Consider the following 69954-nt stretch of genomic DNA (forward strand, 5'->3'; position numbering starts at 1 on the left):
CAGCAAATTGTTAAAGTGATCCAGAAGTTGTTAGCTCCTTCTATAGAGTACCAACAGCCTATGTGCCTCAGGTCTGATGAATGTTTTTAAGCTGGACCAAGTATCAAATGCAGGAACTGATCGTTTTCTATTGATCTGTCTAGCGTGCAATGCACAGTATATGAAACCCGACTTGGTGAGCACCAAACAAATTGACGACATTTATCTGGGTAAGGATCAAACCGGCTCTTTTCCTTGCAGGGATATTTTCATCACAGGACTGCTTTTTCCAATCTCATTAATCCCCGATTATCTCAATTTAGTTACTATCAGCCCCTGCAGTCTCTTTTCCCTTCTGGATTGTGATTCCCAAGTTCTTCTAGCCACTGACATGACGGAAAATCTGACGAGTTTGTGCTGGGCAAAAAACTGCACTGGGAAAATATAATATAGTTGGATTAGACCTAACAACAAAAGTTTTGTTTCTGTATACTTGGACTTGAACAGAAACAGTGTTTCTTTCTCTCTCTAACAACTGGCATTAATTTACCTAGCAAATCCAAGACAAAATGAATTGTCACAGTAGGGCGTGCTGAATTTTTCAGCTTTCAAATTCAGAAAGCGAGGGGTGCTAAAACGTTGTAACATGACTTGGGAATTCAGATGTTGTTTGGGTGAAATGCATATGATTTGCTTTTGCTTGGTCAGTGAAATGAGTGTAAAATTGCATAGAAATCATTATAAACGATTGCTAGGAACGTAGTTATTTTTATTTCAGTATTAACGTAATTACCTTACATCTTCAGAAGTTAAAATTCTTTGGTTTTTCCGAAAGCTGTTTTTTCTGCTTCTTCATCAGACATAGACTTACCATGCTAAATGTTGTTCAGTCACAAAAATAATCGCAGATTTTAATTCCTCACACCCAAAAACATATTTTAAACATATTTCACCCCATAAAATGGCATGCGCTACCCAGGGAGCCCAGCTCACTTCCCCGGCTGCTTTTCTTTGCCATTGCAACCCCATTGCTTTGCCATTCTCTTGTCCTGTACATCAGCCCCCTCCATATGTTGTTGGGACTACAACTCCCATCAGCCAAAGCCAGCAGAGCCAATGGTAGGGGTGTGTGTGTCTGTGTGTGTCAATTCTCCTCATCTCCACATCAAAAAACGGCCAGTCCTGGAAACCTCTTCCACGTAAACAATACTGAGCTCAGCAACCTAATGGGCCTAACTCTGTTCCAGGCAGCTCCTTCTGTCCTTATCATGAGGGGCATTTGCTTCTGACAGACCTATCCCTGCCCCTCCTTTGAATTTATCTCTTTAAATATCTATATGTGATTCATAATTGTCTTCTTAGGGCAGCTTACAAGAGGAGGGAGCGATGGCCACCAACTTGGATGGCTTTGAGAGAGGATTGGAGGAGAGGCTGTCAATGGCTCCTAGCCACAATGGCTCTGCTCTGCCTCCACAGTTGGAGGCAGAAATGCTTCTGAGCACCAGTTGCGGGAAACCACAGGAGGGAACCGGGCTCTTGCCCTTGGGTCCCACTTATGGGTTTCCTGTGGGCGCATCTGGTTGTCCATTGTGAGAACAGGACGCAGGACATTGGCCTGATCCAGGAGGACTCTGCTGTGGTTCTCATGTTCCTTCTTCCATTGCAGCTCTCCTGGACCTTCAGAGTGACTTGGACGTGGCTGTCTCAAACGCTGCGGTGGCGGCCAGCGAGGAGCTATTTAGACGCTGCGGCGGTCGGATCAATCCAAAGATTGTACCCAGCCAACATCTCCTGTCCATGCTAAAAAACAACACGGCAAGGCAGTGAGACCGATCATTGGCCTGCCCAGAAGGAGGTCTTCAGAAAAGGCAGGCAAGCAGGAGCAGTGCTTCTTCCTTTCCTGGTGCCACAAAGAGCAGCTGCAGGGCAGCTGGGCTTCCATTTGAATTGAGAGCACTTGTAGAGAACTTAAAAAAGATTCTAGACATTGTGTGGTCTGCCTTTCTCTCTAGGAATCAACCTTTTCGCTTCAACATTTCCCTTTCCAAATGCCATTGTTTTTATATAATGATTTTCTCTCCCCTGTCCCCTCCATCCAATGGAGAGCTGATCACACTCAGAAGGGTAGCATCCCTTCCACATGCCTGCATACACAGAGTATACCTAAATTCCTCCAAGAAAAAAAAGGTAAGGGAAAACATTGGGGGCTGGGAAGGGGTCTGACACATTCCAGAAGTCTTGAGACAGCTACATGTTTCAATCATTTTCAGTAATATCTGTCAATTTGACTATGCATTGTCAGTCTGCTGCAAATTAAGGTTCAGAATATTCAGGACTCTAAGACCTCTTGATTGATTGATTGAAACAGTTCCTCTTTGAAACACCCTTGCGTTTTCCTGGCCAGTTTTAATCTTAACCCCATACCTGTCTGTGCCACTCAGGAAACAAGCTGGGATGCAATAGCTGCTTAGGAAATGAAGCAGCAGGAGATGATTTTACTTTTTAGAGGAGTCCCAGAGCAAGAGGAGGAGAATGTAAAAGAGTATTTAATTAACACATTGTCTGAATGGTTAGGAACATAGGAAGAGGAGCTGGTCGGAGATTTTGGACGCAATCACGTAATCAAGCAAAAGCAAGGAAATCACCAGGACGTGATAGCCTGACAGCAAAATATTACAAAAATACCCCCACAGAATTCTCTGGTGCAACCATAGCAAAATGAAATTCTAAACGTAGGTAAGGTACCAGAGACATTAAAAGAGGCTTTTATTACATTAATCCCGAAGCAAGAGGCAGATTTATTATTGATTAGGAACTACAGGCAGATCTTGTTATTAAACAACGATTACAAAATATTTGCAAAGAGAATGAATTTATTAGAAATAGTACATCATGATCAAGCAGGATTTCTCCCAGGACTTCAGATGAAGGACAACATAAGGAATATAATTGATGTTATAGAGTACCTGGAAGTGAGAAATGAAAAACAAGAGTCCTTGATGTTCATTGACACTGAAAGGCATTTGATAATATCTCTTAGGCATTTATGAATAAGATACTAGAAAGATGAAGTTTGGGGAGACATTTAGAAGAGGAATAGATGCTATCTATTCAGAACAACAAGCAAGATTAATTGTGGACTATGTTATTACTGAGAAATGTAAGATCTTGAAAAGAACAAGATAAGGTTGCCCCTTGTCACCATTATTGTTTATTTTAGTGCTAGAGGTCCCGATGAGGAATATAAGAGCAAAAGAAACCACAAGAGGAATAAAAGTAGGAAATAAAGCATATAAATTGAAAGCATTTGCGGACGACCTTGCAATAATGGTTGAAGATCGTAAAAAATCATTACCGAAAGTATTAGGGGAAAAACAGGAATTTGGACAGGTATCGGGTTTTAAACTGAATAAAAACAAGACCCAGCCGTTAGTGAAAACTGTTATGGAGCAGGATAAAAAGGAGTTAGAACAGATGAAACAGATAAATATACATAAAAAGGTTAAATATTTGGGAATAGGTTGACAACTAATAATGTTAATATATTTAAAGATAATTATGGGGAAACCTGGAAAGAGATAAAAAGGAATTTAGAAATTTGGGGTGCTGGGCAAGCAGTCTCTGCCTCTCAGCCTGGCCTACCTGGCTGTTGTGAGGGAGAAGCGCCATGCAATGAACAAGAAAGGGAAGGAGACTCTTTGCGGCTCCATCCCTCGGCCGTTTCCATGCCAACCAGGGATGCCACCTCCACCTTACCTAGGATGCGGGTCACCCCCAGGGTGAGCTTCTCCAGGTAGGGCTTGGTGCTGCTGGAGCTGCTCACGCTGCGCAGGGCCTTCTCCTCCATCCTCTTCCTCCTCCCTCTCGCATCAGCCCCTGACCACCTGCACACCTGTACGAGCAGCCAAACGGGGGTGGATAGCGCCTGGTGAGCGCGTTTTGCCACTTCTCGCGACCCGTAGCTCAGAAGCCCCGCCGCGGTGGCTTTCGGGAATCGCAGTCCTCCGTTTCATTCAGTTCCTTTCGATGGCCGTTCTGTAGGGGGAGGAATGGAGAGCAGGCACTACGAGTCCCAGAAGGCAACGGGAGAGCCGGCTCCACCGCCTCCTCCTCCCTTTCTCCCACCGCCCGTTCTGAGTCCTCCCCATTGGCCGGCTCCTCCGACTCTGTATCTGGGCGAACCCCAGTCCCCGTCAGCCAATGGGAGCCGAGAGTCGGCGCGGGGGGCATGGCTGGGCGGAGAGACGTTGGGGTTGGCGGTTGCTTCAAGGCGGTGGACGTGGCTGCTCGTTGGCGTAAGGACCGTCTCTTTACCTCAGGAGGGGCTCGGGGGGGCGGGAGGGGAAGGGAAAGCGTGGGGGGGCTAATTTGATGGCGGGCCGATAATAAACGGTGGCAAAGGCTGCCGTGGTTCCTGAGCATGTGCAGAGAGCCGCCTCCGTTGCCTCAGGAAACGAGCCCCGCCGAGTGTGGAGCCAGGCCCGGGGGTTACGGGGAAGCCCCCACTCCCAGGGCGGGGGGACCTTGGCCTGCCAGCCTCTCTCTCTCTCGCCCCTCGCCCTACTCTGCAGGGCTGTTGTGAGGGGCCGGGGAGCGTCGCTTGAGGGAGAGAGAGAGTGCTGAACATTGCTGCTTCGTGTTCCAGTACAAATGCTAGTATGTTAAATTCCCCCATAGCTCCCTCAAAGTCTCACAGCGTAGCAACCCAAATAGTCGCGCTGAGCGGAGACTTGAACTCGGGGCTTCCCGGCTTCCCCCGTCAATTCTGAGCTGCTGCAGCTGATTTCAGCTTTTCTTTGTGGTTCCCTTTGGTGGGAGTTTTGGTAACTTTGGTGGCTGCCGTCATAGGGAAGACGGGGCTGGTGGTGGGTGGGAGACATATATTGCATGGCCCTTGAGGTGTCCTGTTTATGCATGGGGAAGACAGGGCCCTTGAGGTTTCTGTATGTCTTGGGGGACATGTCCTGTTTATGATATCGTCTGCCTCCATAGCCTCTCCCCTTCACCAAGTGACCCCATGTCTCGTGACCCTGCAAAACAGACCCATAGCCTATATGCCACTCCCTCCTAGCGTCCTTTCCATCCTTGGCAGTGCTGGGAAACTGCCAGGGAGATATAGTCCATCATGGCCCTGAGCCGGCTGCCGGACGTCCATCGATCTCCCGTAGACAGGCAGATCCAGCAGTTAGCGACACAAAGCCGTTCTGGAAATAGATTGCCACATTCCAGAGCTTGTGCACACTGTTCTTTATCAGCAGAAAACACAGCCCAAAGTTGCACCGCAGAAGAGAATATTTTACAGAGTTTATTTAGCATTGAACAGAACAAAGAAAGACATGACCGTTCTGAGTCAGCGTCTCTGACCGACTGCGAAATCGAAAGGAACAGCAAACATAAAACATCCTGTGAACAGGACATGCGCAGACTCTGTGACTTACAAAGCCTGCTCCCTTTTAAGGTGGAACGGAAATATCCTAACATCCTCCCCCTTTCCGTGTAACCTGTAGTACCTGTGGTTCAACCCAATTGCAACCTCTGTGTGTAAACCTTAAGTTGTTCTCTGTTAACAACCTTAGACAACAGATCAGCAGGAATTTCATTTCCTGCCATGTAGGACACCCGAATCAGTCCTTTTTGAATACACTCCCTTGCACAATGTAGCTTAATCTGCAAGTACTTGGTTCTTTGCTTGCAACTCTCCGAGTTCAGCAAAGCCAAACACGATCTATTGTCTTGATACACTTGTACAGGACATTTCACAGACACTCTGATGTCCTTAAACAGTTGCATCAACCATTCACAATCCATGAGTGAAAATGACAAAGCATTGAGTTCTGCTTCACAGGAACTTAGGCTCACTGTTGTTTGCTTCCTGCACAACCAGTCAAACAGGCAGTGGTTGTACATGTAGCACACACCAGTAGTGCTTGTACCATCCGTGGTGTCACTTCCAAAACTTGCATCTGCAAAGATTTCAAGACCTCCAGTCTTCTGACTGGTGAACCTCAGCCTGTAGTGCATAGTCCCTTTCAAATAGCGGGCTATGCACTTCAGAGCTTTCCAATCCTGAACCGTAGGATTGTTGGCATGTCTGCTAAGCAGATTACAGTTTACAGCTATGTCAGGTCTTGAGCATCTAGCAATGAAATTCAGCTTGCCTAGAATGCATCTGTACAGCGTTGTGTCAGAAAACGCTTCAGCAGTACTGTCTACCTGGTAACCTGTCACCATCGGTGTGTCTGCTGGGTTTGCATCAACCAAATTCAACCTGGTTAACACATCAGCAATTTTCTGTGTTTGGTGTACCAGAAAATTACCTGCTTGGTCCCTCTCCACCTGCAGAGAAAGATAGTTGGATACCTAACCAAGATCCTTCATGTCAAAGTGCTCCTTCAGTTGAGCTAGGGTGCTTTGGTAAAAAGCCTGATTCTTCCAAAACATCAGAAGATCATCAACAAAACATAAACAATACAGTTTGTTTTGCCCCTCCTCCTTGACAAACACACATGGATCAGCTTTGCCCTGGTGAAAACCTAGAGAAAGCAATGTCTCAGTGAGTTTTGTGTTCCAACACCTGGCACTCTGCTTGAGACCATATAAGGATTTCCGCAGTTTACAGACCATTCCCTTCTGTATCTCCATCCCATCAGGTGGAAGCATGAACAGCTCTTCGTTCAAAATCCCATACAAAAAAGCTGTATTAATGTCATGGTGGGAAACATGCAGTTTCTCTTCCGCAGCGATCTTGAGCATCAGCCGAATGCTCTCATATTTGGTCTCGTGGTAATCCTGTCCTGGTACCTGTGAAAAACCTCTTGCAACCAATCTGGCTTTGTGTCCGACTACCTTGCCATTCTGGTCTGTCTTGGCCTTGAAGACCCATTTGCTGCCAACCAGTCTCATTCCTGGGACTACCGGTACCAGTTCCCAAGTTTGGTTCCTGTTCAAGGAATCAACTTTAGCCTTCATGGCATTAAGCCAAGGCTCAGCATCTTTAGAGGTTAACTCCTGAACCTCTTTGAAGCTTGAAGGTTCCCACACCTTCTCTGAGCTACTAAGAACAGCAGTTGCTGTCTTAGCAAACTCATCAGCATACCTCTTTGGAGGTCTGCCCTTGGTCGCCCTTTCAGACCTACATACTAGACGTAAGTCTTCTGGACTCATCTCCTCTTTCTTAGGAGAAAAATGACCAATGGTGAACAGTGGTTCTTCCAGTTCATTGTCAGACGCATCAGATGGTCTGACTGAGGCCTTTGCGCTCTTGTAGTCTGCTGTGTCATCACTGTCACTGACACCAGCAGCAGCGCCGCCCACTGAACTGGAATCCGAACTCTGATCATCATCATCATCATCATCATCTTCAGCAGCTTCCTCAGCTTTAGCTGCTTGCTTGACATCACCTTCACCCTCCTCTGTGTAACTGGAAAATTCCCACATTTTCCCCCCACTTAGGATTGTACTCAACACTCCTTGTGAACTTAATGGACTTAGAGTTAGTCATCCATACCCTGTATGCACCTTTTTCGTACCCCATGAACAAACCATGTGCCCCACGCTTCCCAAGCTTGTTGGTTTGTGGGGAGTGTACCCACATGTCAGAACCAAAGATTCTCATGTGCTTGATGTTGGGCTTCTTGCCAAACATCTTCTCATAGGGGGTACAGCCAATGGGTGATGACAACCTGCGATTAAAACTGTAAACAAAATTCCCCAGAGCTTCCCCCCAAAACTTATCAGGGAGATTGGCATCATGCAACAAGGTTTTCATTCCTTGCAGCAATGTCTGACTCGCTCGCTCCGCAAGCCCATTCATCCATGGTGATCTGGGCATTGACATGTCATGCTGGATTCCCTTCTCAGTCAGGAAAGCTTCAAACTGCTGAGAAGTGAACTCCCCGCCCCGATCGGTAAACAAACAGGCAATACGTTTACCGTGCACATTCTCCAACCAAGCACAGAATGCCTTAAACTTCGGAAACGCTTGCGATTTCTGTTCGAGCAAAAACACATGAATGTACCTGGAAAAAGAATCAATTAGAACCATGAAGTACCTTGCTCCTCCTAAAGAGGGCGCAAGTGGCCCAACCAAGTCCGCATGCACTAGCTGGTAGGGTTTGGAAGCCTGCCTGCTAGACTCCTTGCCTTTTGGAGCAACCTTCACCTTGTTCTCTGCACAAGATACACACTTCATGTGAAATTTACAGGGTTTGATGTTCAAACCCTCAACCACCTCTGGCATCTTGGCCAGTGCCTTCCAAGAGAGGTGACAAAATCTTCGATGAGCATCGTGAATGCAACCTGCATGAAGAACTTTGTTAGTTTGTGCAACACAACAAGAATCAGCATTAGATACAACAGCACTAGTGTCGTCATAAGTTACCGTATTTTTCGCTCTATAGGACGCACTTTTTCCCCTTCAAAAATGAAGGGGAAATGTGTGTGCGTCCTATGGAGCGAAGAAGCCATAGCTCCGTGACCATCTCCCGCCTGGAGAGGTGGCGCGCGGCTATGGCAGGAGCCTCTTTAGCCGCACACCACTTCTCCAGCTGGGAGAGGGTCGCGGGGGGCTTCTTTAGCTAAACAAGCCCCCCGAGACCCTCTCCCGGCTGGAGAGGTGACGCGCGACTATGGCAGGAGCCTCTTTAGCCGCGCACCACCTCTCCAGCCGGGAGAGAGCGCGCGCGGCTAAAGAGGCTCCTGCTGTAGTCGCGCATCACCTCTCCAGCTGGGAGAGGGCCGCGGGGGGCCTGCTTTAGCCGCGCGTGCGCTCTCCCGGCTGGAGACGTGGTGCGCGGCTAAAGAGGCTCCTGCCATAGTCGCGGGTCACCTCTCCAGCTGGGAGAGCACGCACGCCGCTAAAGCAGCCGCCCGCGACCCTCTCCCAGCTGGAGAGGTGACGCGCGACTACCGCAGGAGCCTCTTTAGCCGCGTGCGCGCTTTCCCGGCTGGAGAGGTGGTGCGCGGCTAAAGAGGCTCCTGCCATAGTCGCGCGTCACCTCTCCAGCTGGGAGAGCGCGCATGCGGCTAAAGCAGCCCCCCGCGACCTTCTCCCAGCTGGAGAGGTGACGCGCGACTACCGCAGGAGCCTCTTTAGCCGCGCGTGCGCGCTCTCCCGGCTGGAGAGGTGGTGCGCGGCTAAAGAGACTTCTGCCATAGTCGCGCGTCACCTCTCCAGCTGGGAGAGGGTCGCGGGGGGCTGCTTTAGCCGCGCGCGCGCTCTCCCAACTGGAGAGGTGACGCGTGACTATGGCAGAGGTCTCTTTAGCCGCGCACCACCTCTCCAGCCGGGAGAGCGCGCGCGCGGCTAAACAAGCCCCCCGGGACCCTCTCCCGGCTGGAGAGGTGACGCGCGACTATGGCAGGAGCCTCTATAGCTGCGTGTCACCTCTCCAGCCTGGAGAGCGAGCGTGGGGCTAAAGAGGCTCCTACCGTAGTCGTGCGTCACCTGTCCAGCTGGGAGAGGGTCGCGCGGGGCTGCTTTAGCCGCTCGCGCGCTCTCCCAGCTGGAGAGGTGACTCGCGACTATGGCAGAAGTCTCTTTAGCTGCGCACCACCTCTCCGGCAAGGAGAGCACGCGCGCGGCTAAAGCAGCCCCCCGCGACCCTCTCCCAGCTGGCGAGGTGACGCGCGACTACGGCAGGAGCCTCTATAGCTGCGTGTCACCTCTCCAGCCTGGGGAGCACGCAGGGGGCTATTGCAGGAGCCTCGCCGCTGCGCGCCTTTCCCCGCTCCCCGACTTGCTCTTTGGGGCTGGTGGTGGGCTTCCTCCTGCCAGCCCCAAAGAGCAGGTCGAAAGGAACCTGAAGCCTGGAGAGCGAGAGGGGTCGGTGGGCACCGACCCCTTTCGCTCTCCAGGCTTCCAAGGTAGCCGCCTGAAGGCGACTGAACGCACCTTAAACGGCACCTTGTTTTAGAGGGGGGAAACAAGAGGGGGGAAATTCTCCCCATCTCCGCGCAGCGCCTCCTGCCGCTTCGCTGAAGGGGTGCTGGGCAGAGAGGGGGAGAATTTTTTTTTCTTGTTTTGCCCCCTCTAAAACAAGGTGCGTCCTATTGTCCGGTGCGTCCTATAGAGCGAAAAATACGGTATATGGAACAAACCATCCATAAACTTTGCATGCAAATAGTCCTCTTTGCCTTTACTGATGACACAGACGCTCCTCTTAAAGGAAATCTGAAAACCACGCCCAGTAAGCTGTGGAACACTGAGCAAGTTGCTTGCAGCTCCTGGAACAAAAAGTACATTACTGATGGTAGTGTGCAGACTTGCAAGTTTCACAGTCCCTTCTCCTGCAATTTGCAACGTCCTTCCATCAGCCAGGTGGATCTCAGCTTCTTGAGGTGTGAAGGAGATAAACAGGTGGCGGTCCTTCGAGACGTGGCGGCTCGCACCTGAATCAACAACAAATCTGCCTTTGGCTGTTGGAGCAGTCTTTACAGCAATCAAACCCTTGTTTTCCACCGGTGTGGGCTTTTGCAGCTTGCCCCCCTGCTCCTGGCCAGCAGACTTGCCTTTAACCTTTGGTGAAGCTGTGCCAGCAAACATAGCCTTGTTTTTCCCTGGCGCGGGCTCTTCACCCCCCTTCTGCTTCTGGCCATCTGCAGATGTCTGCCTCTGTTTACCTTTGCCTTTCCGGCCTCTGCAAAGGCGATGACCTTGGTTCCCACGAGAAACAGAGCTCTCAGCCGCCGACTCCTTGGCTCCCCCTGGAGGCTGGAATGCTGCCTGGGATGACGTGACGGTCAGCTCCCCCTGCAGCTTGCAACCGGTGCCCTCAGCATCCCTGCATTCACTCGCATTCTGGGAAACAGCCAGGACCTCCGATGCAGTCCAACTCTGGGCTGGGATGACTGGCTGGTGAGCAGCTTTCAAAGCATTCCACATCCCATGTGCAGTGGTGTTGCCAGCAAGCGTCTTAATTTCCTCAAGAGATACGGATAAGACTATTACGTCTATCGCCTTCGAATCATCGGCTTTCCATCTCTCTGTCAGAGGAACTGGAGGGGGCACAGATACGGTATGCCACACCCCAAACTGACGCAGCAAACTTTCACACCATTTTGCCCAGGTTTTATAATTCTGCCCATGTAACTTAGGACATTCAGCATTTGCCTCAGAAGCTTGGAAAAACTCCATTTCAGCTTTTCCTTTGAGCCGTGAGTCTTTTTAACTTCAGAGACTCCTTATCTTGGCAGCTATTAATCACGAAGCCTCTCTGGCTCGGCTCCCAGGCCAATTAAGCCTTCCGGAGTTCAAAGACTCCTTCCGAGGTAAAACAGAAAAGCATCACTTTTTTTTTCTTTCGCTTTTCCCACGTACCTCTCAAACGCAGTCTGTTGCAGTTTTACTCTCCTGTAGGTGCTGTGAATCTGGGCCCGAAACCTTGTTGTTGGGAAACTGCCAGGGAGATATAGTCCATCATGGCCCTGAGCCGGCTGCCGGACGTCCATCGATCTCCCGTAGACAGGCAGATCCAGCAGTTAGCGACACAAAGCCTTAGAAATAGATTGCCACATTCCAGAGCTTGTGCACACTGTTCTTTATCAGCAGAAAACACAGCCAAAAGTTGCACCGCAGAAGAGCATATTTTACAGACTTTATTTAGCGTTGAACAGAACAAAGAAAGACATGACCGTTCTGAGTCAGCGTCTCTGACCGACTGCGAAATCGAAAGGAACAGCAAACATAAAACATCCTGTGAACAGGACATGCGCAGACTCTGTGACTTACAAAGCCTGCTCCCTTTTAAGGTGGAACGGAAATATCCTAACAGGCAGCAGCATTAGGCGTCCCACTTGCAGCAGAAACTACTGAGGGTCCCAGCCACCAAATGGTCATACATATAGAGCTAGAAATGGAGGCTGAGACTTCCAGGCTCCCAGAGGCAAAGTTAGTGGTTTTAGAGACTTTGCATCACAGTTCTGCCAAAGAAGGCTATCCCTCACTAGGTAGCTCGGTTGGTTAGAGCGTGGTGCTGATAATGCCAGGGTTGCAGGTTTGATCATAAGGGCCACCTTCATTTTCTTGCATTTCAGGGGGCTGGGCTAGATGACCCTTAGGATTCCTTCCAACTCTGCAGTTCTATGATTCTAACATCTTCAAGGCTTTAACGGTGTGTGGGGGGGCACACATTTTGCACCTCCAGCTTAAGAGTTAGATGAGCAGCTTACAATAACTCTATATGGTCACATTCTGGGTGCATGTAATTGTTGCTGAAAATAAGACCTCTAATCTGCCCTGGTGGATGAGAGTAAGTGGGCCCAAGAAGCTGAAATCTATTTCAAAAATATAATTTTAAACATATTGGCAGAAGATAAGTGAATGGATTTTAGTTCATGAACTATGTGAGCTTTAGGATATCAAAGAGAGACCAACAGCATATTGTAAGTAAGTGAATCATGAGGAAGGGAGCAGTGTACTTTATAAGGAACAGTATATGCAAGTAATTGCATAAACGTGCTATTTTGTTTTTCATGTAATCATTATTTTCATATATTGTTCCTTTCATTATTCGGATATACTGTCCTCTTCCCCAGAATTCATTTATATATAATCTGTTGTTGATTTCTGTTTGGTATTATTATGCTTACATCTTTTATGAACTAACTTGCATACATAGGTCTTCGGCTGATGTATTTACACTAAATCTTTCCAAATGGATTTTAGTCTCCATTTGGTTGCTCCCCTCTGGCCCACTGGGGCAGAGTAAGAACTTCCTTTCAGCATCTAGAAGAGTTGATGTGCAGAGAACAACTTATTGGATGTAACTTGCTGCCAGTAGTTGGCAATGGGCTGTTATTAGCTTAATTGAATCCACCATGAATTGATGGGTGACTGCTAAAGATGTGCAGTCTGATGGCAATCTGGATGATACAACAGGGAAGGGTCCCAGATTATGGTCTTGACTAGGATGCAGTTTACCCAGATTTCTCTCCTGATCCTCAAATACCAGTACCTGCTTCTAAGAGCCCCAGATAGCTTTTTAAAAAATGTGTGAGTGTAAAGCTTAGTCTCTCTGTGTCCATAATCAGAGTCTGAGGAGCATGCATTGAATGTATGGCCTCCAGGAGTTGCTTTTATAATCAAGGCTAATACAAATAAATGTGGCTCATTATCTCTGTGATTGAGCTAGTTACAGGGCCTTTAATAAAATACAACCTTTTAAATGAGGCCCGTTTAAGAGTAATAACAAAGTGGATTTACAGAAATGTTTGCTTTGGTAGTCTCCTGGTCAGTTGTCTGCTGCTTCTGAACTTTCTATTTTGATGCAGATTTTTCAGACTACAGTGGTACCTTGGTTTCCAAACAGTCTGGTTTGCGTACGTTTTGGAATAGAAACACGTCAAACCCAGAAGTGTGTGTCCCGGTTTGCGAACTTTTTTTGAATTACAACCTATTTTTTTTGGATTACACACACTTTTTTTTGGAGGCCCCATTGGTGAAAGCGCTTTGGGTTACAACTTGTTTTGGTTTACTAACGGACCTCCGGAATGGATTATGGTTGTAAACCAAGGTACCACTGTATAATATTTACAGAGTGTAAAATGTAGAATGGAACAAACCTTTTGCCCTTGCTTTCCTTGAATGAAATTGCATTCAGTTTCTGATGAAGAGCAGCCACCTGTCTATGTCCCAGGTATGATCTTTGAATGGTTGCCAAATTTAACTTGACTTGTTGGGTAGTGAATTGGGCCAGGACCTGATTCGGATTCACTCTGTGCATACGGCACATGCACTCTTATCTTGGTAACTTTGGAGCAACGGGTTATAAAATGAGATTTTGTAACTTTGGGGAGAGGGCTAGAAGTAAAAGAGTTCAAATGATAACTTAGGGATACAACCTTTTCAGGTCCTTTAGGGGGGCTGGAAAAATCATGGAATGCTTTTAGGCACCATCATCTCATTTTCACAGGTTGGCAGCCAGCCTTTAGGTGCTCCTCCTAGAGCTAGAGAAATGGTTTAAAGCTGTCATTTAGCAACATTTGATCTCTAGCTGCTCATATTTACATGTTTATTTACATACACTTAACCTTCTCTTCCATCATGGAGCCCAAGGTAGCGTGCATGCATCTGTGGTTCTCAGGCAGTCTCCCACCCAGCACTAACCAGACCTAGACCTGCTCAGCTTCCAATAGGTCATGGCATCATGTTCCTTCTGACCCTACCCTGGGAATATATAGATCAAACTGTGAATAATTTCATTGTATGCACTGACTTCCTGATGAATTAGAGCTGCCTAGCCAACTCCCAATTGGCCCTTCCTTACTTAGAGGTATCAGAGAAGGTGAGGCAGAGTTTAGTTGGCCTGCTTTGACCTGCTTCTATATTCTGACTGTTTTTACTGAGAAAAGAATGAAAGATTTTCATGGATAATTTCAAGAACTTAACCCAGCTGACAGCAAGTCCGATGTGCTGCTTTGATGATACATATTTTTGTCAGCCCCAGAGACAGTTCCTGTTTGTGTGAAAATGTGTTCTCTGTATTGCCCGTTAGAAGTTGAAGTTAGTGCCATGTCAAGAAACATATGTCTCTTGAAGGTAGATGAATTTTCTGTGCCTTAATTTTCTCCATGTTAACATATCCAAGAAGTTTTCTTCTGCAGGCAGATGATTCAGTAGATCAGCCCTGGTTGATCAGCTTGCAGTCTCTTTGTATCGTTCTGATTGCTGCCACCCACCCACTTCTTGGGTGCTGGCTGGGTCCTTCAAAGCCAGAGAGAAGCTTGGCTACGCCAAAGCAGCCACCCCACATTGATATGTAGTGAATTACATACTATAGGGGGACATGGGTGACGCTGTGGGTTAAACCGCAGAGCCTACCTAGGACTTGCCGATCAGAAGGTTGGCGGTTTGAATCCCCACGACGGGGTGAGCTCCCGTTACTTGGTCCCAGCTCCTGCCAACCTAGCAGTTAAAAAGCACGTCAAAGTGCAAGTAGATAAATAGGTACCACTCTGGCGGGAAGGTAAATGGCGTTTCTGTGCGCTGCTCTGGTTCACAAGAAGCGGCTTAGTCATGCTGGCCACATGACCCAGAAGCTGTACGCTGGCTCCCTCGGCCAATAAAGCAAGATGAGTGCCGCAACCCAAAGTCGGCCACGACTGGACCTAATGGTCAGGGGTCCCTTTACATACTGTTTACATAGTATGTTATAGTATGTTTACATACTATAGGATGTTCCAGCCCCAAATGACAGAAGTAAGGGAACTTTCTCTAATTGCCCTGTGAAGGGTATAGGAACAAGGCAGCAAAAATTAGTCTTGTCCTCCTCTCTACTCCTCTCCCTGGTCTTTGGTTCTGTGTTGTGATTGTCAACTTCATAATTGTAAAAGAAATGGTAGGGAGAAGGATAAGCTAGTTGCTCATGGAATTATAAAACTTTATTAAGTACCTTCAAAGCCATTAAAAATCTGTTTGGTATACAAAATAATTGAGCTTATTCTTATTAAAATGTTGAGAATAGTCAGGCAGCTGATGTGATAACTGGGGTCTATAAAAAGACTATTAATCTTTGGTCTATGGCAGGGGTCAGCAAACTTTTTTAGCTGTGGGCTGATCCACTGTCCCTCAGACCTTGTGGGGGGGGCGGGACTATATTTTGAAAAAAAATAATGAACAGATTCCTATGCCCCACAAATAACCCAGAGATGCATTTTAAATAAAAGGCCACATTCTACTCATGTAAAAACACCAGGCAGGTCCCACAAATAACCCAGAGATGCATTTTAAATAAAAGGACACATTCTACTCATGTAAAGACACGCTGATTCCCGGACTGTCCGCGGGCCGGATTGAGAAGGCAATTGGGCCGCAACCGGCCCACGGGCCTTAGGTTGCCTACCCCTGGTCTATGGTGTAACCATGCAGGACTCTTCAAACCAAGCATTCGGTCCCTGTCTCTTGACGGGAAGAGGAAGTCCAAGGTGCAGGGTTCTTGGTGTTGGGCAGGGTTATCCTTGGGCCTTCTCTAGTCTGGGTTGGTTTGTTTTTGTTCATCAAGAGTTTTTCCTGGGCTCCTTAAGCACCTTTTTTTCTTTTTTTGGTGCTGCTTTCATTTTCTCTTTTTTTGTGGGAAGCTTCAGTGTAGGAGGTGCTTTGTAAGAACAACTCAGAGTTTTCCTGATCTTGTCTGTTCAATCTCTAGGTATTTCCACAGAGAGGAATTTTAGAGCAAGACACCTGCTGAAAGGTCAGAAAGTGGAGGTGAAAGCAAAGGTGCCTGTAGCTGCTGCTCCTGCTCCAATGGATGCCTGGAAAAGTGCAGGCCAAGCGCCTGGGCAGCAGGTCAGTACGGAGAAGGGCAAATGAAACCAGAACTCTTGAGGCTGCAATCTGTGGCAGATTTAACCTGCAAGTCCATTCAACTCAGCAGGACTGTTAGTTCACCCCCTCATGTTAGCTCACCCTCTATATAATGCTAATGATAAACCAATTAGTCCTCTACTTCTTCTTTTCCCTGAAGCCGATTTGTCTTACAGGGCAAATTGGAAAGTGTGAAAGCCCTTGTTTCCAAAGAGGAACTGTTGCCCAATTGCTGCATCATAAATCAAGATGTGATTTGATTGGGTGGTGCAAATGAAAAGTACAGCATTATTTCAGAAAAGAACTGATATCTCAATTTGTTTTTATTGTTTTGTTTCCCACCCTATCCCACCCAAGGGTTGAGGGTGAGCAGCAGGTATTACAAATGAAACATGTCTCTCTAAAGGGCTCATGCTCGAAACGGAAGAGATAAAACAACCAAGAAGCAAGTCTAAGGCATCTAGGCATTTTTCTGTCTTTTTTTATTGTGTTTCCATGCTGACTTTGGATGAGGGGGCAAAACAAATATTGCAGGCTAGTAACTTTTTGACTTATTTGTAAGGCTAGCTGAAGAAGTTGAGGAGATTTCACCCCTCCCATACCCAAGAATCTCCTGACCATCTCCTGATGGTCTCTGCTGACTCTCCACAGAGAGAAGGAGGCGTGTCCTGCCTATCTACTTATTCTGCCCAGCAACATATCTGTGTGTGTGAGAGTCAGTCAGTCAGTGTATCGGAGAGAGTGAGAGTGTTAGAGATCCTAGAGATAAGATTGCTGCTAAGAGCAGCTGCAGACTCTCAGTGTAGCATTGATTTATGCTCAGAATACTCAGCTCTGTATATAGCTTTGTATCATAGTTGTAGTTATAGAATAAAAGGAAGATATTTTACAGAGCTGCTCTCCGAGTGGTTTATACTCTGCAAGACTCTGCAAAACTCTGCTGCGCAACGACTGTATTATTGAGACAGTGAATCCGGTGCTCTCAGCTCTAAGCTGTGAGTCCACAGCACTGTGACCTGTTCCTGTGGGAAAAGGAGGTCTCTGGCGGTGCTACCCAGCTCGCCTAGCCCAGTCGGGGTTGAGGTGCATGAGTCCAGTTGGCGCACTGGCTCTAGGGCGATGCTGACAGAAGTACCCTTCTTCCCTTTGCATACAAATTGGATGCAGCAGGATGAAGGAGAACTTCTGCTGCATCCTTGTTGAGCTCTTGTCCTGGCAAGAGTAGAGTTACGGGGCTGTAGGATCGTGCTATACTAGTTATTAGAGGGTTGAGTTGTCACGTCACCAGAGAAATGGATGGCTGTTTTTAACTCTTGCACAAAGCAGAGACACAAATGCCTAAACAAGGGCAGGGATCTAAGGAATGCCCATGCTTATACAGTGGTACCTCGGGTTACATACGCTTCAGGTTACATACGCTTCAGGTTACAGACTCTGCTAACCCAAAAAGGACAAGGAGAAGGGGACAACAGAGGACGAGATGTTTGGACAGTGTTCTCAAAGCTACAAACATGAGTCTGACCAAACTGCAGGAGGCAGTGGAAGACAGAAGTGCCTGGCGTGCTCTGGTCCAGGGGGTCACGAAGAGTCGGACACGACTAAACGACTAAACAACAACAAACCCAAAAATAGTGCTTCAGGTTAAGAACTTTGCTTCAGGATGAGAACAGAAATCGTGCTCCGGCGGCGCGGCGGCAACAGGGCGCGGCGGCAACCCATTTGCTTAAGTGGTGCTTCAGGTTAAGAACAGTTTCAGGTTAAGTACGGATCTCCGGAACGAATTAAGTACTTAACCCGAGGTACCATTGTATGCATGTCCATATTGTGTACCGTATGTATGTGTTTGTGTTGAAACAGTTTTTAAAATTTAAGCTCCAACAGGTTAGCAGTAGCGGCTTGTGCAAGGTGAGGCAGGTTGTACATTGGGACCTTCTCTGCAAAGATCCTTCCCGAACCTCTAAACCACTGTTTTGTTCAAGCATTAGTCATTAATTACTCGTGGATTTCATATCATAATCCATTAATTTATAGTTCATTCTCAGTATTTTTGTTCTGATGCTGCTGTTATTCACTGTGGAGAAAGGTGCTATTACACGACTGAAATTGAGAATATAATGGAAGAGTCCCAACTCAGCTCTCTGAAGGTGCACATTGTATTAGCTGTGAAAATTCAAGACTTAGCTGTTACATGCATGCAGAGAGCTGAAGGGAACTGTGCATGTAGCATGAAATGCCCTCTGGCGGACAAGGAGTGCAAAGTTAGCCAGTTCTTACAGTAAGGGAGGATGACCAAAGCACTGGCAGTGACATTTTCATTGCTGCAGTAACCTGAGGTTTTCAGTTTCCTTTGGTCCCTGCACAGTAGCAAAGTGGGGTTGATATGGCAGGCACATTAGTTCTATCGACTGTGAGGGTTTTGGAGCTCGCTTTAAGTCTTTGAGCAGCATCAGCTTTGACTGAGCCGTGGAATGCATGTTGAATTGTGAACTGCACCAGATTGATAGTGAACTAAATGCTGAATTCTGAAATAACCACAGAGGGGGGGAAATCAAGCATTTTAAACCTTGAATAGCATTTATTGAAATGATAAACTGTTTTTTATTGTAAGCATTTCCCCCATACTACTGCATTTAGCAAGGTAGCCTTTAACATTCACACATATTGTATTGATAGTTATATGATATATTCATGGGTTGACTTTTGTACACTTTTGTCAATAGCACCTTGGGCACAGCAGTCTTGCTCCTGGAAAAACTGCATTGTCAACCAATTAATAAATAACATCATTAATAAGGATTAAAAAGGGGGCAAATTGGTTGGTTTTTTATTGTTTAAAAACTTGTGTCCTCTTCAGTTCTTAATTCACCTGGGGCTGAATATACAGCCTGTGGCTTTATTGTAGATTCAGAAACACTTCTTCCATGTTAATGATTGCTTTTTAAAATGCTGGTTTTAATTTTCAGGTCCCTGACAAAGTAGGAATGAAGAGTGCTTCTCTAAAGGATTTATGTCCTGAAGACAAGAGGCACTTGGCAAACTTAATTAAGGAGCTTGCAAGGTGAGGATAAACTGTCTGATAATGCATCAGGTTTAGGATGAGACTCTTTCCTTCTTTATAAATATTTTATTAATTTCCAAATATAACAAAAATAAAACATCAATACAAATTCAGTATCAAACAAAAAGGTTGACTTCCCCCTAGTCCCTTCCTTGGTTCCAATGTTTATCAACATACCACATGTCCAGTGTAAAATAAAAACTATTAAAATTATTGTTCATTCATAATGTAATTACAAGTAGTCCTAGAACCCTGCCAATGTATTAACCTGTGTACATTTCTTCTGTATATATGTGTCAGGGGTTCAGGGACGGAGGCACAGCGGAGAGAGGAGATGGAGAGCGAATGGGAAGAATCTGGGGACAGCGGGGATTCCCAGAGCGGCAGCTGGAGATCAGGACCAGCTTCCCCACCAGAGCATAGCGGGGGGGGGGGGAAGGTCCCTGTGTGCCAGGGGCAGCGTCCCTTCCAGCAGGGAGAGGGGATGAGTCAGGGGTGACCGCACCCCCATCAGAGGAAGGGGGAATGGAGGGGAGGTCAGAACCAGCCATCCTCCCGGAAGGGAGGGAAAGCAGTGACGGGAGTAGTGTAACGGTCAGAAGAAAGGTTGGGGGCTGGGCGCACGCGCCAAGTTCAAATGTACAGGCGCGCGGGACAGCAGAGCCCCCGGATTGGGAGCCAGGTCCTAAAGCCCGCCGGAGGGAGGGGGAACAATCCGGGGAATCTTCAGCGTCAGAGGAGTCTAGGAAGGGCAAGACCCCAAGGGGCAGGAGGACCCAGCGGAAGAGGGAACGAAGGAGGAGGTGGAGCAAGGCAAGGATCTTAAACTGGTGTCGGGGCGGGACCGACTCAGAGGGAGCTTCAACGGTCTAGGCTTACAGACGTATGGCTGCGCGCCGCTACTGTCAAACCGCAAATGGATTTCAATAAAGACTTTTGTATATAAAGAGCAACTGGCGTTGGTCCTTTGTGAGCTGGGACCTGAGGCAGCTGTGACAGTAAGCTCCCTCTCCACAATTTTTTTTTTTTTTTGGCAAGCTCACGAAGAAAGGCAGGCATGACTACGGAGGAGCAGCTGGCTACACTGCAGGAGGCAGTCTCGAAGCTTTACGCAGAGGTAGCGGTCTCCAGAAAGAATGAAGAGGAAGCAGAAGCGCGCTGCAGGGATCTGCAAGCCAGGTGGGAACTTGTGTGCAAGGAAGGACTCCTGAGGTCCCGGGCGGAGGGGTTTGGCCTCGCAAAACGGGGGGGCAGCCTAGTAGCCCACTTCAATGGGGACCTGAAACACTATCCCAGCTTCAGAGCAGACGTTGTTTATGCGCTAAAGTTGCTTCGGAAAGACTTTAGAGATGAGGAGGAGAAAGTGGGTTTCATTATAACCCACCTGTATGGGGAAGCTAAAGCCTGGCTGCGCAATTTGTGGCGCGAAGATGGCCCCGCCCTTAGGAATTCAGATGCTTTTATAGCGGCCATGGACACTTGTTTTCAATCTACCGTGGACGTGGACGTCGCGAGGCGGGAGATGCATGGATTGCGGCAGGGCAAAGCTACAGTGAGACAATACCACTCTCGCTTCTTTGAGTTACTGAATGTGCTGCGCTGGGAGAAGGACTCCACGGCAGTGAGGGATCTCTTCTGGGAGGGGCTAAATGATTCCGTGAAGGATGAGCTGGCAAGAGGGGACAGACCTAGCACCACAGCAGAAGTGGTACAGAGAGCGCTCACGATAGGGGTACGCCAGGAAGAACGCCCTTGGCACAGGGATGAGGGTCGTCTGGCATGCGCACCCCCCAGGGCGCCTCCCTTTCTGCCCAGGGACCTAGGGAGCGCGCACTCCACGCCTCCGCTGGGGGAGGGAGAAGTACCGATGGAGATTGGTGGTGCCAAGGCTCAGGCAGCAGCCAGAGCCCTAGCGCCAGGAGCAGTCAAGACGACGACTCCTAGAGGAAGCAGGAAGTGCTACATCTGCAATAGTGCAGGACATTTGGCCAAAGAGTGTCCCCAGAGGATCCAGAAGCACACTGCAGCCTTGGCAACAGTACAAGGAGCAGTGCAACAGGGGGAGCAGCTTCAGGGAAACGACAATGCCTGGCTGGAAGCAGAAGCACTGGGGCCCAGCCAGGCAAGTCAGTGAAGCAGTCCCCAGAGATCTTACAAGCCACAGACCCCCTCCCACCCAAGCCAGTGGTGCAGCTCACCGCATCGCTCCAGTTGCCGAATGGATCCACCCTGGAAGTCCCTATTACCATCGATTCTGGTAGTAACGCAGACTTTGTGGGGGTGGAGTTCATCAAGCAGCATCGTATAGTGCTTCTGCCGGCCACGCTGTCACTACACGTCATCACAGTCGATGGCAGGAAGCTGCTGGGCGGGCAGGTGGTACAGCAAACACCTCCTATGGTGCTGCAAATTGGAAATCATTGAGAAGTCATCAGCTTTAACGTCACCCACCTGGCAGACACACCCATAGTGTTGGGCATGAGTTGGCTGGATAGGCACAGTCCGGCATTAGCGTGGTACCAGCGGCAGTTGACCTTCAGCTCCTCCTACTGCGCGGAACACTGCATCCAGACTGGCCAGGAAGAGGAGGGTCGCGAGGATGCACAGCAGCTACACCTCGGCATGGTGCAGGCGGTCCCCCACAAGTACAAGGCGTTTCTGGAGGTTTTTTGCGAGAAGGAAGCTGACCAGCTACCTCCCCACCGGCCCTACGACTGCGCAATTGACCTCTTACCAGGGGCGACGCTGCCGACAGCGAAGCTGTATTCCATGTCCGAGGACGAGATGCAGGAACTCAGGGAGTTCATAGAGCACAATTTGAAGCGGGGATTCATCCAACAATCCAAGGCAGTGGGGGGCAGTCCCGTGTTTTTCGTGAAGAAGAAGGACACGCCCCAAAAGAGATTGATCGTAGATTATAGGTTCATAAATTTGAAGACAAAGCCCAAAGCCTTTCCCATGCCCAGGATTGACGACTTGCTCGCGACGGTGAGGAAGGGGAGGATCTTCACCAAGTTGGATCTGCGCGGCGCATACAATCTCATACACATGCAGGAGGGTGATGAGTGGAAGACGGCCATGTTTACGCCGTTAGGCACCTATGAATACAAAGTTATGCCATTTGGTCTCCAAAATGGCTCCCACTGTTTCCAAGCATTCATGCACCATGTGTTAGCGGGACTCCTTTAAGAAGTGCGTATGCTTCCTCGACGACATCCTGATCTTCTCGGAATCGCAGGAGGCTCACAAGAGTGACGTAAAGGAGGTCCTGCAGAGACTACGGGAGCACAGACTTTACGCCAAGCTGGAGAAGTGCCAGTTCGACGTGACGGAGGTGGATTTTCTGGGCTACAGGCTGTCCGACAAGGGACTCGCCATGGACAGCGCCAAGGTCCGCGCGGTGTTGGACTGGAAGAGCCCGCGCAATCGGAAGGAGGTCCAGAGGTTCGTCGGCTTCGCCAACTTTTACCGCAAGTTCATCAGGGGTTTCGCGAAAGAGACGGCGGCTATCACAGACACCCTCAGTTCCAAGAAGAAAAAGTTCACCTGGACGGACCAGGTGGAACAGTCCTTTCGGAGACTCAAGAGCCTCTTCGCGTCCAAAGAACAGCTGCTACACATGAATCCCAACAAACCAATGCGGGTTGAGACTGACACCTCAGACAGAGCGGTGGGGGCGGTCCTGTTGCAGGAAGATCCGCAAGGGAACTGGAGGCCCTGCGCTTTCTACTCCAGGAAGCTCAGCAAGTCGGAACAGAACTACACCATCTGGGACAGGGAGTTGCTGGCCATTCATGCGGCCTTCAAGGCGTGGCGGCACTTCCTCATCGGAGCCAGACACACCGTGCAGGTGCGCACAGACCACAAGAACCTGGAGTATTGGCGCACGGCGAAGCTCCTGAGCCAGAGGCACATACGCTGGTCGGAGTTCTTTGCGGATTTCGACTTCAGGATAGAATACATCCCGGGAGACAACAACGTCATTGCAGATGCACTCTCCAGGAAACCGCAGTATCTCGAGGAAGCGGCACCGGTGGCGGCCAAACACATTTTCGCACCGCAGGCGTGGGCATGCGCTTCAGCTACCGTGGACCTGGACGCGGTGCGTCGCGCGCTGCAGACGGATCCCTTCGCACAATCCAAGATGGAGGATGTGCGAAGTGGCACAGCGAAGGACGACGAGATCCAGATACGCGACGGGCTGCTTACCCGCAAAGGTGCTCTCTATGTGCCGGGGACGACCTACGCGCGAAAGTCCTGCAGCAATTGCACGGCGCGCCCAGCGCGGGACACTTCGGCAAGGAGAAGATGGCGGACTTAGTAGCCAGAGACTTTTGGTGGCCCCAGATGCGAGGAGAAGTCGCGGATTACGTCGCCAGGTGTGACACTTGCCAAAGAGCCAAACCAGTGCACAGGAAGCCGGCGGGACTGTTGGAACCGCTGCAGACGCCGCTAGAGCCGTGGGAGAAGGTGGCCCTGGACTTTGTCACAGATCTGCCCAGTTCGCGAGGCAAGACGGCGGTACTAGTGGTTGTAGACCTGTTCACCAAGATGGCGCACTTCATTCCTTGCGCGAAGGTGGCCACAGTGGAACAGACCGCCAAGCTGTTCATAGACCACGTGTTCAGGGTTCACGGCTTGCCACGGTCCATCCTGTCCGACTGGGGTCGTCAATTCATCTCCAGCTTCTGGCAGAAGCTGCTGGGTATCCTGAACGTCAAGATCAACTTAGCGTCGGCGAGACATCCGCAGACCAACGGACAAGCGGAGAGGGTCAACACCATCATGCAGCAGTACTTGCGATGCTACGCGAATCAACAGCCCTCGACCTGGGTGGACTATCTACCGCTAGCCGAGTTTGCCTACAACAACACGAAGCACGGGTCCACGGGGGTGACACCGTTCTTCGCCAACAATGGGCGGCATCCCAGAACCTTCCCGGGCTTAGAGACGACGGCGGAGGGGGAGCCGCAGGGAGCGGAGCACTTAGCAGCAGAGTTACAGGAGGTCCACGAGCAACTCAGAAGGCACTTGGAACTAGCTAAACACGCCTACAAAGTGCAGGCAGACAGACACAGGAGAGCAGGGGAAGACATTCAGGTGGGGGATTGGGTATGGTTAGCGGCCCAGGCGGTGCCAGCCAAATCGTTATCTAAGAAGAAGCTAGGACACAAGCAGCTAGGGCCGTACCAGGTCGAGGCACAAATCAATCCAGTGGCTTTCCGGTTGACTCTACCGGAAGGTTCCAGAATGCACCCGGTCTTTCATAGGTCGGTGCTCACACCCTACAAGGCACCGCACAGGTTTCAGGCGCCAGGGACCGCACCAGACCCATGCAGAAAATCACCAGCAGGGGGGAAGTCGCCGAGGCCGACGCCACTCAACGAGGTCACGGAGATTTTGGACTCGAGATGGGGGGAGGAGGGAGTAGAATATCTCCTCGCCAGGGAAGGTACCCCGGCCAGTGCCAACAGTTGGGTACCGGACTACGCCCTGGATGAGCAGTGTCTCAAAGACGAGTTCCATGCACTCTACCCACACAGACCCATGCCAGCAGATTTTTTCCACGATTGGCTTTTCACACTCACACTTTCAGCCAGCACGTTCCAGGGGTTCTCGTCCGCTGAGGAAACTACCCCGGAATCAAGCCCCCCGAGGGGATCCTGCTCGGGGGTTGACACAGACCGCTCCTATTGGTGGGACGATCAGCCGGAGGTGGGGTGGCGCAGAGAGCTGTTAAGGGGGCCCTGGCACGCAGCAGCACCTGAGGTAACGGGGGGAGAAACGGACATGGACGTGTTGGGGGAGGATCCCGGGTTCGAGCACGACTACACAGAGATGGAAGCAGAGGAGATCGACGCAGACGAGCACACTACGGACTGGCCGGATCCCAATGACCAGCGGCACACGGGGGAGAACGAACAGTTTCCAGCATTAACCCCCACAGCAATGGAGCACCCAGAACCCGCACCCGAGGAGAGGGAGGGGGAAGGGGGGGCTTCGAGGGGGGGATGGATGTCAGGGGTTCAGGGACGGAGGCACAGCGGAGAGAGGAGATGGAGAGCGAATGGGAAGAATCTGGGGACAGCGGGGAGGAGAATGACAGTGATCAGAGGGATTCCATGAGTCTCTCCAGCGAATCAGAGGATTCCCAGAAGGGGGCGCCAGTGGTCAGGACAAGGGGGGTGCCGGGGGGACGCACCAGGAACAAGGGGCCAGCGGGGATTCCCAGAGCGGCAGCTGGAGATCAGGACCAGCTTCCCCACCAGAGCATAGCGGGGGGGGGGAAAGGTTCCTGTGTGCCAGGGGCAGCGTCCCTTCCAGCAGGGAGAGGGGATGAGTCAGGGGTGACCGCGCCTCCATCGGAGGAAGGGGGAATGGAGGGGAGGTCAGAACCAGCCATCCTCCCGGAAGGGAGGGAAAGCAGTGACGGGAGTAGTGTAACGGTCAGAAGAAAGGTTGGGGGCTGGGTGTGCGCGCCAAGTTCAAATGTACAGGCGCGCGGGACAGCAGAGCCCCCAGATTGGGAGCCAGGTCCTAAAGCCCGCCGGAGGGAGGGGGAACAATCCGGGGAATCTTCAGCGTCAGAGGAGTCTAGGAAGGGCGAGACCCCAAGGGGCAGGAGGACCCAGCGGAAGAGGGAACGAAGGAGGAGGTGGAGCAAGGCAAGGATCTTAAACTGGTGTCGGGGCGGGACCGACTCAGAGGGAGCTTCAACGGTCTAGGCTTACAGACGTATGGCTGCGCGCCGCTACTGTCAAACCGCAAATGGATTTCAATAAAGACTTTTGTATATAAAGAGCAACTGGCGTTGGTCCTTTGTGAGCTGGGACCTGAGGCAGCTGTGACAATATGCAATAAAGTCCTTCCATTCTTCCTTAAATTCGTTGCCATCTCTTTCTCTTAGTTTCATTGTCATTTTCGCCATTTCAGCATATTCCATTAATTTAATTTGCCAATCTACTTTGGTTGGGACACCTTCTTTCCAATGTTGTGCAAGCAATACTCGTGTGGCTGCAGTCTCATACATAAGTTCTTTTGTTATCTAGGTATATCTACTCCTGTAATTCCTAGTAGGAATGCTTCTGGTAATTTGACAAAACTTATTTTATACATTTTTTTCATTTCATTATAAATCATTTCCCAATAGCTTTTTTACTATTTTACATTCCCCCTACATATGAAAAAACATCCCTTCCGTTGTTTTACATTTCCAACACTTATTTTCTTTAGATTTGTACATTTTTGCTAATTTGACTACAGTTAGATACCATCTATACATCATTTTCATATAATTTTCTTTAATCGCTACACATGCTGTAGATTTAATCCCACTCTTCCATAGTTTTCCCCATTCCTCCATCTGAATATTGTGTCCCACATCTTGTGCCCATTTAATCATGACTAAGATGAGACTCTTTCCAATTACTGTTATGAAATGTAAGCATTCATGTTTATTAAAAGCATATGACCACTCCTTGCTGGCACAGGTATGATCAAGTAGGGCATGGAGCGGTTGTCTGCCTCTCTCTGTTTCAAGAGACTGCTGCTGTTTAAGGAAGGCCTTCAAAGGGTTTCCTACAAAATTTGTCCCCATTGTGTCATGGATGGCCTGAAAAGTTGTGCCCTATCTCACTTTGCTGCTTCCCCCCAAGCACCTACAAGTTCTTGCTTTGGACTGTGACATACTAACATGGGGCCTCTGTGAAACCAGCACCCATGTGGCCCTGAGAGCACACTCCCTCCCAAAGGATCTTTAGTGGGAGTCACACAGAGCGCTGTGCTTAATGTGTGTATCTGAACCCTCCCAAACGACAAAGGTGAGTCCACATGAAAATAATATAAAAAATAAGAAATTTATTATAAAGGTAGTTTTATCAAGGAGAAGGGGACGACAAAGGACGAGATGGTTGGACAGTGTTCTCGAAGCTACAAACATGAGTCTGACCAAATTGCGGAAGACAGAAGTGCCTGGCGTGCTCTGGTCCAGGGGGTCACGAAGAGTCGGACACGCCTAAACAACAAAGTTTTATCAACAAAGTGCAGCAGCATACACCCAATTCTAGGCACATATAAAAGCAATATTCTAACTTTCTAAAATAAGCATTCTAAATAAGGGTCCAAATTAAACAGGGGAGGTTAATTAGAAAGATAGTCACAAGTTAGTTCTCTTGGCACCTGCTGGAGTGCTCCTGAAACTGTGAGTGTGCACACCTGTGAGTGTGCAGGTGATCTGACCTGAGGTTGCCTGACTCATCCTGGAAGTGCCATTATTCTGTCTAGTTTGTATTTTCAGTTCTATGGCATTCCCAGTTGGTTGAAGGAACCTGGCACCAGAATCTTAAGGCGGAGGCGTCAGGACCTTTTGCTTACTAATTATCCCATAGCCATTGTTGCAACCTAGCTTACTGAGGAGGAGTGAATTGTTATGTATCTTCCTGACCTAGCTGGCAAGAAGGTCAGGGGTAGCCAGAGGAACGGTGTCTTTCCCCATTTAAACTGTCCCAGACTCTCCCTAAGGGAGAATTGCCCTTTGCTTGGATCCTGCTTGCGAGTTTCCCACAGGCATCAGGCCAGCCCCTGGGAGAGCAGGATACCGCACTAGATGGGCTGTTGGCTGGATCCGGCAGAACTCTTCTGGTTTTTTTTTTTAATTTTTTATTAAGTTTTAACAATACACAGTATAAAAGAAAAAATACAGAGACAAGAACAAAAGAGATATAAAAATACAAAATACATACTACAAAATACAACAATACAAACATTAAACACAAAAATACAAAAATGCATACATTAAAAAACTAATAGTAAAAAAGAAAAAACACATATAGGAAAAACACAAAAATTCCCTCTTCCTTAGTTTTATATCTTAAATTCACATATTTTCCTGACTTCCTCACATCCCCCGTTCTTGTATCCCTTTTAAAATTTGGTTCAGCAAATTCATAGCCCTTAATTTATCTGTTGTTGGTTTAATCTTAATTGTTATCTTGTTGCTAGAACCCCCACAGTTCATTTCAATGTCATCAACATTCAGAAATTTTACAATATTTCTGCAAATAGATTTTAAATTTCCCCCAATCTTCTTCCACTTGCTCTTCTCCCTGGTCTCGGATTCTGCCAGTCATCTCCGCCATCTCCATGTAGTCAATTAGTTGCATCTGCCAGTCTTCCATGGTGGGTAGATCTTCTGTCTTCCAATGTTTTGCTATAAGAACTCTTGCTGCTGCTGTAGCGTACATAAAAAAAGTTCTATCCTTCTTTAACACCGATTGGTCAACTATGCCCAGGAGGAAGGCCTCTGGTTTCTTCAGGAAGGTATATTTAAATACCCTTTTCAGTTCATTATATATCATTTCCTAGAAAGCCTTAATCCTTGGGCACGTCCACCAAAGGTGAAAGAAAGTACCTTCAATTTCTTTACACTTCCAACATTTATTATCGGGCAAATGATATATCTTTGCAAGCTTGACTGGGGTCATGTACCACCTATACATCATTTTCATAATATTCTCTCTTAAGGCATTACATGCCGTGAATTTAATCCCGGTGGTCCACAACTTGTCCCAGTCAGCGAACATAATGTTATGGCCTATGTCTTGTGCCCATTTTATCATTGCCGATTTTACTGTTTCTTCCTCAGTATTCCATTTCAACAGCAGATTATACATTCTCGAAAGTGTCTTTACATTGGGTTCTAACAATTCTGTTTCTAACTTTGATTTTTCCACCTGGAAACCAATTTTTTTGTCCAAGTTATAAACCTCTCTTATTTGAAAATAATGTAACCAGTCTCACACCTTCTCCTTAAGCTTGTCATAACTCTGCAATTTCAGTTTGTCACCTTCCTGTTCTAGAATTTCCCAGTATTTTGGCCATTTAGCCTCCATGTTCAGTTTTTTCAAAGCTTTCGCTTCCATAGGTGATAGCCACCTTGGTGTTTTACTCTCTAAAAAATCTTTATACCTTATCCAGACATTGAACAATGCTTTTCTGACAATATGGTTTCTAAATGCCTTATGTGCTTTAACCTTGCCATACCAAAGATATGCATGCCACCCAAATATATTGTCATACCCTTCAAGGTCCAACACATCCGTGTTCTCAAGAAGCAGCCATTCCTTCAGCCAGCAAAAAGCTGCTGACTCATAGTAAAGTTTTAAGTCTGGCAGGGCAAACCCCCCTCTGTCCCGGCAGAACTCTTCTGATGTCCTTATGTCCAGAGGGATTCCAAATGAGCAAACCAATCAGTGGGCCATTTCCTCTCTTGCACGGTGACCTCCTTCCTCAAGAAGTTCCAGAGCCTGAAGAAGGGCAGAGGCCAGGTGAGGGAGACCAGAAGCAGAGTCTGAAAGGGCCTCAGTGCGTCCTTGGAGCAATCTGTGGCGCTGCAGTCTCTGGCCAGCTGTTTCCTGGGGGCTCCTCCTCTGGAACAGGCCAGGACACCTGTCAAGGAGCTGTAGGGGGCGAGCACAGGCCATTCATGGGGCAGGAAAGAACAAGAGGCATAAAATGGAATTAGCTTTTATGCGCAGCAAGCAACAACACAGCCCAGTCTCCCACAGCAGACGGAGACTGAGGCGAGGGGGTGGGCTCGTCCTCTGAGCCTGCCTGGCCTGTCGCTCAGCAACTGCAGGTCTGTCCTCAAAAGGGATGTCAGAGCCAGCAGGACTGGGACTGCCCAGCCGCTGAGCAGCAGATGCAGTCTCCAGTACATAAAATTCCAATAGATAATAAATTTTCCTTTCTTTTTCCTACTTTCCACCCCATTTTCCATGGTGTTTCTTTATTCTATCATATTGCTGCACCCCAACTTCACTCTTTTGTATCATAGCAAAAATACAATCATCTCCAATTATTTCCATTGCTCATAGTTCAAATCCTGCTCGCGAATTTGTGATATTATAATATTTCTTCAAATAGTCCTAAAAAGACTTCCATTAAACATAAATCAGTCATGGTTAAGTTCTCTTATTTTAGCTGCCAGCTTTGTTGATCTATTCTTTGCTTATCCATTCTTTTCTGCTGGGAACTTCTTCATTGTTCCATTTCTGTGCATAGAGAATCCTAGCTGCTGTAGTTACATACACAAATAACCATCTTTTTTTGAACTTCTAGCCCTATAACCCCAAAAGCTTCAGTTTTGTTTTGTTTTTTTCATTTGAGGGGTATAATCACTCTGAACAGAAAAAAGTCATATATCGTTCCCCAAAATTCCTCGTTTTCATTCAGGTCCACCACACTTTCTCATCCTGGTCTTCTTTTATCTTCTTCCAGCTGCCCATGATTGTCAAGGAGATTTACAGACATCTCCACAGGATCACAGACAAAAAAAGACACTTATGGCAGTGGCCACCTCACATCAAGACTGCAGTGTGCAACCTCGTCTCAAAACGGAAGAACTCAGTGGTAGACATCCTTCTGGAATGCTCTCTGGAATGTGAAGAGTAAGAGATGAGTCATTAATCCCGCTAATATTATTTTTATTTTATTTTTAAAATTACTCTAATCCTAATGTACACCAAGCCCACCTGGTGACATGCCAACCAGGTGAGTTACTGATGGATATATCCATCTTGCTTGCAAATCTCAGGGCATCTCAGATGCCCTGCATAACCTGCGATCCACCAAGCCAGGCCACAGCCCATCAGCCACGGATGGAGATTTCCCAACTCTGGGGCATCTCCCAGGTTTTTCAAGTAGAGCTGCCAACTTTTTGTCTCCTGGAAACTGCTTGCTCTGCAGGAGTGAGGCTTTCTTCCACGCTGTGAAAAGCAGTACACAGTGTGGATCAAATTTCTGTTCAAGATTCAGGTGGAAGCCATGCCAGGTTTCCCACACACACACCTGGACAGTTGGCAGGGATGGGAAACAAATTCTGTTCCAAAACAAAAACAGCAGATGTAGACTGAGGCAATGGGTGGGCTCCTCTGAGCCTGCCTGGCCTGTCACTCAGCAACGTGCAGGTCTCTCCTCAAGAGGGATGTCAGCGGGGAGGAGAGCCAGCATGACTGGGACTGCCCAGCCACTGAGTAGCAGATGCAATCTCTGTCCATGTCTGCGCTCACACTGAGACTCTCAACCTCAGGCCTTGTCCTGGAAGAGCCTCCTTCTTCTGAACCCTCCTTGATGGCTCAAACCTCCTGCTTCAAGCGCCTCCCAGCTCCTCCCTTCCCCAGGCTGCTCCCCACCATGATCCAGGGTTTAGGGGTCGTCGTCTGAGGTCCTCCTGGCTAGGCGGTGCCCACCACTCTTACTCATCCAGCCAGTCCTTGACATTACCATACAAACCCCACTAGCCCTCTGTCCTGATTTCCCAATTGGTCTCTGCTCGTGACCTTCGTTCCTCCAACTACATCACCCTCCAAGGATTTCGTACCCACACAGTCACACCCTCAGTGCCCCTTGTAGTAGGAACCACTTTTCAGCATTCCCTGTATCTGGGGCAGATTTTCATAATTTTGGGTTAGATCAGAGCAGCCAACATGTGGCCCTCAATGCGTTTCTTGGCAGCCCTCAGCAACCTTTGAGGCGCCCATACACACCTGTAGCCCTTGCACTGCCTTCCCAAAGCTGGGTAAGCAAGGTGCTGGGCATGGGAAGGAGGCATGAGGGATCTGTCAGGGTTCTAGAGTCCTCCAGCTTCCTTCCCAAAGCTTAGTTAGCTCTTCCCAGCTTTGGGAAGAGGGTGGGAAGGCTCTAGGTCCTGCCAGGGCCTTGTGCCTCCTTCCCAAATCCCAGTGCCTCACTTGTCTACCTTTGGGAAGGCAGCATGAGGGCCGGGGTGTGTGTGTCAAATTTTGGCCTCGCTCCCCACTCCCACAGTGTGCAGCAGGTTCCGTGATGAACTACTCGTGTGGCCCACTTGATATGAAAAATTGGAGCACCCTGATTTAGATGTTGTATATTTCTGCTCTGGTGCCTCTGCGTGAGGGGTGGATTACAAATACTTCCAGTGAATAAATGATGCATGTTAATGTATTTTGGTGTTTAATGAAGCCAAGAACTGTATCACAAGATTCAAAGGAGTCAAAATGCAAGGCATCTTTGCATTGTGAGCTGCACATGAGTCTGGGAGGTGTGGTCTGGTCAGAATCCACAAATACTGATATTTAAACCACCCCTATTATTATCTGGGATGGAAGGATCTGTCCAAATTGGTTCTCTCAGTGTCTCATTTCTCCACTCTTCGATTCAGTTCCACACATTTTGCAGCAATCATCAAATCTTTTTTTTAAAAAAAAATGCTCATGAAAATTTATCATAATTTTAGTGCAAATTTCTCCTGATAAACATGTTTTTGCGAGCAAATCCCACTAATGTAGCACATTTATGCATTTTTAAAAATGCACACTTCCCCCAATATGTGCATTTATGCAAACACAGGTTGTATGAGTACATTGCAAAAATCATAGCTGTGCGAATTTTAAAAGACAGCAGTATTTTGTTTCAAATATTCTTTCTGAAAGTGTAGATTTGATAGGTTTGTCTTTCTTTCCTTTTTTAAAATGATTTTTATTAAGTTTCCATTTACCAAATTACACATATCATACCAATTAGTCCAAATTATATCAGTCCACATCATAAAGTCCAAATATTTTCCGGATTATAAATTTTTGTGGGGGATACCCATGCTTCTCGATTGGCCGGAGTCCATACATCTATATTTCTGCTGCTTTTCTGATGTTTTCCAGTCCCATCTTCTCAACTCTTTGTTGTTACTCATATTCCTTTTCTGTCACCTCCGAGTTCTCTCCACAAGTGGGTTGAAAGAAAGTTTATATCTCTGTGTGGGCTTTTGTAATGGTCTCTCGTAAATCTCTCGCAGAAATCCAATAATCAGGACATTCGTTCAAGCAGACACTCGATCTTGTCACTCCGATGAAATACAGTCTAAATGTCCGCTCATTAACTTTCCAGACCCGCTGCATCATAAATTAGTCCTCCAGGAGGGTAGCCTTTTAAGTTTTACGATCCCAAGCTGATAACCGGTCCACGGCTTTTCCTCCCTAGACCCTATATCCTGCAGCGAAGGTCTGCCTGTCCATATCGAGTCCAATTTCTTACTGCGTCACAGAGAGAGACTCTTTTCTTTTCCAAATCTTTCACAGAATAAAACCTTCAATTCATATTTTTTCCCTACACAGTTCATTTTTAAACCCTCTTGCAAATTAGTCGTTGAGACGGTTCTTTAAGGGGGAGGGTTGTTAAATTAATCACATGAAAAAGTAGAAAGTCTTCCCCCCCTTTCCGTTCCGTGTACCAAAATGTCTACCATTCTCTGATGTTATCTCTGTTCCTTCCGTCCCGTTCTCAGTGGTAAAATTATTAGCAGGTCAAAACAGACAGTTCTTTAAGGGGGAGGGTTGTTAAATTAATCACATAATAAAGTAAAAAGTCTCCCCCCCCCTTTCCATTCCTCCTACCAACATGTCTGCAATTCTCTGATGTTATCTCTATTCCTTCCGTCCCAATCTTCTTCATCTCAGTGGTAAAATAATTAGCAGATAAAAACACTCCTGACCTCTCTTGAAGCATGTGCATTTACTTTCTCCAATTGTTTCTTCTTTTTAAGCAACGCAACCAGATTCGCTCCTGAAAGTAGCTTCCAGGAGTTCCAAGCCTGTTTGAGGGCTTTCCATCCTGTGCCTCACCCCCTCCTTCAATCGAACTCGGGGGTGATTTATGGCATCCACGGGTGAGTACAGCGTCTTCCCCTTCCCAGGGAGACGAGGGAGACTGATTTTACTCCCCATAATCAGCCTCTAATTACCGTATTTTTCGCTCTATAAGACGCACCAGACCACAAGGCGCACCTAGTTTTTGGAGGAGGAAAACAAGAAAAAAAATATTCTGAATCTCAGAAGCCAGAGCAGCAAGAGGGATTGCTGCGCAGTGAAAGCAGCAAGCCCTCTTGCTGTTCTGGCTTCTGGGATAGTTGCGCAGCCTGCATTCGCTCCATAAGACGCACACACATTTCCCCTTACTTTTTAGGAGGGAAAAAGTGAGTCTTATAGAGCAAAAAATACGGTACCTCGTTCAAGCTGGATAGATGGTATTGTCGGCCATCTTCCAAGGCGCCCCTAGCGGGCCCCCTTGATAGGTTTGTCTTTCAGTGCTTACGCAGTCAGATTTATCGTCCGTCCCTCATGATCACTGATTGCAATAAAGAAAATGACATGATTGACACACATCATTTTCCTTAGGCTTCATATCGCCACATATCTCAAATATTGATGGCACTGAAGGAATTCGGCCACACAGTCATAGCTAGGAAGAATGAGATGCTTGAGGTAAGGGTGCCAAATGAAAAAGGAGCATTGCAAGAGTGTAGGTCAGCCATCCCCAACCTGGTGCCCCTTCCCCATCCATGTTTTGAACTGGAACTCCCATCAGCCCCAGACAGCATGGCCAATGGTTAGACACGATGGGAGCTGTAGCACAACAATATCTGAAGGGCACCAGGTTGAGACGATCCTCAATTGGGTCCTTAGCTGCTGTTTACATTCACACCAAAGCATATGAAACAGCCTCTGGGTTCCTATTATCTACAAAAACAGAGCTGAATTGGAAGAGAATGAATCCTGCCCCAGGGTTCTGTCTTGGGCCTGTTGTTGATCACCTATTTTTAAATAAATGCCTTGGACGAAGGAAATTGAGGGGATGCTCAACAAATTTGCAGATGACAATGCCGCAAAAGACAGAATCGGGATTCAAGATGACCTCAACAGATTGGAGAACAAGGCCCAAACTTACAAAACGAAATACAGTAGGGACAAATGCCAGGTTCTACATTTAGGCAGGAAGAACCAGATGCACAAATATAGGATGGGAGACACGTGACTTGCCAGTAGTATGAGTTTCCTGGAGGGAAAAAATGAATCTTGTAAGTCTGCACAACAACTCCATGACTTCATAGAATCATAGAATCATAGAATCATAGAGTTGGAAGAGACCACAAGGGCCATCGAGTCCAACCCCCTGCCAAGCAGGAAACACCATCAGAGCACTCCTGACATATGGTTGTCAAGCCTCTGCTTAAAGACCTCCAAAGTAGGAGACTCCACCACACTCCTTGGCAGCAAATTCCACTGTCGAACAGCTCTTACTGTCAGGAAGTTCTTCCTAATGTTTAGGTGGAATCTTCTTTCTTGTAGTTTGGATCCATTGCTCCGTGTCCGCTTCTCTGGAGCAACAGAAAACAACCTTTCTCCCTCCTCTATGTGACATCCTTTTATATATTTGAACATGGCTATCATATCACCCCTTAACCTCCTCTTCTCCAGGCTAAACATGCCCAGCTCCCTTAGCCGTTCCTCATAAGGCATCGTTTCCAGGCCTTTGACCATTTTGGTTGCCCTCCTCTGGACACGTTCCAGTTTGTCAGTGTCCTTCTTGAATTGTGGTGCCCAGAACTGGACACAGTACTCCAGGTGAGGTCTGACCAGAGCAGAATACAGTGGCACTATTACTTCCCTTGATCTAGATGCTATACTCCTATTGATGAGGCCCAGAATTGCATTGGCTTTTTTAGCTGCCGCGTCACACTGTTGGCTCATGTCAAGTTTGTGGTCAACCAAGACTCCTAGATCCTTTTCACATGTACTGCTCTCAATCCAGGTGTCACCCATCTTGTATTTGTGCCTCTCATTTTTTTTGCCCACTAATATTTTCCCAACTGCTAAAAGGTCCCAACTGAATGGTGACTTCTTCCTACTGCACTTAAGGTTTCCAAACACACTTTTCTCAATCTTTCTGTCCAGAATATGGTCGAGAGGAATGCCTGTATCATCCTTGCCTATGGGAAAATGGCATTTGGGGCGCAGCCAGAAGACCTGTGGTCATTGTGACAGAAGTCCTCTTCCAGTTCCGTAGCGTCAGGAAGGTATGGCTCTCATTTCCCCATGGACTCCTGTTGTTTGTTCTCTCGATTATACCATATTGGCCCAGATGTATGCCACATCCGCAGATAAGCCGCACCTTTAAAATTCATGGGGGGGGGAGAGACATATATAAGCCGCTCCCTTAAAATTGGAGAGAAAAAGAAAAAAGTCAATTAGATTCAGGGAATTAAATACCGGTAGTATTTTTCTTTTTTATCATATACCAAGCAACCGCTGGTACTGGACCCCCGAGCGCGCTTGGTGTGGTGGTGGCAGAGATGGTGTCTCCAGTTCTCTGACATGCTGTGTGCTTCCCCCACAACAGGAAGTTATAAAAGAGAAGCCACTGGGGTCTTTCTCTGTTTCCGTCCTCCGCCAAGCGATGGACACAATCACCCACAAGACGTAAGTACGGGGAGGTACTTATAGTCTCCCTACAGCTTGTCACTGCCCCACCTATTTCTGGCACCTCCCTTGCTGCTGGGTGCATGTTGTACCAGGACTTACCCATAATTATGCTCCACAGCTGCTGAATTAGCACTTTTCCTGTGAGTTTTGGATCATTTCCTCTCCCCTTCTTTCTCTTTCCTCTTCAATGCTTTGCGACCACCCATAGACTTACAGCTCAGGTCAGAGCTGGTGAGGAAAAGCATAAAGACGATCTTCTCACTGCCATCCCTGAAGCTGACGCTCAAAGCTGGGACCACCATGCGAGCACCAGAGAGCCAGGTGACTGGACCTGAATGGAGGAAAATGGGACTGCCAGATTAAAGGATTTGAGGGCAAAGAGTCTGAGCCATGAAATAATGCTTCCAGAGACACTTGACCAGGCTTCCTCAACCTCGGCCCTCCAGATGTTTTTGGCCTACAACTCCCATGATCCCTAGCTAGCAGGACCAGTGGTCAGGGATGAGGGGAATTGTAGTCTCAAAACATCTGGAGGGCCAAGTCTGAGGAATCCTGCAACTTGATCCATCACAACAGGAAGTTATGGAAGAGGAGCCACTGGGGTCTTTCTCCAGCGAAATCCTTTGCCAAGCCTTGGAGACCATCACATGCATGACCTAAGTACAGGGAGGTACATCTCAGTCCCCCTACAGCTTGTCACTGCCCCACCTATTCCTGGCAGGGTGCTGCTTCCCTTGCTCGTTCCTCAAACAGAAGCTGGCTGCTATTAATGCACAACCTCACTCTCTATCTCCACACACGGCAGTTGACTGCAAGGGATTCCTGCAAGGAAGCATAGATTGGATGCTGCTTGTGTGTGTGTGTATTTGTTTGTGGTTGTTGTTGTTTTTTATTTTTGTTACTTTTGTTGAAAATTTAATAAAAATTTAATACAAATATATTTAAATTTAGAACCTTTTTCAATGGAGCTTAAATTTTAGAACCTTTTTTTGACACAAACACATATATACACAATACAGACATGCATATAAACATGAGTATTCCTTAGATCCCAGCCCCTGTCTAGGTATTTGTGTCTCTGCTTTGTGCAAGAGTTGAAAACAACCATCCATTTTTCTGGTGACGTGACAACATCTCAACCCTCTAATAACTAGTATAGGGTGATCCTACAGCACAGGGCCCCAGCCCCATAGCTGTACTCTTGCCAGGACAAGAAGAGCTCAACAAGGATGCAGCAGCAGTTCTCCTTCATCCTGCTGCTTCCATTTTGTACACAAAGGGGAGAAGGGTACTTCTTCAGCTAGCCTTACAAATACTGTGGTACCTTGGGTTAAGAACTTAATTCAATTTGGAAGTCCATTCTTAATGTGAAACTGTTCTTAACCTGAGGTACCACTTTAGCGAATGGGGCCTCCCACTGCCGCCGCGCGATTTCTGTTCTCATCCTGAAGCCAAGTTCTTAACCCCAGGTACCATTTCTGGATTAGCAGAGTCTGTAACCTGAAGCATCTGTAACCCGGGGTACCACTGTAAGTCAAAAAGTTACTAGCCTGCAATATTTGTTTTGCCCCCTTCTCCAAAGTCAGCATGGAAACACAATAAAAAGTGCCTTCTTCCATGATGGATGGTGGAGGAGAGACACTCTGATAGTCCACTGTGTTTTTGTGCTGACTCTGGATGAGATAAGGTTACTCTTCCTTTATAGCTAGCCAAGAAATCAAGTGAGCTGGCTGCTCAGTCACCTGCATGAAAATCCTGGTTGCCTGTGGCTACTAGGCAAGTCATCAAATACAAGGCAGTCTTCAGTGATTTTAGAACCCATCCCTTTCATCTTTTGAGTCTTCAAACACATGGATGTCTTCATCCCCTTAGGTGCCACTTTCAATTGGCCAAAGGCTAACAACACAATGCTTTTTTCCCCTCTGAAGAGCTTGCCATTTCTTGCCAACAGAGGCCTGTGGCACAGATGACAAAGAATGAACAAAGGGTATGTATCTCTTCTATGTGATGCCTCTTCAAGAGCATGACTGGGAGTTGTGGCTAGACATTACCAAGAAACCACGCTCTTCTGGGTTCAGCTACTCCTTTCAAAGAAGTCTTCAAATCTAATAAAATTATTAGCTCTGCACTGTATGTTGTTGTGTAAATGATGTAAGTGTAAGTGATGCATTACTCCAATATAGGAGCAGCACACAGACCAGAAGGGTGGCTAAGCCAAGCCAGAAATGGCTGACAGATCTTTAAGCCATGGAGAGAACTTTGCTAAAGGACGTACAGAGCAGAATGAGAGGCATGGCATTGCCATGAGTGAGAGGAGGAGAGGAGGGCGGAAGGCTGAGGCTACCAACTGCTTGTTTATGCAATCTCAACCATGCCAGGAGGTCATTCTGCTTTGGCCAAAGCTAGGTTAGCACAGTCTTCTTCTCTACTTTCTGGTGTTTGCTGGTACTTTGTGCAGAGAACAGCACAGAAAACAGCATGGCTTCCTCTTCACCTTGACATTTGAGTTGGAATGCGCAAAACTTTGCTTGATGGTTGCCATTAATTTGATTTTAATTTGATTTAATTAATTTTATAATGAATGTTTTAGAATGTTGAACTATTCGATTGTTGTTAGCCGCCCTGAGCCCAGCTTCGGCTGGGGAGGGCGGGATATAAATAAAATTTATTATTATTATTATTATTATTATTATTATTATTATTATTATTATTATTGCTGTTACAGCCAATCTGCCCCCTCCCACTCCCTTCCAGCACCAAATAGGGGGAGCAGAAGGACATGCCTCTTTGTGACAAATCTCTCAAGAGTTCTGGTTTCATTTGCCCTTCTCCGTACTGAGCTGCTGCCCAGGTGCTTGGCCTGCACTTTTCCAGGCATCCATTGGAGCTGGAGCAGCAGCTGCAGACACCTTTGCCTTCACTTCCGCTTTCTGACCTTTCAGCAGGAGTCTTGCTCTAAAATTCCTCTCTGTGGAAATACCTAGAGATTGAACAGACAAGATCAGGAAAACTTTGAGTTGTTCTTACAAAGCATCTCCCACACTGAAGCTTCCCACAAAAAGAGGATATGAAAACAGCACCCCCCCAAAAAAAAAAAGCTTAGGCAGCTGCCCAGCCCAAGAAAAACTCTTCATGAACAAAAACAAACCAGCCCACACTTGAAAAGGCCCAATTATAACCCTGCCCAACACCAAGCACCTTGCACCTTGGACTTCTTTCTGGCTTTGAAGGGCCCATCCAGCACCCAAGAAGTGGGTGGGTAGCAGCAATTAGCACAATTAGTCTCTGGTGCCGACAAAAAATATTTATCATGGGAGCAGAGAACACATTGGACTTGCTGTCAGCTGTGTTATCTTGTTAAAATTCTCCATGAAAGTATTTCTTTATCAGCAAAAACAGTCAGAATACAAAAGCAAGTCAAAGCAGGCCAACAAAACTCTGTCTTATCTTCTCTGATACCTCTGAGTAAGGAAGGACCAACTGGGAGTTGGCTAGGCAGGCAAATGAAACTCAAAAGCCCGGATCTAATTTGTCAGGAAGTCAGGGCATACAATGAAATTATTCACTGTTTGATCTACTCCCAGGGTAGGGCCAGAAGGAACATGATGCCACGACCTATGGGAAGCTGAGCAGGTCTAGGTCTGGCTAGTGCTGGGTGGGAGACTGCCTGAGAACCACAGATGCATGCACGCTACTTTGGGCTCCATGATGGAAGAGAAGGCTAAATTTAAGCAAATAAACATGTAAATATGAGCAGCTAGAGATCAAATGTCGCTAAATGACAGCTTTAAACCATTTCTCTAGCTCTAGGAGGAGCACCTAAAGGCTGGCTGCGAACCTGTGAAAATGAGATGGTAGTGCCTAAAAGCATGCCATGATTTTTCCAGCCCCCCTAAAGGACCTGAAACAGTTGTATCCCTAAGTTATCATTTGAACTCTTTTACTTCTAGCCCTCTTCCCAAAGTTACAAACACACTCAATCTCATTTTAACCCGTTGCTCCAAAGTCGTTCCAAGAAGTTGTTCTCTGCACCCCATCTCTTCTAGATGCTGAAAGGAAGGCTCTTGCTCTGCTCCCATGGCCAGAGGGGGCCAACCAAACAGAGACTAAAATCTAGTTGGAAAGATTTAGTTTAAATACATCAGCCGAAGACCTATGTATGCAAATTAGTTCAAAAAAGATGTGAGCATATTAGTACCAAACAGAAATCAACAGCAGATTATATATACATGAATCTTGGGAAAGAAGAAAGTACATGAGGATGACAGTAAGGAACAGCATATGCAGATAATGATTACATGGAAAACAAAACAGCACATGTTTATGCAATTACTTTCATATACTGTTCCTTATACAGTACACTACTCCCTTCCTCGTGATTCATGTATACGTTTACGATCCATCGACCTCCGTCTGCTACCATATGTTTTCAAGCCTGTGAACTTCCGGGAAAATTCTTTCCCACAGCTACTCACATCATGTGATGTAAACAAACTACCAGTTTAAGTTTGCGTAACAGTATATACAATATGCTGTTGTTCTGCCTTTGATATCTTCACGCTCACATTGTTCATGAACTAAAATCCATTCACTCATCTCAAGCGACTTTCCCCGGCCCCTCACAACAGCCCTGCAGAGTAGGGCGAGGGGCGAGAGAGAGAGCGAGGCTGGCAGGCCAAGGTCCCCCCCCCCCCGGGAATGGGGGCTTCCCCCGTAACCCCCGGGCCTGGCTCTGCACTCGGCGGGGCATCTTTCCTGAGGCAATGGAGGCGGCTCTCTGCACATGCTCAGGAAACACGGCAGCCTTTGCCATCGTTTTATCACCGGCCCGCCGTCAAATTACGATACGATATGATACGATAATCTTTATTGTCATTGTCCCATACAGAACAACGAAATTGAAGAAATCTACACCAGACATTCAGAAACCAACAAGCCTGTTATCCCAGCTATCCCAGCCTGGTTAGCCCCCTAAAAACTCTGATACGCCATAATTAAATACAATATACTCCCACAGAAACTCCTTACACTGCATTTAAAACCAAAATCGCATTTGGCTAGAAACTGTTTCTCAGGCGGCTAGTCCTGGTCTTTATAACCCTGGACCTTCTTCCAGAAGGCAGAAGCTGAAAGAGATCCTTTCCGCCCCCTGCTATTCCTTCTCCTCTCGCCACCCCGCGACCTCGAGTCCCTCCTGAGGTAAAGACACAGCCCAATGAGCAGCCACAACCGCCATCTTGAAACAACCGCCACTCCCAGCATCCGACCTGCCACGCCCCGCACGCCTGACTCTGACCTCCGATTGGCTGATGGGGCCTGGGCTTTGCCCAGATACGGCGCAAGCAAAGTGTTGTCGGAGGAGCCGGCCAATGGGGAGGACTCGGAATGGGCGGGGGGAGAAAGCGAGGAGGAGGAGGTGGAGCCAGCTCTCCCATTGCCTTCTGGGAGCCGTAGTGCCTGCTCTCCATTCCTCCCCCTACAGAAGGGCCTAAATGGAGGCAGTGAGAGATATTATTTTCTTGGGCTCCATGATCATGGCAGATGCTGACAGCAGTCACAAAATTACAAGACGCGTGCTTCTTGGGAGAAAAGCAATGACAAACCTAGACAGCATCTGAAAAGCAGACACATCACCTTGCCGACAAAGGTCCATACAGTGGTACCTCGGGTTACAGACGCTTCAGGTTACAGACTCTGCCAACCCAGAAATAGTTCCTTGAGTTAGAAGAAGAAGAAGAGTTTGGATTTGATATCCCGCCTTTCACTTCCTTTAAGGAGTCTCAAAGCGGCTAACATTCTCCTTTCCCTTCCTCCCCCACAACAAACACTCTGTGAGGTGAGTGGGGCTGAGAGACGTCAGAGAAGTGTGACTGGCCCAAGGTCACCCAGCAGCTGCATGTGGAGGAGCGGAGACTCGAACCCGGTTCCCCAGATTACAAGACTACCACTCTTAACCACTACACCAAACTGGCTACACCAAACTGGCTCTTAATAACTTTGCTTCAGGATGAGAACCGAAATCGTGCTCCAGCAGCGCGGCGGCAGCAGGAGGCCCCATTAGCTAAAGTGGTGCTTCAGGTTAAGAACAGTTTCAGGTTAAGAACGGACCTCCAGAACGAATTAAGTACTTAACCCGAGGTACCACTGTATAGTTAAAGCTATGGTTTTTCCAGTAGTGATGTATGGAAGTGAGAGCTTGGACCATAAAGAAGGCTGATCGCCGAAGAATTGATGCTTTTGAATTCTGGTGTTGGAGGAGAGAGACTCTTGAGAGACCCATGGACTGCAAGAAGATCCAACCTCTCCATTCTGAAGGAAATCAGCCCTGAGTGCTCACTGGAAGGACAGATCCTGAAGCTGAGGCTCCAAGACTTTGGCCACCTCATGAGAAGAGAAGACTCCCTGGAAAAGACCCTGATGTTGGGAAAGATGGAGGGCACAAGGAGAAGAGGACGACAGAGAATGAGATGGTTGGACAGTGTTCTCGAAGCTACCAGCATGAGTTTGCCCAAACTGCGGGAGGCAGTGGAAGACAGGAGTGCCTGGCGTGCTCTGGTGCATAGGGGTCATGAAGAGTAAGACATGACTAAACGACTAAACAACAGCAACAACACACAGTTGTAATTCAACCAGTGTTTAATTGCTTTTTAATTGTTGATTTTCCCACCTGGCCCCAATATTTTTAGCTTGCCTTATCTTCATCCGTGAGCTGCCTTGAGTCCCCGTCAGGAAAATAAATATGTGATCATTCTAATAATAAATTCAAGCCAGGCATTTTTCATCCCTATATAGAATGCTGGCAAGAGAGGAAGGCCACCCATAACTTAGAGTGTGGAGGTGAAACAGGCATATGACCCTCGGATGAAGGGTGTCATAGAAATTTGATGAATTTATTTTACTTTAATAAATATAATAATGATATTGCCTTGACCTGCTTGGCCAAAAAATCTCACATGGCTTTTGGATTCAGCAAAACCCAGGGGGACCGCAGTGAAACTGCAAGGCCACACCTGCACACACCTGGCCCATTGTCCCAGGCCAGGTGAGCAAGAGGTCTCCTTTCCACTGACATCATTGCACGCCTGATGTTGCCATAAATAATGCTGTGACCTCATGTCTCCAGGGGCTTGGGGGCCCCTAGCAACGCTGGTGAGGAGGAGCCACATTATCAGAGAGTTTTTATTTCCTTTTGCCCCCTGAAGATTACAGATCACAAAGAGGCGAAGGAGAATATCAGGTAAAATAACTCCTGCGCATTCAAACTGGCTGCCTCTGGTTGCTCACCTTCATTCTGACGGATTGTTATTGAACTGCCCTGGATACTTTCCTTTTTTTGACGAAGGGTGGTGTGTATTTTATTCCCTAAAAGAATAAAATAAATTGTGGGGTTGGCCAAATAACAGCCCATCATGATAGTAAGATTCCATAAAGTTTGGATTCAATTTGCTCCAGGAGTTGCCGTCGCTTAGCCCCAGAACGTGTTTTCAGCCCTAAAGAATCTCAGTCTTAGGACAGGAGAACTAATGAAGGCAAGGAGGCCTCTGAACATATGCAAAGTGCCTTTCCTTTCACCACTTGAGTTGCAGCAAGCAATTCCTACCCCTTGTTGCACACCAACCCAAACACCTTCTTCTTGCTGCTCCAGCCTGACACTCTGCAACTACGGGAGACGCAAGACCCTCTTGGGGTGTCAATGGTGTGAACCCCTCCATCATAGGCTCAGGTTGCATAGATGTGTAAATAAACCATAGATCCTCAAGAGATCACCGTCTCCGCTGCCCCTCAATCCCAAAAGTAAACACAAACCCTGGGTGAATGCCTGGAACCCGTGGACTCTCGCACCACGGAGATTGGGTTGGCGTGCAGCAATAGGGAGGGATTGCTTGCTGCCTCTCAAGTGGTGAAAGGAAGGGGAGTCCAAAGGGGTTACCAATGAGCAAACCAACCAGGGGGCCATTTCCTCTCTAGCAGGATGACGACCTTCCTGAATAAGCTCCGGGGCCTGAAAAAGAAGGACCAGGAAAGTAATGAAAACATCCAGGAGAGCAACCAGGGGCAGCGGGACAAGGTGGAGGCCCCGTCATCTAGTCTGCAACAAAGTGCCACCCACGACCCGGCTAGCCAGAGAACCTCCCAGCTCTTGCCCATGCTGATGAAACCTTCCCAGTCACATGCGGAGGTCAGGAGGAAATCTCAGGCTCCTTCGGTAGTCTTCCCAGACCTGGTCAAGCGTCAGACCAGCACTGCTCAGCCAGTTAGCAGCAGACAGGACTCCAGGCAGCAGCGGCACTTGTCCCTGGGGAAAAAGAAGAGCCCTGAGGATTCTGGGCCAGTGTTCCCAGGTGAGTAGGCAGACCCAGATCCCCTTTGGGTTCCCCTTGGCAAGGCCTGCGTCATCCGAGGCCGGGGTCTCTCTTGGTTTCCTTGATCTCTGGGCGCAAGTCCCACCCACCCCACCCCTCCTTTTTAAGAGGCGTGTAACATGGAGCAGGGACTTCCAGGTGGCTGCCCCTGTTCTGTTCTGCATTGCTGGGGGTTGGACTAGGTGACCCCGCAGGTCCCTTCAAACGCTACAGTTCTATGATCCCTTCTCAGTTATGCCATGCATCTGCTATCTGCACTTTCCAGAAACCATTTTTCCCAGTTTGGTGAAAGGGGACAAATTCAACACAGCGCTAAGCAGATTGCCACATTTGCTCAGACATTTCTGCTTTCCTGGTGGGACAACCTACCCGCTCTTTCCCCCCTGCATGTTTTGTTCTGGGGGTTCGCCTGCCTACCCCTGAGCCAATTAGGGGGTGCTTGGGGGCATATGGGGAGAAGAGAGGGTGGGGGAAGCCCAATTGTGCTAGCAGAAGTCCAGGGTGCATGGAACGTACACACATGTGGGAAGTGTCTTGTAATTCTGGATATGCAGGAGTTTACAGTGAAGAGCAACGACAAAGTAGTACTAGGAGCCGTGGGGAGCTCTTTCATTAAGAGGTCCCTGATGAAGGCTGGAAATGACCCTCAGCCACCCCAGAAAGACCCCTCCCCTGAAAGTTTACCCCAGTATGATAGACACCAGGTGGTGCCATTTGTTTTGTTTTTTTTAAGTTTTTTAATTAAATTTTACAAAATATAGAAAAGATACAAAGACAAGGACAAGAAGAAACTAAAAACACAAAATACAACAATACACACATTAAGCATAAAAATACAAAATACAAAAATACGTACGTTAGAAACTGATAGTAAAAAGAAAAAGCACATATAAGAAAAACACAAAAATTCCTTCTTTCTTAATTTTAGATCTTAAATTCACATATTCTCCTGACTTCCTCGCGTCCCCCGTTCTTGTATCCCTTTTCAAAGTTGGTTCAGCAAATTCATAGCCCATTAATTTATCTGTTGTTGGTTTAATCTTAGATTTTATCTTGTTACTAGAACCCCCACAATTCATTTCAATGTCATCAACATTCAGAAATTTTACAATATTTCTGCAAATAGATATTAAATTTCCCCCAATCTTCTTCCACTGACTCTTCTCCCTGGTCTCGGATTCTGCCAGTCATCTCTGCCATCTCCATGTAGTCCAGGTGGTGCCATTTGAAGCGTGCAGAGATGACATGGTGCGGCCACCCTTTGGGGCTGCCATTGCCGGTCCAAGGAACTGAGTTCTGTGGCCCCTTTCCCACGACCTGCTTCCTGAACCTTCGTCCGGATCCGTTTGCCAAAGTTTGTGGGGATGTTGAATGAGGTCAGCGAGTGAGCGCTCATCCCAATTCATTCGCAGGGAGATGAGACAATGTCGCATCAAGAAAATGCAAGCTCCCGCTTTCCATTCTAGTTTCCCTGTCACTTTTCCCACCACGAAAAATGTCCAATTTGGAGCCTGTTGGGGAGCGGGAAGAAGAGTTTGGATTTGATATCCCGCCTTTCCCTCCCTTTAAGGAGTCTCAAAGCGGCTAACATTCTCCTTTCCCTTCCTCCCCCACAACAAACACTCTGTGAGGTGAGTGGGGCTGAGAGACTTCAGAGAAGTGTGACTAGCCCAAGGTCACCCAGCAGCTGCATGTGGAGGAGCGGAGACGCGAACCCGGTTCCCCAGATTACGTGACTACCGCTCTTAACCACTACACCACACTGGCTCCACACCACACTGGGAAGTAGGTTCATTGTGCAAATCGCTTCAGCCGAGCAACTTGACTCTGCCGATGTGCCATTGAATCCCATCTGGAAGGAGCAACTGGAAGCCCCCTGACCAAGAACTGACCTTTCCTCTCGTCTGCCTCACATACTCACCTCTCTCTTTCTCTTTCTCTTTCTCAAGAACTCTCAGATGAGAAATTTGGATACTTGTGGGCGAGTAAGAAGCTGCTGAGAGGAAGATCGCTTAGGGAAACTTTGGAGATGATGGATGAGCGGGAAATTTTGGACACCATCCTCAAACACCTCCAGCCAGCTCCCCAGGTGCGTGTGATGCAGGCTAAAGGTAAAGGTAGCCCTGCCCGTACGGGCCAGTCGTGTCCGACTCTAGGGTTGCGCGCCCATCTCACTCAAGAGGCCGGGGGCCAGCGCTGTCTGGAGACACTTCCGGGTCACGTGGCCAGCGTGACGAAGCTGCTCTGGCGAGCCAGCACCAGCGCAGCACACGGAAACACCGTTTACCTTCCCGCTAGAAAGCAGTCCCTATTTATCTACTTGCACTTAGGGGTGCTTTCAAACAGCTAGGTGGGCAGGAGCTGGGACCGAGCAACGGGAGCTCACCCCGCCACGGGGATTCGAACCACCGACCATGCAATCGGCAAGCCCTAGGCGCTGAGGTTTTACCCACAGCACCACCCACATCCTTTATGATGCAGGGGAGAGTTGATTTAAATCAAATCAATTTAAAATCATGACTCAAATCACTAGCCAGTAAGATTTTGGGAATAATAAATTTTCAGAGTTGTTTTTTGCAGTTATATCAAAAACTACTGATTTGGTTATACTGTGAGAAATGCATAGACAGATAATTATGATATTTCTAGTCTAGTCTATTTCTAGGCATGCATATTTTTTAAAGAGAAGACAAGTGGCAAATAAATGGCAACTGTTCTCTAGACAAAAAAAACACGACACTTTTCTTAATTTTATTCCCTTTTCTTTCCGACTTTAAAAGCAGACCTCTAGTGTCCACAGAAAATCGACTATCTTGTCCCTGAGAGCAGCAGTCCCTGGCCAGCAGAAGACCTCTAAGCCAGGACCTGAGAAGGTAAGTTCTGAGTATCGTAGATGACACCGGGTGGGGTGGGGTGGGCAGCATACAATCTGAGGAAAGAAGAACAGAGAAGTTTGACTTCCTTTCTTAGCACAGGCCTTGTACATAGCAGGGAGACACTGAACAAAACATTCAGAGGCAATGTCCCTCAGAACTACCAAGCCAATCAGAGTGCAGGCTTCCTCAGTAAGCGTCAGCAAGCAAAACCTCCACCTTTCCCTCTTTTGGTTATTTGGCTTGAACATGAACACAATTCACCTGGAATGACCTCCTGTGGGAAGGGTGAACTTCCAGCAAAACATTTTCTTCAAGGAGCGTGGGAGGTCGTCCCCCCTCTCCTGCTTAGCACACTCAGGCCCTGAGGGACAAGCTAGAGAGGGCCGTAAAAATCTGGTCTCCAGCTGTTTTTGAACTGCAATTCCCATCGTCCCTGACCACTGGTCCTGCTAGCTAGGAGTGATGGGCGTTGTAGTCCAAAAACAGCTGGAAACCCAAGTTTGGGAAACCCTGATCTAACACTAATATTTTAAGGAGCTTTGAACAAGGGTTCTGTGGGGGAAGCAAGATCATTCATGGGGCTTCTAATGTCTGGTGCAGACAGAACTCTGGTTTCTTCTGAGCCCGAGGGTCCACAGCAGTTGGCTCCCCCTTTCCCCCTTTGGGAAAAGAGAGGGGGCAGAGCGTTTGGCAGTCTCCCTCATTGAGCAAGTTGACCAACTCTGCCTCTTCTGGCTGTCCCCGCAGGGAATACAAGGAGATCGTCTGAACGCAACCTGCTGCTCAGGTTTTCTCTCTGTCTTGGCAACCAACAACAACAACAACAACACTAATAATAATAATAATAATAATAATAATAATAATAATAATTATTATTATTATTATTATTATTATTTATTATTTATACCCCACCCATCTGGCTGGGCTTCCCCAGCCACTCTGGGCGGCTTCCAAAAGAATATTAAAATACTATAATACATCAAACATTAAAAGCTTCCTGAAACAGGGCTGCCTTCTGATGTCTTCTAAAAGCCTGGTAGTTGTTGTTCTCTTTGACATCTGGTGGGAGGGCGTTCCACAGGGCGGGCGCCACTACCGAGAAGGCCCTCTGCCTGGTTCCCTGTAACTTGGCTTCTCACAGTGAGGGAACCGCCAGAAGGCCCTCGGCGCTGGACCTCAGTGTCCGGGTAGAACGATGGAGGTGGAGACGCTCCTTCAGGTATACTGGACCGAGGCCGTTTAGGGCTTTAAAGGTCAGCACCAACACTTTGAATTGTGCTCGGAAACGTACTGGGAGCCAATGTAGGTCTTTCAAGACCGGTGTTATGTGGTCTCTGCGGCCGCTCCCAGTCACCAGTCTAGCTGCCGCGTTCTGGATTAGTTGTAGTTTCCGGGTCACCTTCAAAGGTAGCCCCACTGTGGCGTAGGTGGGGTGCCAGAAAAGAGAACACCCTCTCCCAATTTCAGTCACGCAGGGTGGGTGGGGAGACCCATAAGAAGCTGCGGGTGCAGGTACTAGTTTTCTTAAAAAGCGGGAAGAACCTAGGGTCAGTTTATCTAGGACAAAAGTGTGTCGTAAGAACGAAAGAGGAGCCTGCTGGGTAAGACCAGCAGCCTGCACAGTCCAGGATCCTGATCTCACAGTGGCCAACCAGATAGAATCATAGAATCATAGAATCCTAGAGTTGGAAGAGACCACAAGGGCCATCGAGTCCAACCCTCTGCCAAGCAGGAAACACCATCAGAGCACTCCTGACATATGGTTGTCAAGCCTCTGCTTAAAGACCTCCAAAGAAGGAGACTCCACCACACTCCTTGGCAGCAAATTCCACTGGCAAACAGCTCTTACTGTCAGATGCCCGTGGGAAATTTGAAAGCAAAATTCGAACACAGAGGCCTTCCCCCTCCTGTGCTTTCCAGCAACTGGTATTCAGAAGCATTCCTGCCTCCAGCTGTGGAGGCAGAGCAATTAGGACATGCTGAACTCTTCAGCTTTCAAATTCCTCAAATGAGGGGTACTAAAGAGTTGTAGCATTTCAGAAGATACTGTGGTTAAATTAATATAATTTAGTTTTGTGTGGTAAGTAAACTGTGTGTCAAATTGCATACAAATCATTAAAACAATTGTCTAGTACTTGCAACCTATTATTATTATTATTATTATTATTATTATTATTATTATTATTATTTAGCATTACCTGACATTTTCAGAAGGTAAAATTGAAATTCTTTGGTTTTCGAAAAGCAGTTTATGTAACTGGTGGGGTCTCCTCACTGTGACTCACCCAAACCTTCCCCACCCCTTAGACTGTCCTCTATAGATACTACGGACTCAAACTACGGGATTCCAGGAACAAAGATACAGTCCACCAATACTTGCACTTACTTCTAAAGTTGCCTCTTGAAGAGGAAACAGTCAGAGAGGTGAGTGAATTCCTGTGTTCCCATAAAGTCCTAGGCAGTGCTACACGGTTTTGACAAATGTACAAGTTTTTGCCAGCGGATCCCACTAATACAGCACATTTATTCAAACATTGGTTGGATGACTGCATCACAAAATTACCTGTGCAAATTTTGAAAGATAGCAATGTTTTGTTTCAAACATTGTTTCTGAAAGTGCAGATTGACGTGTGTTATGAGAATTATAAGGTCTAAGATATAAAATAAGTGTACCAAGCAAACACACACACACACACACACACACACACACACACATATATATATATATATATATATATATATATATATATATATATGCTTTCGTAGATTTTCACGGGTACAGGAATGCAGGTTTTGGTGTCTTCGGGTGTCTTCCCGTGTAAGAGTTGGGGTGTCTAGGCGACGTTTCGACGAGGTCTCACTTGTCATCTTCAGGCTGGTGCTTTCGGCTTCTTGTTACTGGAACAGAGCAGGATCTCAGTGTTTGAGTTCCTATAAATACTGTTGAGGGGGTGTGGTGTATAGCCTCCAACGTTCTGGGCAGAGAGGAAGTTCCCAGGTTAGTGTGCCTTATCTTCTTTTGTTCATTAATTACTTGAGGGATATCTTGAGTGATTTCTTGAGTGATATTCTGAGTACCACTTAGGAGGGTCATTAGGTGTGGATTAGTTGCTAAAGCTTTCGTGTCTTGACCTCTTGAGCATGTGAATAGTTTTTCTGAGAAGATGGTTGTACTGCAAATAGTTGTGCTCTGGCTTGGCTTCGTGTATAGGGGCGAGCTGTGGTTTTGTGCCCTGTGCCAGCCAGATCTGTGTAGGGATTGCAGGGGGGTGCAGCATCCGGAGGTGCCACTATGGTTTGGTTACTGGATGGTGTCTGTAATTTATCTGTGGAGAGGGTCTGGGTTTGGGTCTGGTGTGGTTGATTGGAGATGGCGTTCTGTGTGCCTCTGGTTCTGGTGTCGGTTTTTGTGGGGAGGGCTAATTTCCAGATGTCTGGCAGGCGGGACGTGTCGTCACGCTTGTTCATGTTGTGAGGGTGTTTCTCTATCTCGATGGCTTCCATGATTATTCTCTTGTGGTGATGTTCCATGTTAAAGAGCAATTTGGAATCTGCAAAATTAATTTCGTGTCCTGTTTCTTTCATGTGTTGGTAAAGAGAGGAAGTTTTTTCTTCTTTTTTGACGGCATTCTTGTGTTCTGCGATACGTGCATTTATTCGTCTGTTTGTTTGTCCAATGTACGTGGCTGGGCAGACTTTGCAGGGTATTTCATAGACCCCTTGGTTTTCTAGCTGGATTTTATCTTTGGGGTTTCTGAGGATATTGGCTATTTTTTGGTTGGTGCAAAAGGCTGTTTTGATATTGTGTTTATGGAGGATTTTGCTAATTTTATCTGTAGTGCCCTTGATATAAGGAAGGAGGGCCATGCCATTGTTTTCTTCTGTGTCTTGGTTTTTGGGGGGTGTTTCTTTTTGGATTAGCTTCGTAACCCTGTTTTGCTGGTATCCGTTGGCGATTAACACATTTGAGAGATTCTGTAACTCAGTTGTCAAGTGGTCTTTGTCAGCCAGGCGTTTGGTTCTGGAGATGAGAGTCTTGGCTACGGAGTTTATTTGTGCAGGGTGGTGGTGTGATTGTGCATGTAAGTAGCGGTTGGTGTGTGTTTTTTTCCGGTAGATAGTGTGTCCTAGGGAGCCATCAGGTTTTTTGTAGATTAGGACATCAAGGAAGGGAAGTTGGTTGTTGGCTTCTATTTCCATAGTGAATTGTATTTTGGGGTGTAGGCTGTTGAGATGTGTGAGGAAGCTATCTAGTTTTTCCTTCCCGTGTGGCCAAATTACAAAGGTGTCGTCAACATATCTGAGCCAAAGTTTGGGTTTGTGTTCTGACTTGTCTAAAGCATTGGTTTCAAAGTGTTCCATGTACAGATTTGCGATGACCGGAGAGAGGGGTGATCCCATAGGTGCTCCTTCTATCTGTTTGTATCTTTGTCCATTGTGGATGAAGTACGTGTTGGTTAGGCAGTGGTTGGTCAGGTCCAGGATGTATTCGGGGGGATTGTATTTGTTTTGAATGGCTGTCAAGGCTTCATTAATGGGCACTTGTGTGAAGAGAGATACAACATCGAAGCTCACAAGTAGGTCATCGGGATGTAGGTTTTGCTTCTTTATTGTTTCTATGAACTGGAAGGAGTTTGTAACGTGTGAAGCGATAGATTCTGCATAGGGCTGAAGTTGCTTAGTGAGAAATTTAGCGAGATTTTGTAGAGGTGAGCCTATGGAGCTGACTATTGGTCTGAGTGGTGTTCCTTCTTTGTGTATCTTGGGGAGACCGTAGAGTTTGGGGCATCTGGATGATTTTTCTCTGGGGATGATTCTTAGCTGGATTTCTTCACTGATAGGAGAGGCTTTTATTTTGGATTTGGTGGTTTTTTCCAGATAGGTGGTGGTCTTGGAGTAGATTTGATAAGGTAATGCCACTGTTGTGATGAACACATCGGACTACCAAGCAAAACTATCAAATCTACTCCAAGACCCTACCTACCAACCTATAAAAACAGATCCCACCACCTATCTGGAAAAAACCACCAAATCCAAAATAAAAGCCTCTCCTATCAGTGAAGAAATCCAGCTAAGAATCATCCCCAGAGAAAAATCATCCAGATGCCCCAAACTCTACGGTCTCCCCAAGATACACAAAGAAGGAACACCACTCAGACCAATAGTCAGCTCCATAGGCTCACCTCTACAAAATCTCGCTAAATTTCTCGCTAAGCAACTTCAGCCCTATGCAGAATCTATCGCTTCACACGTTACAAACTCCTTCCAGTTCATAGAAACAATAAAGAAGCAAAACCTACATCCCGATGACCTACTTGTGAGCTTCGATGTTGTATCTCTCTTCACACAAGTGCCCATTAATGAAGCCTTGACAGCCATTCAAAACAAATACAATCCCCCCGAATACATCCTGGACCTGACCAACCACTGCCTAACCAACACGTACTTCATCCACAATGGACAAAGATACAAACAGATAGAAGGAGCACCTATGGGATCACCCCTCTCTCCGGTCATCGCAAATCTGTACATGGAACACTTTGAAACCAATGCTTTAGACAAGTCAGAACACAAACCCAAACTTTGGCTCAGATATGTTGACGACACCTTTGTAATTTGGCCACACGGGAAGGAAAAACTAGATAGCTTCCTCACACATCTCAACAGCCTACACCCCAAAATACAATTCACTATGGAAATAGAAGCCAACAACCAACTTCCCTTCCTTGACGTCCTAATCTACAAAAAACCTGATGGCTCCCTAGGACACACTATCTACCGGAAAAAAACACACACCAACCGCTACTTACATGCACAATCACACCACCACCCTGCACAAATAAACTCCGTAGCCAAGACTCTCATCTCCAGAACCAAACGCCTGGCTGACAAAGACCACTTGACAACTGAGTTACAGAATCTCTCAAATGTGTTAATCGCCAACGGATACCAGCAAAACAGGGTTACGAAGCTAATCCAAAAAGAAACACCCCCCAAAAACCAAGACACAGAAGAAAACAATGGCATGGCCCTCCTTCCTTATATCAAGGGCACTACAGATAAAATTAGCAAAATCCTCCATAAACACAATATCAAAACAGCCTTTTGCACCAACCAAAAAATAGCCAATATCCTCAGAAACCCCAAAGATAAAATCCAGCTAGAAAACCAAGGGGTCTATGAAATACCCTGCAAAGTCTGCCCAGCCACGTACATTGGACAAACAAACAGACGAATAAATGCACGTATCGCAGAACACAAGAATGCCGTCAAAAAAGAAGAAAAAACTTCCTCTCTTTACCAACACATGAAAGAAACAGGACACGAAATTAATTTTGCAGATTCCAAATTGCTCTTTAACATGGAACATCACCACAAGAGAATAATCATGGAAGCCATCGAGATAGAGAAACACCCTCACAACATGAACAAGCGTGACGACACGTCCCGCCTGCCAGACATCTGGAAATTAGCCCTCCCCACAAAAACCGACACCAGAACCAGAGGCACACAGAACGCCATCTCCAATCAACCACACCAGACCCAAACCCAGACCCTCTCCACAGATAAATTACAGACACCATCCAGTAACCAAACCATAGTGGCACCTCCGGATGCTGCACCCCCCTGCAATCCCTACACAGATCTGGCTGGCACAGGGCACAAAACCACAGCTCGCCCCTATACACGAAGCCAAGCCAGAGCACAACTATTTGCAGTACAACCATCTTCTCAGAAAAACTATTCACAAGCTCAAGAGGTCAAGACACGAAAGCTTTAGCAACTAATCCACACCTAATGACCCTCCTAAGTGGTACTCAGAATATCACTCAAGAAATCACTCAAGATATCCCTCAAGTAATTAATGAACAAAAGAAGATAAGGCACACTAACCTGGGAACTTCCTCTCTGCCCAGAACGTTGGAGGCTATACACCACACCCCCTCAACAGTATTTATAGGAACTCAAACACTGAGATCCTGCTCTGTTCCAGTAACAAGAAGCCGAAAGCACCAGCCTGAAGATGACGAGTGAGACCTCGTCGAAACGTCGCCTAGACACCCCAACTCTTACACGGGAAGACACCCGAAGACACCAAAACCTGCATATATATATATATATATATATAAACCACATGTCTGAAACAGTACAGGGAAAAGTCCTGAAACCATTTTGTCTCTCCCAAACTGACCTCAAATGTTTCTCTGCAAGGAGGGAGGAAATGAGAAAAACCTCCCCATTGTCTCTTTGCTCACAAATCCTGCCATAAGGGCACATTTAAGATATGAATAGGGCAAGCCTGTGACCTGGACTCAGGAATTAAGTAGTTAGAATAGCCAGGCTGTCCAGGTAAACCCATTAGCAGCCAGGTAACCCCACCAACATTTTTCTGTCAGACAGGATTCTGTTGTAGATCTCCCCTTCTCTGATGTATGTATGATGTATTGGGGGGGGCAGGTCTTGGGCTCCAGGGTGGGCAAATTCAAAATGTCTTGCGTGTCATTGTTTGGGGTCCCTCCTGCCTCCTGCGTGTGGTTGTGAGCACCCTGTTGCAACAGTTCATAAAAATCAGGCTTACTAGCTGCTTTGCTTCTCAAGATTCTCTGGTTGGCCTGTTATTTTCTCCTACCGATAGAGAACCTGCAAAAGGACTCTATGGGCTCTTGGGTACCCCATAAGGGAAAAGGAGCAGTTTTTTCCTTATAACACGTGCATCATTCTCCCTAGGGAATTTCTGAGGCTGTCGGTGTGGCTTCATACTGCCATTTATATCAGATGCTGATGGCGCTGCGTGATTTCGGCCATGCAGTCATTGCAAGGAAGATTGAGATGTCTGAGGTAAGGGTGTCAAATGAGGAAGGAGCATTGCAAGAGTGTAGCTCAGCCATCCCCAACCTGGTGCCCCTTCCCCATCTGTGTGTTTTGAACTGGAACTCCCATCAGCCCCAGACAGCATGGCCAATGGTTAGACACGATGGGAGTTGTAGCACAACAATATCTGAAGGGTACCAGGTTGAGAAGATCCTGGAAGATTGGGTCCTTACTGCTATTTTTTATATATATATTATATTTTTATTGGTTTTCAAATACAAAAAACAAATTCATACACTCCATACATCTTAATTAAATCTTACTTCTCTTTTTGACTTCCCTCAATTTGTCTGCAATTCCTTCCCTTTATTACTTTTAACACATTTCTGCCATTTTAACCATTTCCCCTCACAGAGCTTCCTTAAAACTTACAAACGTAATTTGATTATCACTCAGTTTTTGCATATACTGGATAAACTTTTCCCAATCTTCTTTAAATCTTTCGTCTCGTCGATTCCGGATCCTTCCAGTCATTCTATCCAGTTCTGCATAGTCCATCATTCTAGTTCTCCATTCTTCTATCGTAGATAGCTCCTCCTGTTTCCATTTCTGGGCCATCAGTATTCTTGCTGCTGTCACTGCATATAAAAATAACTTCTTTTCTTTCTTATTTATCTCCATTCTACTTCTCTGTTTATTGTCATTGCAAATTGTGCTTGTAACACTTTAATATTCATTTTAGTTTTTTTATCTTCAGGACTGGTAACCAATCTCTTCTCATTCTCCATTATTTGTTTTAAAATTTCTTTTTTCCCTTTTTCTCTCAATTTATTGGGTCCTTAGCTGCTATTTAGATCCACATCAAAGCATACGAAACAGCCTCTGGGTCCTATTATCTAGAACAGGCATCCCCAAACTCAGCCCTCCAGATGTTTTGGGACTACACTTCCCACCATCCCTGACCACTGGTCCTGTTAGCTAGGGATGGGAGTTGTAGTCCCAAAACATCTGGAGGGCCGAGTTTGGGAATGCCTGATCTAGAAAAACAGACCTGTGTTGGAAGAGAATGAATCCTCCTCCATTTCAAAATATGCTCTTTTTCAAGGGATGTGATCCTTACCACTCCAATAAAGGAATTAGATCTGCTAATGCTCTCAGTATGTAAGGCCAGAAACTTCCTCTGGGTGTATGTCTCAGCCATCCTTCTGACGTGGGCTCCAGCAGTCCTGTCTCTGTGGCTCCAGATCCTAGATCTAATCTGATCCTTTTGCTCAGTCAGTCAGCCAAACAGATTCGTTAGAAACCATTGGTCATCCCCAAAGTACAAGCAATACAAAAGTGCACTGACTCATGTTTTTAGCTTGGTTGTTGGATGCTTGGCTGGCATTTCTTCAATAGTGGAAGCTAATTTTGGTGGGTGGGGGGTTGTCTCCTGGTTACCATAGAAGATAGAATCACAGAGTTGTAGAGTTGGAAGGGACCCCAAGGGTCATCTAGTCCAACCCCCTGCAATGCAGGGATCTCAGCTCAAGCATCCCTGACAGATGGTCCTCCAACCTGCGACAAAGGAGAGTCTTGAATCTCCTGAGGGAGAGTGTTCCACTGTCAGAAAGTTTTGAATGAAGAACCTCTTAGTGTTTGGAAGAGGGGACACCTCTCCAACTGAGGGCAGGGAGCAAAACCCAAGAGAGAAGGCAGTCGGCAGGTTGGGAGAGGCAGAGAGAAAGAGGAGAGAGGTTTCATCTGCAACCAGCTTTTGAAAATGGGGTGCTCTCGGGCAAGCGTTCATCTGCCTTATGGGAGTGCCTGCTGGCCACATTCCACTATGTTTTAGAGTAGACCCACTGAATTTAATGAACATGACTAAGTTGGGCCCATTCATTTCAACCGGTCTACTTGAAGCAAAGCATAGTTGAGTATCACTCTCTGTGTTCACCTCCATATATTTGTAAATGAGGCAAATTGTTACAAAGGCATAGTAACTGCGTGCACATCTAACAGTTCCATAACCTGAGGGGGCCTTGGGGTCGTGTGCCCCTGACTCTCCTCTCCTCCTCCAACCCAGCTGGAAGGAGATCAGAACCTTTTCCTTCCATTTTCAGTTAACGTCCATCAAGTGTTACTTCAAACGCCCCAAAGGATGGATAATATTCACTGTGATTTGTTCAAAGGAGGCAAGAAAAATGAAACCCAGGAGTGTGTTGCCCCAAACTCACTTTCCCCACCCTTTCCCTCCAGAATACAGGGGAGAGGAATGCCAGTATCACCATCATACTTTGCTACGGGCAGATGGCTCTTGGGGCGCGGCCTGAAGACCTCCTGCGCTTCATCGAGCTCATCGTGGCAGAGCTCCTCTTCCAATTCCAGAACACCAGGAAGGTATGGCTCTCATTTTCCCACAGACTTCTGTTGCTTGTTCTCTCGGCACTGAGCAGACCAACTGAGCTCCGTCAAGGTCCTTGCACCACATGCCTTCAGACTGGGCCCTAGGGCAGGGTCTCTGGCTTCATCCACCGAAGGGTTGTAGACTGGGGTGTATACTGACTCCACACGTAGGACCAAATGGGGTATTACAGTGGTACCTTGGTTCTCAAACTTAATCCATTATGGAAGTCCGTTCTAAAACCAAAGCGTTCCAAAACCAAGAAGCACTTTCCCATAGAAAGTAATGCAAAATGGATTAATCACTTCCAGACTTTTAAAAACAACCCCTAAAACAGCAATTTAACATGAATTTTACTCTCTAACAAGACCATTTCTGGGTTAGGCTTAGGGTTAATTTTAGGATTGGGTTCGTGTTAGGGTAAGGATTAGAATTAGGGTTAGGGTCAGTGTGGCTTTATGTTGCCTTGTGATTTGGATTCAATCTCAATTTCATAAAATCCCTTCTCCTTTTAGGACGAGGCTCTGAAAAAGAGCCTTATGAAGGCAGCCATTCTCACAACCGAGGCGCTTGTTCAAACGAATGTGGGACATGTCATCTTCCCACACAAAGTGGAGCTCACCATCTGCATCATTGTGAGTAAAGAAAAAAGAAAAAGAAATCTCCTGGGGGGGGGGGTTTCCAGAGCGTTTTTTTTATATATAGCTGTGTAGGTCTAGCTCTGGTAAAATGTCGGTGTTGCAGGTTCTGAGCATCTGTCCCCAAACAATTTCTGGGTGGTCACATTCTGCTCCAGCTCAAGTTTCCAAACCCTCTTGCAAGGCAGCCCTCCATTGTGGCAACCTCAGCAGGATGTCACCAGCGCCTAAGGAAAAGAGGCTAGGTTGTCCCAGGAGGAGAGGGCTGTCCATGGCTCCGAGCCATGATTGCTATGTTCTACCTCCACAGAGGAAGGAAGCAATGTTTCTGAACATCAGTTGCTGGAAGCCACAGGCGGGGAGAGGGCTCTTGGGCTCATGGTCTGCTCCCTGGTTTCTCACCGCTGTGAGAACAGGATGCTGGACTAGATGGGCTATTGGCCTGGTCCAGAAGGCTGATCTTACCTTCTTCTGAGGTAGAGCTCTGTCCAGGTGAAAGATGGATCTGATTCCCAGATCCAGGAAGCCCACTCTTCTCCCCTGGGAGGACCCACTTGCCAACTGCAAAGGTGCTGTCCAGAGGGCTGGGCTGGAGAGAGAGCGCAGGTCAGGGCTTGGAGTGGTGGTGGCAGCGATGGTGCCTCCAGGTCTCTGACGTGCTGTGTGCTTCCCCACAACAGGAAATCATTGAAGAGGAGCCGTTGGGATCTTTCTCTATTTCTGTCCTGTACCACACCATCATCGCCGTCACCTGCATGGCGTAAGTACAGGGAGGAACTTCTCACTGCCCCACCTATTCCTGGTCCTTCCCTTGCCATACACTTGGCCAGACACACTGCATATTTCCTCACCAGGTTTATGGACTGCTGGGTGCTGAGCATTTCCTCTCCTTTCTCTTTCCTCTTCAGGGCCGTGAGACCACCGATGGACTCCATGCTTCGGTCTGAGCTAGTGAAAAAAAGCACCAAGAAGGTGTTTTCGTTGCCCTCCTTGAAACTTACAAAACTCAAAGCCGGGAGTCCCACGCAATCATCACAGAGCCAGGTGACTGGACCTTCTGCTTCTCGGGATATGAATGGAGGAAAATGGAGTTGCCAGGTTAAAGGATTTGAGGGCAGAGAGTCTGGGCCGTGTAAGCTACAGATAACGCTGCCACAGACACTTGGCCCATCACAATGATGTAACAACCAGAGACTTTGGGTGTATATTTTTGATTGTAATCATGTTTCAATATTAACTGCATTTAACCTTTGGCTAGAATGCATCCACGAATGATTCCTGCATGCCTGCATTTTGTGACTCTCTTGCCTCCCTCCTACACTGCATTTAATTTTTTTTTTTTGTTTGCTCGTTTGTTTATACGCCGCCCACCTGATTGGGTTACTCCAGCCACTCTGGGCGGTTTCCAACAAATTAAAACACAGCAAGACATCAAATATTTAAAGCTTCCCTATGCAGGGCTGCCTTCAGATGTCTTCAGAAGGAAGTATAATTATGTATCTCTCTGACATCTGATAGGAGGGTGTTCCACAGGGTGGGCCCACCACTGAGAAGGCCCTCTTCCTGCTTCCCTGTAGCCTCCGTTCTTGCAGTGAAATAGAGTTGAAGAATGTGTGCTTCTCCAGCTGTGCTGCCATTGGCCCCAGTCAGCACAGAACCATAGAATCATGACAGGTGGTCATCCAACCTCTGCTTAAAAACCTCCAAGGAAGGAGGGGACTGTTGAGCTCACGTCTTCCTTGCGGGTTTCCCACTGGGTCATTGCTTGGCCCCTGTGGAAAGGGGCTGCTGGACTAGAAGGCTCCAGAGCACATGGGATTTCCACGGGGGTCTTCAGCTTTTAACTGCTTTTGCTTCTCTCCTTTCAGGACTTTTATCAGAAGACGGTCAACGCCTGCCTCAACATGCTAACCAGGTTGCTGTCAGAGGCCCCCTCTCTGGAGGCGCTGCAGGATATATTAGTGGTAAGGGAGCCCCCAAGATGTCAGAGCAGGGGGAGGCAGCAGATCCTGTTGAAATGATTGCACGGGGGGCGTCTGTGGCCAACTCACTGGTTGTGGATGCTGATGGTGAACTGGGCCTCTGTTCTGCTAGGAAGGCTTGTGCAAGGCACACATCCGTTTCCTTTCAAAGATATGTCCTCTGCTGATGGCATATGGGGAAGGGCCGTGGCTCAGGGGCAGAGCTTCTGTTTTGCATGCTCAAGGTCCCAGGTTCAGTCCTCAGCATCTCCAGGTGGGGCTGGGGAAAGGCTCTCTGTCTGAAACCCCAAAGGGCAACTGCCAGTCATTACCTGTGGCCAACACCAAGGTTGGTGGATCAATGGCTGCGCTTGGTCTAAGGATGCTTCCTGCATTCCATGGCTATGGCTGTGGTGAGGTGTGTGTTGTATTATTGTAATTATCACACACACAAATGACAGATCACAGGGTGGTTCACAACATGAAAATACAAAATGAGAACACAAAATACACAGTAAAACAAAAACAAACCAAGGGCCAATTAATTTCTAATTCTATTAATCTTCAATGTGTTTCATTTAATGGCTTCTTTTTTCTATATCTCAAGTTGTTCTTATTTTGTTTGTAAGCTGCCTGGAGTCCCTGTCAGGGAAAAAGGTGGGGTATAAAATAATGATGATGATGATGATGATGATGAAGTAGAACAAATTGCAGCAAACTTTCTCCTTTACAAAACAACCCCTTTTTGAAATTTGTCCCCTCTATGGTCCCAGCATGATTGATCCAGCCAGTAGCCAAAGCGTTGTGAATTTGCAGACCCGGATTAATGGTTGTCCTTCCATGTGATGATGATTATTTCTCTCCCGCAGCACACAAATGGCTGGATTGACTCCACAAAAATCTATGAGCGCGAAAGAGCTGTCAAGAGCACCAGCTTTCTAATGAAATATGTTTCCAAGCATTTGGACTTTGATGTGAGTGACCAAGGCTTAACGCTGCAATTTCATATTTGATTTTTTAAAAATGTATTAAATTTCCATACTGCTCTTCATCTGAAGATCACAGGGGTGGTTTACAATATAAAAACACAGGAATACAATAACAGATCATTCCGATTAGATATAGCAAATGGGTCTTTGGCAATAGGCTTTTCGTTTTCGTTTTTAACTTGTTTTTAACTTGTTGGATTTTCTCCGGGAAGGGTAAGTCTGGATTCAATGGAGGTAGGTTACAGGATGGGATACAGGCTAGCATTTATACTGACATAATGTTTTATGGATGCTGTGTAAGACACTGTGGTGTAGTAGTTAGGATGTTGGTCTGAGACCCGGGTTCAAATTCCCCCGCTCAGCAGTGACTCTCATTGAATGTGACCTTGGGGGCCTGTGACTGCCTCTTGGCCTAGCCTACCTCTCAGGATTGTTGTGGGGATTAAATGAGGAGGAGGACTACCTTGAGCTCCCTGCAGAAAAAGCTGAGAGGTAAATACAATAAAATAAATAATAAAATTAAAACTTGCATATGTTGCGTGCCTCGAGGGAAGTGGTTCATTAGCGAATACAGTAATAACTGGTACTAATCAGCACCGATCCCACAGGAAAAACCCTTCTGGAATCCTATCCAGGGCAGAATCAGGCTAATCGGTCTAACCCTCGAGCAAATATGAGGGCTGTGTGTGGAAATTCCCTTCCTGACCTATGTAGATCATAAGAACAGAAGAATCGCTTTGCTGGGTTTGCCAAGAAACCCATTTGGTTCATCTTGCTATTTCCAACTTCAGACAGAGGGATGCCTCTTGGGAAATTTCAGCCAGGGTGTTAAATTGATTCTGCGTCTGTGCATGAGATATATAATAACATAGCAAGTTAGCATCTCTCCCCCTTTCCCTCTGGTTTAACAATACTCCCATAGATGTTCTCAGTGATCAAGCTGCGATATATGAGTTCCTGACATCCTGAGGCAGCCTGGACCTCAGATGGTCAGGGCTTTGTAAATGAATAGAAAGACCTTGAAGCTGCCTCGGAAATAGATGGGCCGCCAATGCAGCTGTTTTAAGAATGGTGTCCCATGTTCTCAGCCCGAGGCCCCCACCAGCAATCTGGCCACAGCATTCTGCATGAGCTGGAGCCGGTGAAGCAGATCCAAGGGCAGACCCCCTAGAATACATTGCAGTAATCCAGCCTTGAGGTTCCCAAAATATGGACTGCAGAATATGGTCAGGCTATCCCTGTCTAGGAAGAGCCATAGTTTGCAAACCAGACAAAGCTGGTAAAAGGCACGCCTAGCCCTAGAAGATATTTGGGTCTCTAGCTGCCAAGATGTATCCAGGGGTGCCAGAAACTAGACAGGTAAAAAGAGACTTGGTCTACCCAGGATTCAAGCATGTTGCTTTTATGAATTGTGCGTTTCTGTGTACCTTCTCCCGTAATGTCTGTGTTTTGTTGTGGTGGTTTGGAGAACTGCATTGCCAAATTTCTGGATTTTGAAGGAAAACCTGTGTCTTGGTTGGCGTATTGCTTTGGAAAGTTCAGGTGTGAACTAGATGGACTTTCCCCTGCTCCCCAAAGCGGTGTGGCATGGCCATCCCAGGGGAAGGTGCCAGCCAGTGCTATTTTTCTAGAAAAAGAGGTGCCAGGACTCACCATGAACTCACCTCCCTCATTCTCTTATAATGACAACAGCGCCCACCTGAGAGGTGCCAGAACTGAGTTCCAGTGAGTTCTGGCTAGAAAAAAGGCCCTGGGGCAAGCCTTGGGTGGGCCACCTAAGCACAGATCTCTTGCCTGTGCCCCTTTGCCGCCTGAAAGCATGCCAGACGGTTTTCTCTTGCTGGGCTCTGTGGGACGAGGACTGACTGTGCATCTCTCTCTCCACCTCCTAGATATCCCAGGATTTCCCCCTTCTTGGACAGCTGGTGGCGCTGTTGTCCCTCCACCTCGCAGACAACGTGAAGGAGATTGGCCTGCTGTCAGCAGAGGCCTTGTACCATCTCCATCACATCATGATAGCCAAAATGGGTGAGGGCGAGGCTGGGAAAGGGCGTGTTTCTTGCAAGCCGCAGGGTGGGAGATCTGCAGCCCCCCAGAAGCTGCTCCAACTCCCATCATCCCTGAGTGCTGCCCATGCTGGCTGCTGCTGGGGTTGACGGGAGCTCAGGAGGGCCAGAATTTGTGCCAGGACTGGCCTGACGCAAACAACCCGTTGGCCAGAGACGAGAGGTCAGTCTGAGGGGAGGGATTCACTGCTGAAGAAGACAAGAAAAGCCGCCTGGATCAGACCAGTGGCCCACCCCAGTCCAGCATCCTGTTCCCCCAGGGGTTGACCAGTTGCCTCTGGGAAACCAGTAAGCAGAATTCGAACTCAAGAGCTCTTTCTTCTCCTGTGCCTCTGCCTCTGACTGTGGAGGCCCAGCATAGCCATCCTGGCTAATAGCCATGGGTAGCCTTCTCTTCCATGAATTTGAAAGCCATCTTGGTCCGTGGCCATCAGTGCCTCCTGTGGCAGGGAGTCCCAAAGTTTAACTGTGCACTGCATGAAGAAGGACCATCCTGAAACTTCAGTTTCATTGGAGGTCCCGGAGTTCTCGTGTTAGGAGGAAGAGAGAGAAAGCTTTCTCTCTCTCCACTTTCCCCTTGCCATACAGTGTGTCTCCTTTTCCTCGCCATCTTACTAAACGGAAAATCCCCCAACTGCTGCGACCATCCTGAAACTTCAGTTTCATTGGATGTCCCGGAGTTTTGGTTGCCCCCTTCTGAACCTTGCCCAGTTCTGAATTCTAATTTTTGAGGTGAAATTGAGAATCTTTTTGTGGGTCGCAGTGGGGAAACTGGGGGGTTGTGTGCCGGGAGCACTAATGCTGTCTTCTTTTGCCTGCATATCCCCATCCCTGACCCCGTTTAGCTAAGAAGGTGGAGATGAGGCGTAAGAACAGGAAAGGCAACGTGGTCAAATGGTTCCGAGAAGACTTCTTCATCCCTGGGCCCGCCATCTTTTACACCGACATCTCCAACGTGGCCAAGGTAGGTGTGGCTTTTTGGACTGTTTCTTGCTGAGACTGCAGCCAGCTCTCAGTTAGCAGCCCACGCCTTCTAGGAGATGAGGGAGAGATTCAGAGCAGTTCACATTTAAAGCCAAAGCTATCAAATCCAGGCTTCCTGAAACAATATGAGAACGGAAACATAAGCTGCCTTTGAAATTCATACATCCTTGAGTTTTTCAGTGCCATTTCCTGGCCAAACAGTGTCTACAAAAAGGATTGTGCAAGCTAAAAGTGTCCAGAAAATGAATATATTAGTGTAAATAACATATGGAAATGCATTGTATTAGAATAAATTTTTTGAAGCCAAGTGCCCATTGGTCTAAACTGCATGCCAAATTCTACTTACAGTGGACGCTTGGGTTGCGAACGTGATCCGTGCGGGATGCACGTTCGCAACCCGCAGCATTTGCAACCCGTGTTTGCGCATGCGCGGGTTGCGATTCAGCACTTCTGCGCATGCACAAAGTGGTACTTCCAGGTTTCGGTGGTCTGCAACCTGAAAAAACGCAACCTGAAGCGGTTGTAAACCGAGGTATGACTGCATTCTAAAAGGTCACATTACACAAAACGATAGATAGATAGATAGATCCCAACCCCAAACTACTCAGGCACTGCCACAACTGTGAGCCCTGGATAGAGATCCGTATGCATTACAAGCTGCTAGGCCAATGGATCCTGCAGGAGAATTGTGGAGTAGCCCTAGCCGTGCATCTGATGGGCCACTGCGGTGAGGAGAGCTGCTTCCCTGCATGTCTGACCTTTGCTGGATCGAGAAGAGGCAGTGTGGTGCAGTGGGTAGAGAGTCTGACCAGGCGCTGGGAGACCTAGGGCTCAGATCCCCACTCAGCCAGGAAACTCATGGGGTCAGTCACGGTCTCTCGGTCTAAACTCCCTCATGAGGATGAAATGGGGAGGAGAGAGAACCAGGCATTGCCACCTTGGGCAGAAAAAGAGGATGAAAAGTTGACCCATTTGGTGCCCGTTTCATGAGGCACTGCCAAGCCAATGGGCTATGCCAGGCTTCCTCAACCTCGGCCCTCCAGATGTTTTTGGCCTACAACTCCCATGATCCCTAGCTAGCAGGACCAGTGGTCAGGGATGCTGGGAATTGCAGTCTCAAAACATCTGGAGGGCCGAGGTTGAGGAAGCCTGGACTATGCTAACATTGTGGTGGATGTTTTTGACGTATATTAAGAAATAAACACACAGCCTGCAGGTTCCCACCTAATCTGACTTCGTTTGGCATTGATTGATTATATAACTGATATCCACTATTACTGGCCCTCTCTGTTTCTGCAAGAACAGTTGTCTTATTTTCTAGTCTGACTTTAGATTGTACCTCTTCATGTTCCAAGGTCATAACCAGTTTTAGATGGGGATTGAAAATAGGAAGGCGTCACCTGACTCTTAGTTTTGTTTGTTGTGAAATCTTTCAGTCACTTAAATAAACATTTAAATAGAATCAGAATTGGAGAGTTGGAAGGGACCCTGAGGGTCATCTGAGGCAAAGTGGATGTGTCTTTCACTTGGTTTGTCCCTTGGACTACTGAAAAGTGGTCAGATGCGGAGCAAAAGAAAACTTCCTCGTCTTTCTTCTTTGTGCCAGGCTTTTGGGGAGCACCTCACGCCCAGCCAGATCAACGAAGTCGTGTTGAAGGCGATTGACAACCTGACCGTGGAAGACAGAGTCGTCTCTCAGGCCTCAGGAAAGCTGCTGAGTTCCTTCCTTGAGGAATGTGGGGTGGACATGGAAGATGTAAGGCTCAAAATGGAGGCAGGGGGAAGCAGGTTTCCTCTAAATTAAACGTTCTCTTTGGATGTAGAATCAGCTTGTTTCTAGGGGTGTAAGAAGGCATTGATTTCCACATTTGTGGATTGCGCCTCTGTTTCCATTCTGCTGCAGTTCAGCTTCCAAAAAACAACCACCATGTTTTTAATCTCAGTTTTGTTTTGTTTGTTTTTCGGGGGGGGGGTAATAATCGCTTTGAGCATCTTTTTTATCTTGTCATATATCATTCCCCCAAAATCCCTCATTTTCTTTCAGGTTCACCACACTTTCTCATCCTGGTCTTCTTTTATCTTCTTCCAGCTGCCCATAGTTGTGAAGGAGATTTACAACCATCTCCACAGAATATCAGACACCCACACTAAGAATGAGACACTCACAGCTGTAGTCAACCTTGCTGCGAAGCGCCTGAACCCGGTCGTAGATAGCCTGTTGGACTGCTCAGTGGAGTGTGATGAGTAAGGGCCTCTTAGAGATGAGTGCGTTATGGGGGGAGATATCCATTTTGCCTGCAAATCTCAGGGCGTCTCAGATGCCCTGCATAACCTGCGATCCACCAAGCCAGGCCACAGCCCATCAGCCATGGATGGAGATTTCCCAACTCTGGGGCATCTCCCAGGTTTTTGAAGTAGAGCTGCCAACTTTTTGTCCCCTGGAAACTGCTTGCTCTGCAGGAATGAGGCTTTCTTCCACGCTGTGAAAAGCAGTACCCACTGTGGATCAAACCTATGTTCAAGATTCAGGTGGAACCCATGCCAGGTTTTTCACACACAAATTCCATTTGTGTCACTTTTAAGTGAGAGCTTACGTCATTTGCAGTTTCCAAAATGAGAACTGTCGTATTTCAAAATTCGCACTATTCTGAATTTTTCAATGCAGTTCTACAGTCAAGTAGCGCGCGCACACACACACACACACACACACACACACACACACGTAGGCACACAAATGCATGAACTGGTGGAAATAACATATAGAAAGACATAAAATTAGAGGAGATTGATTTGCAAAAGGTGTTTAAGAGGCAAAACTGGATATGAAAATCTGCAAAGTGGAAATGGGGAGAGCTGAATTTAAGTGGGCTTTCTTAATTTATATTTCCGTTTCCTACTTGCAAAAAATTGTGCCCCGAGTTACATATCAAAAAGGGGAATAGTAGTTTCTTTCTTTGCTAATGCACGTGCGATATAAAGGAAATACAGAAGGCCTGACTTTTTTTAAGAAAGGGAAAAAGGAAAAATTCTCTTTGGACAAATTGCAGAAGTGCTGCAGCGATCTGGAAGGCCTTGGTCTCCGATCCGTACTCCAGCATCAAGCTGCTGAGACCCCTCCTGAAAAGGCTACAGGATGAAGACCCCAACACAGAAGTCACGTACAGGCGACGCAGCACTTCTCAGATGCCAATAGCGGTACGAAACCACTCAGTTTCTCTCTCCTGGGTGGTTCTTGAATGGGAGCTGGATGGGGCTGGGGCTTCTGGCTGGGGGGGGGAGGGTTGCATCTTAATAACTGGCCTCTGGGGTTCTTCCCAGCGGCATCTTAGGGCCCCAGCATCTCCATGTCGGGGTGTCCCTCGCCTGGAACCCTGGACAGCCACTGCTAGTCAGTGTAGACAATACTGAGTGAAATGGACCAGGGGTCTGAGTCGCGTCCTGCATAGAGAGTTGGGAGATCTGGATCTGACGATGTCCTCTGCTGAATGCTGTTCTCCTGTCCTTGTCCCTCCAGGCCACCAACGCTTTGTGTCTGATCCTGTCGCTACCTGAGGCTTTGGATGTACTGCAGAACAAGTTCCCCCAGCTGCTGCTTGCCCTTATCACTCAGATCTATTTTCTTTTTGGGTCGAGCAGAAGAGTTTCGAGGGCGACAAGTCTCATGCCGGAGCCCCCTTCGCATCTCCCTCCGCTGGCGTAAGGGACCTGCCCGTGCATTGGGGGTGGCCCTCCCTTCTCTCTCTGGGCGCTTGCAAGCCTGACCGTAGCAGTGATGGCTCAGCCCTCCCCCAAGAGATAGGCTTCACTTGGACATGGAGTGTGCTGGTCCCGGGGGGAAGGTCAAAGTCCGGTCCTGGGTCACTAGCCTGGAAACAGTTCACAAGGTCCGAAGCAGGAAGCCGGGCGGGGACAGGAACACTGGAGGGTCAGGTCTGGGTCCGGGCAGGAACAGGTACTCAACAACGACGTTGCTCCCGCAACCTGGGACCGGGCTGACTGGCCTTTATCTTCTCTGAGGCCAGGGGCGGTCCCGGCCCCCAGGAGACCCGCCTCTCCTGGCCTTAAGGCGAGCACTCCTCCTGGGAGAAACCAGTTCCCTTCGCCTCTCTCCCCTGAGCCTCTGCAGTTCAGGAGAGGCTGAAGGGTTACTGGGCCCAGGGGGAGACTCACCTGTAGGCACTGAGTCCTCAACCACCTCTGGAGCCTGAGTGGATTCACCTGGTGCCTGCTCCTGAGGATCCGGCACAGGTGCAGGCGCCTCAGAATCGAGGCCCTGCCCCAGTTCAGCCGGCCCTGGAGGCAGGGACTCCTGTGCAGGCTGGGATTCCTCCGGTTCACCCTCTGAATCGGATTCCCAGGCCATCACATGGAGGTTCTGCTTAGCTTGGGTAGCTAAGAGACCCAGGCTTCCCCAACCCCTGTGCTCTTCAGTCGCTTTGGACCACAACTCCCACCAGCCCCAGCCAGCACAACTCTGGTGAAGATGGGGGTTGTTGTAGTCCAAAGGACCCTAGGATGGGAAAGGATGTTGGAGACTCTCCCACACGGTGGGCTGATTTTGGCGTGGCAGGACTCACGTGTCATGAAACCTGAAGTCTCCATCGCAGCCGAAAGGTTGCAGCTTGTGCTGGAAACATGTGAGAGGCTGCGGGGGCTGGTGGTTGTGGCTGGATCCATCAGGCCAAGCAGCTCAAGACTGCAAGATGTCAAGGACCTAAAACTCCCCAGATGAACCTACCCAGACCTTGTGATCCCCTCTTCCTGTGCCTCCTCCACGAGAAGTCCAGAGAGTGGCAAGACAAGAAGGGGTCTTTTCTGTGGTGGCCCCCCATTAGTGGGATCCTCTCCCCAGGGAGGCTTGCCTGGTGCCTTCATTATATACCATTAGATGCCAGGCCAAAATGTTCCTCTTCAGTCAGGCCATTGGCGGATTAACACCCTACGACCTTTCAGCTGTGTTTGTGAGAGGAAGAAGGAGTTATTGGTTTGGCTTGTTCTTGTTTTTAGTATTTATTTTGTGCTTTTTATCTTGTATTTTTGTGTTGTGAACTGACCTGAGATCTATGGGTGAAGGGCAGTATACAATTTTTTTTAATGGATAAATAAATGTAATATTCTTAATTCTTTCACTCGATTCAGGACCACTGTGCAAGCTGTGAAAAACCTTATTGGATGTGGCGGCTACGTCAAAGAATACAACATTTTGGAGGTGCAAAAGTGCTGGGACATGCTGTCAAACCCAGAAAGCTTTTTC

The 69954-nt window shown here is 47.5% G+C and overlaps 3 protein-coding genes and 4 long non-coding RNA genes across 8 annotated transcripts in view; 5 read left to right on the forward strand and 2 right to left on the reverse strand.

Annotated features, from left to right (window-relative positions):
• The first annotated feature begins 26 nt into the window (after positions 1-26).
• On the forward strand, positions 27-1969 carry LOC308579615. The gene is made up of 2 exons (XR_014004561.1): positions 27-209; positions 1646-1969. It is a non-coding gene; the product is annotated as an uncharacterized lncRNA (long non-coding RNA).
• An 865-nt stretch (positions 1970-2834) lies between these two features.
• On the reverse strand, positions 2835-3877 carry LOC308579608. Its single transcript, XR_014004557.1, has 2 exons — positions 3736-3877; positions 2835-2945 (listed from the first exon to the last, which is right to left on the reverse strand). It is a non-coding gene; the product is annotated as an uncharacterized lncRNA (long non-coding RNA).
• Positions 3878-4231: 354 nt separating this feature from the next.
• Positions 4232-38274, forward strand: LOC308579611. Of its 2 annotated transcripts, XR_014004559.1 has the most exons (5): positions 11788-13613; positions 19243-19337; positions 34544-34630; positions 36546-37945; positions 38163-38274. It is a non-coding gene; the product is annotated as an uncharacterized lncRNA (long non-coding RNA). The 2 variants fall into 2 exon arrangements; XR_014004558.1 differs by lacking the exons at positions 11788-13613; positions 38163-38274 and adding an exon at positions 4232-4274 and having other exon boundaries at positions 36546-37574.
• A 9541-nt stretch (positions 38275-47815) lies between these two features.
• LOC308579610 (maestro heat-like repeat family member 5) lies at positions 47816-59798 on the forward strand. Its single transcript, XM_081214191.1, has 6 exons — positions 47816-47864; positions 50175-50291; positions 55596-55706; positions 57918-58058; positions 58578-58697; positions 59609-59798. The coding sequence occupies exons 3-6, from the start codon at positions 55644-55646 to the stop codon at positions 59645-59647; spliced, it is 363 nt and encodes a 120-aa protein (XP_081070317.1). The 5' UTR covers positions 47816-47864; positions 50175-50291; positions 55596-55643; the 3' UTR covers positions 59648-59798.
• A 1277-nt stretch (positions 59799-61075) lies between these two features.
• Positions 61076-63135, reverse strand: LOC308579612. Its single transcript, XR_014004560.1, has 2 exons — positions 61480-63135; positions 61076-61303 (listed from the first exon to the last, which is right to left on the reverse strand). It is a non-coding gene; the product is annotated as an uncharacterized lncRNA (long non-coding RNA).
• Positions 63136-64346: 1211 nt separating this feature from the next.
• On the forward strand, positions 64347-68512 carry LOC308579609 (maestro heat-like repeat-containing protein family member 7). The gene is made up of 5 exons (XM_081214190.1): positions 64347-64680; positions 66307-66456; positions 66790-66944; positions 67748-67895; positions 68215-68512. The coding sequence occupies exons 1-5, from the start codon at positions 64576-64578 to the stop codon at positions 68398-68400; spliced, it is 744 nt and encodes a 247-aa protein (XP_081070316.1). The 5' UTR covers positions 64347-64575; the 3' UTR covers positions 68401-68512.
• Positions 68513-69601: 1089 nt separating this feature from the next.
• LOC308579613 (maestro heat-like repeat-containing protein family member 7) overlaps positions 69602-69954 on the forward strand; it is a gene marked incomplete at its 5' end in the record, with an annotated part of 12064 nt that continues 11711 nt past the window's right edge. Inside the window, 2 exons of the mRNA XM_081214192.1 lie at positions 69602-69657; positions 69840-69954. The exon at positions 69840-69954 is cut by the window's right edge and continues 23 nt beyond it. Coding sequence (XP_081070318.1) covers positions 69602-69657; positions 69840-69954 — 171 coding nt within the window. The remainder of the gene's footprint in view (positions 69658-69839) is intronic.

The sequence above is a fragment of the Podarcis bocagei genome (genome assembly GCF_964188305.1).
Source record: "Podarcis bocagei genome assembly, contig: HAP1_SCAFFOLD_255, whole genome shotgun sequence".
In the NCBI taxonomy this organism is placed as follows: Eukaryota; Metazoa; Chordata; class Lepidosauria; order Squamata; family Lacertidae; genus Podarcis; species Podarcis bocagei.

Excerpts from the sequence above, each read along its gene's own strand:
- LOC308579610 (XM_081214191.1), top strand. The coding sequence starts at position 55,644 with ATGCTGATGGCGCTGCGTGATTTCGGCCATGCAGTCATTGCAAGGAAG. Across the intron at positions 55,707-57,917 it reads GGAAGATTGAGATGTCTGAG|AATACAGGGGAGAGGAATGC; the intron begins GTAAGGGTGTCA and ends CTTTCCCTCCAG. Across the intron at positions 58,698-59,608 it reads AGCTCACCATCTGCATCATT|GGCCGTGAGACCACCGATGG; the intron begins GTGAGTAAAGAA and ends TTTCCTCTTCAG.
- LOC308579609 (XM_081214190.1), top strand. The coding sequence starts at position 64,576 with ATGAGGCGTAAGAACAGGAAAGGCAACGTGGTCAAATGGTTCCGAGAA. Across the intron at positions 66,457-66,789 it reads GTGGGGTGGACATGGAAGAT|CTGCCCATAGTTGTGAAGGA; the intron begins GTAAGGCTCAAA and ends ATCTTCTTCCAG. Across the intron at positions 66,945-67,747 it reads TGCTCAGTGGAGTGTGATGA|AAGTGCTGCAGCGATCTGGA; the intron begins GTAAGGGCCTCT and ends GACAAATTGCAG.